The sequence below is a fragment of the Enoplosus armatus genome, chromosome 6, assembly GCF_043641665.1.
Source record: "Enoplosus armatus isolate fEnoArm2 chromosome 6, fEnoArm2.hap1, whole genome shotgun sequence".
In the NCBI taxonomy this organism is placed as follows: Eukaryota; Metazoa; Chordata; class Actinopteri; order Centrarchiformes; family Enoplosidae; genus Enoplosus; species Enoplosus armatus.
In genome coordinates this window covers 8,318,018-8,390,106 of record NC_092185.1, presented here as the reverse complement: position 1 = coordinate 8,390,106, position 72,089 = coordinate 8,318,018, and the positions used below count along the sequence as shown (strand labels likewise).

At 40.7% G+C, this 72,089-nt stretch overlaps 4 protein-coding genes across 4 annotated transcripts; 2 read left to right on the top strand and 2 right to left on the bottom strand.

Moving 5' to 3' along the window:
- Positions 1-46,223: 46,223 nt before the first annotated feature.
- lepa (leptin a) lies at positions 46,224-46,804 on the top strand. Its single transcript, XM_070907735.1, has 2 exons — positions 46,224-46,373; positions 46,469-46,804. Exons 1-2 carry the CDS (start codon positions 46,224-46,226, stop codon positions 46,802-46,804), a joined length of 486 nt encoding a protein of 161 aa, XP_070763836.1.
- A 973-nt stretch (positions 46,805-47,777) lies between these two features.
- Positions 47,778-56,303, bottom strand: rbm28 (RNA binding motif protein 28). The gene is made up of 20 exons (XM_070907538.1): positions 55,979-56,303; positions 55,641-55,787; positions 55,443-55,549; positions 55,240-55,315; positions 55,026-55,118; positions 54,816-54,887; positions 54,560-54,662; positions 54,219-54,466; positions 54,048-54,120; positions 53,817-53,926; positions 53,652-53,725; positions 53,366-53,501; positions 52,894-52,958; positions 52,599-52,757; positions 52,211-52,360; positions 51,899-51,973; positions 51,629-51,758; positions 51,128-51,266; positions 50,509-50,623; positions 47,778-48,230 (listed from the first exon to the last, which is right to left on the bottom strand). The coding sequence occupies exons 1-20, from the start codon at positions 56,094-56,096 to the stop codon at positions 48,090-48,092; spliced, it is 2,331 nt and encodes a 776-aa protein (XP_070763639.1). The 5' UTR covers positions 56,097-56,303; the 3' UTR covers positions 47,778-48,089.
- Positions 56,304-57,178: 875 nt separating this feature from the next.
- On the bottom strand, positions 57,179-62,185 carry LOC139286796 (transmembrane protein 53-A). Its single transcript, XM_070907712.1, has 4 exons — positions 62,042-62,185; positions 61,338-61,622; positions 59,734-59,980; positions 57,179-59,550 (listed from the first exon to the last, which is right to left on the bottom strand). Exons 2-4 carry the CDS (start codon positions 61,572-61,574, stop codon positions 59,189-59,191), a joined length of 846 nt encoding a protein of 281 aa, XP_070763813.1. The 5' UTR covers positions 61,575-61,622; positions 62,042-62,185; the 3' UTR covers positions 57,179-59,188.
- A 4,309-nt stretch (positions 62,186-66,494) lies between these two features.
- On the top strand, positions 66,495-70,135 carry prrt4a (proline rich transmembrane protein 4a). The gene is made up of 2 exons (XM_070906989.1): positions 66,495-66,510; positions 68,019-70,135. The coding sequence occupies exons 1-2, from the start codon at positions 66,495-66,497 to the stop codon at positions 70,133-70,135; spliced, it is 2,133 nt and encodes a 710-aa protein (XP_070763090.1).
- Positions 70,136-72,089: the final 1,954 nt, after the last annotated feature.

Sequence of the window (72,089 nt, the reverse complement as noted above, 5' to 3'; positions counted from 1 at the left end):
GTAGCAGCAATTGTGCAGTCTCCTATTGGTACAAAGCGAAGCCACTTTTGGTCCTGCTGCTTTGTCAGTGTGAGAAACCGTTAGTGCTGCACTAATACAGGGACTGAGTGTAGACAATGCACCTCTACAATAGCAACAAGTTTAGAGTCTGTGAAGTCCTGTGGTGCAAAGATACACCAGCAACATCAACATCTGCTGTACATGAGATAATCTGAAAATCCACAATATATCCACAATGTAACATCAAGAGTTAAACAGCCATTCCAATATGCAGCTATTCTCTGACCAGTTAACTGACTTTTAGCACTAAAACATAGTTAACCAACTAACTTCCAGCTGTAACCAAATTATTCACCAGATGTCACTCTACAGCTTCACATTGTAGCTCTGTATGTGCATCTGTTGTAGACAAGTCTGGTATTGAGGGAACAACCATCGCTCCACATACGGTGAGAGAGAGCTAGTTTGTTTTAGTGGAACAAGCTACTTAGGTGAAGAGGACCGTGGCCAATTAAAAACAATTTAATCTGGTGATTCACATTCACATTTTTAGTCATAGCGGTGTGGCTCTAGTTCCAGCAACGTTGTTCTGTCAGCCTGAGAGTCAGTCAGTCCACCACTTTGATCAGATTGTAATGAAGTGTCCAGAGGATGAATCCTACTGACTTTGGTGATCCCCTAACTGTTCCACTAGCGTCATAAAATTTGATACACATTGTGTTAACTTGGTCAAAATTTTAATTTGTCCAATACTACAATACTACTCAGCTGTACTTTGTGTATATTGCTAATTAGCAAATGTTGGCATGCCACTAAGCTAAGATGGTTGACATGGTAAACATTATACCGGCCAGACACATGTGGCTTCGCTAACATTAGCATTTAGTTCAAAGTACGACCTCACAGAGTCTTAGTCTTGTTGTAATGTGTGCTGTAATGTTATAAAAAACGTACATACAGTGTATAACATAACCCACTTTATGGAGATTTAAGGTAGAGACATGCATCTAATAGTAGGTTTGTACTGTGTAGTATATGAAATAATACAATTTGCAATATTCTGTAGAATATTAATTTCATGTATGTATTTTAAGATATTTGCCCAGACCTTCCGAATATTAAAATACATTTTTTGAATTTGCACTTTTTATGTCATAAGTGTTATAACATGTTTCACCCATTTCACCAATCAAAGATCAACTTGTTAAATGCAAGTAAGGATTATGCAGGATTAAAAAAAATCTATGAAAGTCCTATGAAAATGCTGTTACTTGAATGCATTATCTTTTCTTTCCTTTTTTTAAAAAAGTAATTTAACCACCATTATGTGTCTGATGACTGAGGCTCTTGATCCCCCACATTAACAAAGGAAAAAGAATACATTTTTAAATACAGCACTTTCCTGAAAATGACGAATTAGTCTTTCATACAGCCAACACAATTCTTCAAGTTACAGTGAAGAACGTTCACATTTCTTACAGATAAATGTGTGTGTCATTTTCCAGAGAAAATAGTTGACACACGTCCCCTGTGAAATGGCCTCTGAGTGTCCCTCTCTGTCAGTGTGTGCTATTGATAAGAGACTGCATGTCCTGGCTGTCAATCATTCAATCATTTAGGAGCAGGCTGGTTGCGTCAGGTCATAATTTAGCTGCGAGTTCATCAACTGAAGAGATATCACATCATTTCATCACATCCTTTCATCAGTCAGACAGCCTTTCAGATATACTGCTGCTGGGGATTCACCCCAGAAGCCACAGTTACACAGAAGGCCACCTGCTGAATGCAACTGGATCAAAGTCCAAAACCGCGGACCAGATCGAGGATTTTTTTTCAATCACACGGGAACTAATCAGGTATCAAAAGGTCCTGCGAAACAACCTTTTACATCATCTTCTCGAGGGAAAAAATATATATAAAATTATTACTACTTCTTACATCTCATTAAAAAGTAACAGTGATGACAAAACTAAAACAAGCATTCCAACCTGAGTTATCTGTGACTTACAAGTAAAGATAGAGAGAACATTAAGGCGGCTAAAAAGAGATATTTTTACTTTCTTGCACACACACAGCGACACACGCACACACACACACGCACACACACACACACACACACACACACACACACAAACCTGTAAATAAAGCCTCTTTAGAGTGAATAGGCAAATTTACAAAATGTGTGTCTGTGTCCCAGTAGAGAGTGAGCTGGAGTCATCGAGCTGGATTAGCAGGTAAATATGTAAGTCGATGTTCGTCTGGAGGTTAGGGAGCACTGGAGTCATATCAAGAACTGTCACCAGCTGCCATAACATCGCATTGAAATTCATGGAGACCGACTCAGTCATGAATATGACAATGTAGGGATGAGATGCTCATGCATGCGCAACCACATCAACAAACACACTCAACACGAAGATACACAACACGCACTCGTAAACACACACATCAGAGCAAACACCTACTTGCCTCCCAGCAGTCGGGATGTAAATGCATTAAGAACTCAGTGTGTGACGTGAGGCAGAAGGAGAAGAGTGCCAGCTGACACAGGTGGCACAGAGCAGAGATACAACTTATTACAGCCAATACAAAACCCCCACTGAGGAGGGCTGCTAAGACAACAAATACGAGCAGCACGCTGGCACAGGAAAGCAAAGACAGGAGGCGGAGATGGGTTTGAAGAAAGGAAGACAGGAAAGGAGGAGGGGAGAGAGGGGAGCTAATCAAAAAGCAAGAAGGGCAGAATAAAGGGGTGGAGAAATACACAAAGAGATGACAGAGTCAGAGAAAGTGTGTTTGTTTGTGTGCGTGAGAGAGAGCGATAGCAAGAGAGAGGGTGATAAGAGAAACCGTTTGGCCGGGCCTGAAGGGGCGTGTTGGATTAGGGCTGTCTACGGAGCCAGTTTTAAAGGTTGCCCAGCATCACTATTTATCTCACCTGCATCCAAATGATGGCACGGGCTCAAACACACACACACACACGCTATGGATAGTACCCTCTGCAGCAAGCGAAAGTGTGTGTATTTGTAAGAGAAAGACTTATTGTGCTCCACTGCACCTGTGGCAGATTTCCAGTATTCAGAGGTAGATAAATGGTCTGCTCTTTTAGGCTGGCCTGCAATCTGACCACTCTGCTGTTTATGAGAGGAGGGAAGTGAGAAAGAGAAAGAAAGATGGTGAGTGAGAGAAAGAGAATGAGAAAGAGATGAGAGAGGTGGGGAGGTGAGGAGTAAGCGAGGGGTGGAGAATGAATAGGGAAATGCACAGTGGATGATTTGTAACATGACTACCTTCTATTAATCTCCCCTAATGCACTTCTCCACTGCAGAGAGGGGGGGGGAGCAGAGAGCAGAGGGGAAAGATGACAGAAGGAGAAAATTAGAGACAAGTCAGACGTGAGATTTTACAGACAAATACATGTACAACCTCTGAGACAAATGATATATTACATGCCGACAGGATTTGAAGTCGCAACCTCCGAGTTACCAAATAAGTTTATTACCCCTTGTCTACGCAGAAAATGTTTCACGCACGTCTGATGGGTAAAGTTATGCTCCTATTTTAATTCATCCAGCTGTCTACACAGGCTGTGTAACGGCTCATATTTCACTCGCGCATGAAGGCAACATGAATTTTCTATTTTCTTCTACAGCGATTGTGTGTTTCTATTGTACCCAACCACCACTACACTATCCTAGATTTTTGTACTTCTACCATGGGTAAGTCATCTTTTTTTTTTTCTTTATTCTCTGATGAAGGTCTGTTAGCTGAGTGGAGCCGTGGTCATCCTGCGTTAACTTCACTTGGAACTAAATTACTTAAATCCCTTATTTCTACCCAGTGGCTACATTTCTGTTCAAAGATGAATAAATATAAAAATAAAGCAAAACTAACATTTCAAGTCAACATGTAAGTCGCCACTGAGGATAACTATTTGTGTTCGGGTGGTCATTTTTGGCACATTTCACATGAAAATGTAACAACGTACTGTAGCTAGCTAGCACCCTGAAATTAATGAATTTTAGCTTATTGTGATGTCATTTCTTTGGAGTATCTTCAAATGCTTCATATCTCTAAAATCCGTACAACCTAAGCTAAAATGTAATGTAAGTCAATATACCATAATAAGAAATAAAAGTATTGAAACTGTGTCATAAAAAAGGAAAATACTAAAATGTTGTCAAATTTTGTAAAATAAACACACAAAACATATTGATTCAAAAGATTTATAAATGTAGAAACATAAACAAAATATTAACACTCCATAAGTTATTTGAACTATGTAATTTTTTTAGTTTGAAAAGTCTGGTTTGAGCAAGCTGGACAACTAACTGTTTCGATTATCTTGAACACAAATTAGTCTGGTGGTATTCTATATTTTTCTTATCGTCAACAAATTCCTTGAAATAACCAAAGTCAACAATTAACTGATTCTACAAACAAAGATTGCCTGTGTATATATTATTCCTCTGTGCCAAAGACCTCTGTCACTCTTTATCATTAACACAACAGCGAGCCACACCATTGTGATATGTTCCTTCATTATAATGAACACTGCGGTTTATTTTGAGTCGATCCCATGATCCTGCTGCTGTAACAACTCACTAAATCCACGGCTAAACATAGTCCCCAACAAATGCACTACATTAACATTTGATAAATAAAAAAACACATGGTAATGTAGATTCTACATAACACTGTTACATTCTGCTTCAGAACATGAAACAATTGTGTAAAATGCACAAAAGATGCTTCGATAAATCCAACAGATGGCCAGTCTCCTTTTTATTGAGGGAATCTAATGAGCCTTTTTGAAAATGATAGTATATATTTGTGACCCGTTTTAAAGATTTGCCTCTGCAGTAAGAACCAAGAGCTTGGGGCTGGGAGCCACAGAAAGGGTAGGAAAGTCAGAAAGCATTATAAAGTAGGTTTATATGTAAAAGCGCTTTCACGGAATGTGTTGGCAATAACAAAAATTAAAAATAAAATATTGCCAGCTTCATCCTTTAATTAAGGGGATAATTATGATGAGAAAATTCGGTCTCCCTCGCTTTCCATTAAATTACAGTGTACCATGACTGTAGCCTTCAACACAGCCTTCACTTTGCTCCCTCATTCCAGCTTTTGATCTTCAGCACTCTATGTAAGGCAGCCCTTAATGTGCTCATGAAACTATGACAAGCAAACTAACTGACAAGCCTGCCAACAAGCCTGTAAGAGCAAAACACTGCACTGAAGATGAAATTATTAATTCATTATAAATAGATCCAGTATCTGTGAAGTTACATCATGTAGACAGCCTTTTCTGAGGAGCAAATAATCAACAGTCTTTAGTCTGAATAAAGCTGCATCCTGTAGTTGCTTCACCGTACATAAATTGATAAAAACATTGATGATGGCAGGTTGGGGGATTGTGTGGCTGCCTACGTCAAAGCTGTGATGGCGTTCCAAACAGCATTTCCCTGGAGACTCTGTTTCCAGGCCAGATACACATTGCTGATTAAGACACTGATCCTAGTATTGATGCAGCTATAAAATACGAGATACTTCAACACATATCGATCCAGGTCTTAACCTAACACAAGACACTCCCACACACAATAATACGTACGCTTTCCCGGCATATACTATATGTGCTCACACTATATATACACACATACACAGATGCTAACACATACATACACTCAAATACACAAATGACTGAAAGGAAAGCTACAAGATTACCTGACCAACTGCACACGCACTAACACGCACAACCAATAGATCGACCTGAGCATGGGTCTCCAGCTGTAGATCGATGAGAGACGAGGCTGGAAGTGACAGTTGTGACTGAGAGGCCTGAAGGCAAGCTGCATTATGGGGGAATCTCCTGTCACAAAGTATATCCTTTATTGTCCATGTACTTATCATGTGTGTGAGAGCCTGACATGCATGTGTGAGGGAATGTCTCTGTTCCAGAAGCTTGCCTGTAAGCGAGTGCATGTGTATTTTGTAATTCGGTTGAAGTGTAGGTCAAGCGGTGGGCAGCGTGTATGTGTGCATAAAGAGATGATGGTGATGTTCAGGTTTTAATCATGGCTGTGAGGTCTCTGACTGACTGGTCCTCGGTTCCATCTTCCTTTCATCCTGTGATTCTGTAATTAGTTGATTGACCTCTGCTGTCAGGGCCTAATTAGACATGGTAATTAAGGATTAGATGGGTCAGGAGGGAGGTGTGTGTGTGTGTGTGTGTGTGTTAGGGTTGGAGGGGAGGGTGGGGGTTAGTATGTGTGTGTAAAGTGGGCTGATAAGGGACGTGAAGGTCGATACGTTGCTTTTAGTTTTAGGGGACAGGGAATTGTCCACTCTCCTTGGCAAGTAGCTGCCGTGTTTGCACGATCAATGCAAGATGGATGCAAGATGAATGTAAACAATGTTAATTAAAAAGTATCACTGTACTAAACCTCCTCTATTGACATCAATGAGCTGACTAATGCAATACAGTAATGAACTGCACTGTGTTTCTGGGGTGGTAATACCCACTGTTTGGGAAGTGCTCAGCTGGCAAAATAAGTGAAAAAGGGATGATGTCCCTCTCAGGAAATACTACTAAACCCTTTATGGTTGTCACCGGCACATTTTAGGACAAGTAAATAGGACTGTGTGTGTCATTGCTAAACACTGTTGAATTATAACTTGAAAGCAGCACTCAGCAATACCCTTGTACTATTCAAATCAAGTTAATTAAACTATGTTTTATACTAAAGAATCAGGTCACACAGACATTGTGTGAAGACAGCTAGCACAATAGACCAGCAAAGTGATTTAAGTAACAGCAATTACAAAAACCACAATAGAATCCACAAAAGGAGCTTCACTATGCATATTACAAAACAGGAAATGAGGAGGTAATAAGAATAACATTGTCCAAACAAAACACCTGATAATAGCACAGCATATGACAGTTTAAAATAAATGTATAGACACGCATTGTGCCAAATGATGTATTTTCTCCAAATTGAATAAGGTGCTGCTATTCCATTTAGTGCTGGGGAATCAAAGGATGGGACTGAGAGACAAACAAGACTATGGAGGAACTTCTGCTAGTGACACTAAGGCAGTCACGCCGGGCACAGACAGTTTTGCAGCTTATGGAGTGCAAAGAGGGAGTGTGTTGGCACCAGATAGGGCGCAGTGACAGGCAACCCCAGGACCTCACACAGAGGGGGCGCCCATCATTCACTGCTGCTCTGTGGGGGGTTGATGCACTTTCTTCTCTTCTCCCTTTCTCTCTCTGTCTGCTTTGCTACGTCTCTCTTTCAGTGTGTTCTGTTGTCATTCGAACACATAGCAGGAGGAAAAGAAGTGATACAGCTCAGAGCATGGATGAAAAGAAAGGGGCAGAGACAGGAAAGAAGGAGAGAAGGGAGGTGCTTACAGTATTGAGCGTGCTATTGATCGATATGACTTAGATGTATGAAGGGGGAGAAGCAAGATGGAAGGATGATGAGAAGGACTTGGATAGTCTTATACTGAACAGCTACAAGGGCATCATAGCATGGATGTCAGAAAAATACTTGGACAAATTAAGTATGAGGGTGGAGTAGGTTGTGTAGATAAAAAGGGAGAGGAAGAGAGATGGTGGGTGGTTAGTATGCTGGTAAACCGCTAAATCTCTCAGCGCTTCTCAGAGAGTTACTCACCACTCTCTCATAGGCCACACTGCAGTACGAAGCTGCGGGAAACACAGCGTTGCAATATGCAAGCACTGAGTGTGAACCATGAAACACCAAATAGCAGCTCTTCCGATGAAACGGCAGAGATGGAGATATGGAGATAGCTGGTGATGTGGCTTCAGTGTTTTGGAGTGAGGTGACAATGGGATGACCTAGTTAGAAAAGAGTGACAGATAAAAACAGAGTGAGGGAGAAAAGAGGGCAGAGGCAAAGAGGAATGACGGATAGAGAAACAAGTGGTGGCATGACATGTTCATCATATGTTATCAAACGCACATGAAGCAAAATCGAATACAGCATATTTGCCCAAATATGAGGCAATGCAAAATAAAGCTGATACTGATGGGAAAGTGATTCGTTTATTTTGATCATAAACAATGGTGGCGTTAAATGAAAAGTCAGGGTATCATCAAAGATGTTACAATTCATCCTGAGGGGAACATGAATGTCTGTGTGAAATTGCATGCCCATCAACCTGACACTGAATGGCATGAGAAAAATGTAGTGATAGGACTCTTTGAGACTGACTTCAGTTTTGATCACATCTACAATTATCAAATTATGATTATACAACGAGTCATCTCTATTTTTGCCTGCTTTTTCATTGTGGTCAGTCACAATTCCAATTTTTCTTTGTTCCTCTCCCTCTTTCCACAAACCTTACACTTTTCTGTGTGGACAGGGCCTTAAAAATGCTAATCAAACAAACAAAATGACCATGTTGTTACCAAGATCATCTCTTCTAAGAGCCTCGCTGCATTGTGACTGAAAAACAGATGTGTTTTTAGCAGAAAGGAGGAAGTGGAATTGTCACAATAAAGTGTAAACTTTATTTCTTCAGCATATTCTTGTTCTTCAGCATTTTCAGTGTAGGATCACTCACAGAAATATACTACAAGTCAACGGAAATTTTGTGCCACAACTGTCAAGTTTTCATTTCACAGTTAGACTTGAACACCAAGTCCAAGAAAGGTGAAAGAGAAACACACCTCAACAAAAGCGAGGAGGAAAAGAAAATAAACTTTTATTAAAACTAGACAGATGAAGACAGAGTGTGTCCTTGTGTTTGTGACAGTGTGTGACTGAATATCTTTTTGTGACAACTCTGTCATCCTTGGCCTTCCTGACTCTAAAAGACAACCTAACTCAAGAGACTGGGTTTGATAGCATGCTGTATTGCACAGAGCAGTCAGGCCTGTCTCTAAACTGGGCATATTTGATTCCACTGTGAATTTTTTTGAGACTAGCTGCCATGAAAAGTCCCTTGACCTTTTTCTTTTTTTTCTTTTTTTTTACATATTTGTCAATTCATCTATTTCAGCTTGAACACACTGTTTGGAAAAACAAGTGTTCCATGAGCTGGACTGAACTCATACATGTAAAATATTGAGAATCAAATTCAATTTTCGAGTGGTACTTCCCCAACACTGTACACACTGTTCCTCTGTTCTATCTTAGGAGATAAGCACTGAAGCCGGGTGTTTGCGGGTGCACAGAGGATCCTAATGCATGCAAATAAGAGAGCTGTGTGAGCATGGGTTCACCGGGGGAGAAGAAAAACAATATTTCAACACACACGCACAAAAATGCACTCACATCCATGCAGCTCCTCTTATAGTGGAGAGGAGAATAGTAATGAGGCAAAGCTTTGTAATATTCTAAACTTGGCTGCAGGTCTCCTGACGCAGGTGAGTGTTCACATCGCACCCTCTTTCCCCTGCGTTCCCTGCTGTGCATTGATGAGTGGAGCTGTCTTATGCTAGATATTTCCCCCTTAAGGCTGCTTCCATTTGGGGTGCCGGGAATAATGTTACACACTCCATTATTTTTATAGGCCGTAGGCATCTCACTCAAATCCATTCATGAATATATTGACTTTCATTTTGCTGCATGATTGAGGCTTGTTTGCCTTGCTGCCGGCTCGGACAACCAGACTGTAAAGGATGAGTGAAGGAAAAACTCCACCACGTACAAACACACTTCCTTAGCAATGCAGCTGCAATAGAGATGCTGTTTAAACTGCTGTGATTATCTCAGTCCCCTGCAGGATATTTTAAGCATTAGTCTATCTCTTTCTCTCTCTCTATAAAGAAATGGAGACTGATGCTCCACATATGATTAGATTAAGATGGAGAAAACGTTTTGTCAGTTTGTCAGCAAACATTGGCTCTCCTTCGTGTATAACCAGAGAAGCACCAGAAAGAGTAGAGAGGGACAGTATGTTTTGAAGTGAACTTATATTAGTTAATGGATATTCGTCAGTGTGCAGTGAAAGGCAATAAGGTTCATGTTGCTTGTTTTGACTCAATTATTATATCTTGAATATTGACTGTGAGGCCAATGACAATAGACCTGTGCACCCAGAAATGTGCTTCTTGTGCTCTGCAGCTTCTGTCTCCCACAGTCATTTCTGCATCTCTACTTGGTTTGTGTGTGTATATATATATGAATAAGCGTTGTGGCAGGAGGAAGATGTGAATGTGAATTGCCACTCAGCTTGCACTTAGTGTGGAATCCTCCAACCCCCCCCCCCCCCCCCCCCCCCCAAAAAAGAGAGAAAGAGTGCTTTTTGTGCTGTTTATCTGGGTCCAAGTTGCCTGAGTGTCTTTCTCCCCAGCCACATCCTCCAGATCCTCCTGGGGAATCCTGAGGTATTCCCAGGCCAGATGGGATATGTAATCCCACCAGCATGTTCTGGGTCTGTGTAAGGTTTCCTCCCAGTTGTATGTGCCCACAGTACCTCCAGGTGTACAGAAGTCATCCTGATTGGATGCATGAACTACCTCCTCTCAGGTTTACTGTTCAAGCGCCACAGCCTGTCCCCTATGGGCGAGACACACTGAAAAGGGAACTTATGTCAGCTGCTTATATAATCAATATAATGCTTTTGAACCCCATCTAGGGACTCAAGAAGTCCAGGTACTCCAAACTGTTATTACTTATTGGAAACATGCTGTAAATGAAATTTGTAGACCACTAGCTTTTAATTACTACAAGCTCCAAAACACACTCTAATATGCTCACATGGCCCTGGATGCAGATGTGTGTGTGTGTGTGTGTGTGTTTACATGCACAGACAACATGCTTTTGCATATGTTTGTATACGCTGCAATGTCTGTTATTCATTAAAGCCCATGCTTTTAATTATGGGGATGTTAACAAGCTTGTTGCCCCTGTTGGTGAGTGAATTGTCCCTGGACACTCATTTCCTTATGGGGAGCCAAACGCAAATATGTCTCTGCTCGTGTACTGTGACACTGTCATCATTAGTCACGTTTATTCAATGTGACACTGAAACCTCTGTTACATCAACTACTGCGGCCCTTATACCCTTGGGTAATGAGTAATTCTGCTAATGATGAGCGAAAGACACAGACACAGTTAAGTTAATGTGTCTGAAAGTGACACCTTGAATGCAAACTAAGCGACTGACAGGTAGAGGAACCTCTGCTGTTGTTACAAGTAGAATAATATGTATACATGCAATCATGCAGTAACTCGTTATCAGTTATGATACCAGCTAATGTTCCTAACACAATGATAGATAGAAGCTGATAAAAAAAAGCTGGTAAAAAAGTGGTTTAGCATATTCCAACAACCACAAATGAATGGTGGTCTGCACTAGTTCTGCTGTGTTTTCTAACAGCTCTTAGTTAGCTAAGCACAAACATTTACATTTACATGCTTTGACAATGTAAATGAGTAAAATCACCCTTATGGAGACGACCCCTTTTGCAGGGGGTCGCCTCTATAAGGGCCTTGTCTGCTGAACACGATAGAAACCCCAATGAATTTGTCCTTGTTTAGTAGCGTTCCCACATACCAGCATATAAGCTTGTGATACGTGATATCCATTTCTAACTAGTTATCCAGATCAGAGTGATAACAGAATGAGCCGCATGAGCTCTCAGGCCACCTGACAGATGCATTCCCCCTATAGACCTGGATCAGTCCCATTGCCAGTAAATATTTTCACCCAAATCACCTTCAACTAACTCCTATTAGTATACTATTGAATGAGCAGCAGCTCAACATGAAATTCCTCTTGAATCTGAATCAAAGCACCAGGAACCTAAATATTGCCTTCCTGGCTAATTTGGCCTGATTACTTTAATTAATAAGATTTGAAGACAGTTTTTTAGCTTACATCAAACATTGTTATAGGACACATAATTAAAGAAAATATCAATGAAAACTCATTAAAAAGAGGAAATTGCTACTTAGTATTTGTAACTTATCTTGATTCACTCAAAGGTGTATTTTTACTTTTCTCTCTGCTCTTTCCCTGCGATCCCACAGCTCATTTATACCTCTGACAGAGAAAAATGATGGGAATGTATGTGGTTTAAAATCATTTTATAACCACATTAACACTCAGTCAGTGTTCTGGAGCAAATAAAAAAGAGAGAAATGCGTAGGATCAGAGCCAATTCTCCCTTATGGCGGGTTCATTTACTTGATTGACATGATCTCATTCAAACATCTCTGTAGGCGCCAGCTGCTTGTGAAATTTGGGTTGTGTTCTTGAGCAAGACAATGACTCCCCACCAGCTTAAACAGTGCTGCTCTTAGGATGCCTGCAGAAGCAGTAACTGTAAGGACTGCTCCATGTGTTCTTCCTTCCAGGTGAAGGTCAGTGAGGACAGAATTTACTTAATGGTAACTGGAATAATGAGAATCCAGTTGAATTGCTAAGATATGGAGTGTCTTTCAGTACTGTACTCTTCAAAAGTGCACCCTATAAGAACTACGTGAAACTCACTAAAGATCTAATTTGAAGTGAAACTAATTGATGTGACATGCAAATGTGCAATATGACCCATCCACAGGTCTCATGTAACATATTTGAGGTGGGAGGTGGAAGCCTTTGTCGTATTGTACACCAGCACTCCTGCTTTGATGCAGCGTTCACAGGTAGTCAAAGGAGAACAACAGGAAGAACAGCTTCCCCTGTCACAAAGCTGCTGCTGGTAATTTGCAGTAAATGCAAGAGACATACACACACACACACACACACACACACACAAACTGTTTTAGATTAATAGGAAGATGCTCCTTTCTATGGATATTGCATTGAAGTTCCTCCCAGAGGTGTTCAGAAAGATTGGCATGAGGGGAGTGTGATGACCAAGTTGCTGACATAATTTTATCCAAATAGGCCTGAAATTCCCAGAAGATGTCGGGGGAGCATAATCCTAATGCCCATCATCCTTTACCTTATGGCTAATGAAAAAATTAACCTGGTCTGCTCTAGTGATAAAATCGGCATCGTACATACAAACAGGTAATTAATGGACTCAGTGCAACTATGAAAAGTCCAGTAACTGTGTGGCCTTAATGCTTTTAGGCTTTACGCCTTCAAAGTCTGTTAGATCATATTATAAACTGATTGCTTCTTTTATATCCTACATTGTAGAAAAACAAATCATCTTCCCATTAACACTATTCACCTTGAGACCCGACCGGGATGAGTTGATGTGTGTAACAGTAATGTAATACAGCCTGCCTCCTTCCTGCAGGGCCTCTTATTCAGAGCAGCTGCCTCCTGAGAGTAACAGGCAAACGGAGCATGAAGGGAAGGCGAGGTCTGGACCAGGGGAAGATAGCATGACTGTCTGACAGGATGTGCTTAGTTACACACTCTCTGTTCCTACTAGAGCCCAGACAGCCCACCAAGGCCACACATGGGAGAAGAGAGGAGGGAGGAGGCTGTAGGGCGTGTGAGTGTGTGTGTATGTGTGTGTGTGTGTGTGTGTGTGTCTGACGCTAGAAGAGATATATTGTCCCCTTCTTTTGCCTGGAGAGACTCTGGGACGCATCCAAGATGCCAACAGCGGTGACAGCATCATCAACAAAATGTAGCTGTGGCGCACACACACAAACACACACACACACACACGATACACACATACACAGATTGCTGCTGAGCCACTTGAGAAAAACACTCCAAATGTGTTTAGGAAACTGCTCTGCCCCGGGAGGGAAAATCACTTTTTTTTCTTTTTGTACCAATCAAACAAACAGCTACATACTTTCCATCCCCACTCCACCAAGTGAAGATTCCCTCTCGGTAACGCAGCAGCAGGCCTAGCATGAACAAGTGTGTTTTAGGAGGAAACTCTAACCCTTTGTCATGTCTACTGGTCATTAAGCCAATTACAGCCAAATGAAACTAAGTGGGGCAGGCTTAACAGAGTGTCAGATTGCTCCTGAAGGTCAAACAACACTCGGAGTGAATGGCTTCTGTCTATAAATCCCTCAGGTGGGATGTATTGCTTATTGGCATTCAACATCAGCACACCTGTTTATCTGATGAAGCTATTTCCCTATAAAGGAAGACTTTAAACGTCTGGCCGTTTGCCCAGTTTACCTTTATGGGCCATCTCTCGCTCTCATCTCTCTTTCTCTCTCTCATCTCTTTTTCATTTCCCAAGTGGGTGATTCAGTACCTTGAAGCAGCAGACATTTTTCACTCTTGGAACCACCTGAAAATAACAAGCCAGCATGGATAAGGACCTAATAAGAAGACCGAAGACGCAAGGACAGGAGTAGACATGCTGACGAGAGGAAATGATGATGAGAGATCTAATGAAGTCACACAAAACCATTTAAAAAAGACCAAAGTCTGTTTGATTCAGCTTCTAGTAATTAGGGTCCTTAATTACTATATCTGCTTTGGGGTTTTTAATATTTTAAAGTATCAAGTATGTCACATGAAAAAAAATCCCTTCTATATTTCCTGCATGAATTCAAAGTAATTAGCAGCAGATATTAAAATGCATGCAGGCGCGTATATGCCAGTGAGGGGGTGGTATTGCTGAATAGGCCAAACGGTGCCAAATAGATCTCAGGTGAATAAGGCCACTCATGTAAACAAAACACTGCGTTAGAGTGAGAGGCATAGAGTTTTTTTAAGGTGAGTGACCTATTTTTGGTTCTCCAACTGAATGAATGAGTTAAAAAAAAAAATGAATGAATGACTGAGAGGAGTCTGAATGAGAATGGAGAGACCTTTGACACCTCGAGTGGGAGGAATAGTAACAGAGGAAGCAGCTGAAGTAGAAAAAGAGAGAGTGAACCAGAGAGATGAGAGCAACATATGCTGATGATGAGGACTTCCCAAGAAGGATTTTAATATTTCATGTGTCCTAGATTCCACCCCCCCCCCCCTCCACTTTCCCCCCGGGACCAAAAAATGACTGAGGAGCCAGGGACAGAGAGATGGAGGGAAAGAGAGAAAGAAGGAGTGAGCGATTTAGAAAATGGGAACATGAACACACAGTTGGTGTGAGTTAGAGCATGTACCCTCAGAGGATCAAAGTAATACTACACCAGGTCATTTGTTTTGTAACACCTATGGGAGCATATGTGGGACTGAGCACTGAGCTGAAACACACACTGTGCGACGATAAAGTAGTTTTTACTGTGATGTTTGCAGTTTACAGTAACAGTGATTGCAGGGGGCCTTGTGGGTTTTTAAGAATAAAAAGGGACTCTTTACTTACAAGAGTATACATTGTATGTTTTTCCTGCATCTTTATGGCACACAGAAACAACTCCCTCCTACCTGACTACTATTTAAAGGAAAAGTTCAACATTTTGGGAAATATACTTATTAGTTTACTTGCTAAAGATTAGATGAGATCAATACCACTCTCATGCAGTAAATATGAAGCTACCACCAATAGACGCTTAGCTTAGCTTAGCTTAGCTTAGCTTAGCTTAGCGTAAAGACTGGAAACATGGGGAAACAGCTAGTCTGGCTCTGTCCATAGGTAACAAATTCCACCTACCAGCACCTCTAAAGCTCACTAATTAACAAGTTAATTAATTGTAATAATAATAATATAATAATATAATAATAATTAATTTGTTTAATGCACACAAAAACCAAGATTAAAAACGACACGTTGTGTGCCTGGCGACCTCACAGTAGCCATGTTTCCATTAAATTGTCAAGTGAATTTTTGGCGAACTTTTGAAATATAATAATTTGAAATGAAAAAGAAATGGAATGGTTTGGAGCGAATAAACTAGGTTCGTTGCAAAGCATAGTTTTGTTAGAAGTTTGCGGTATAGGTTACACTGTAAGCATGGCTGTAATCCGCCAATGAACAGAGTAGAAGTAGAGGTTGTGGACCGGAAACAAAACAAGTTGCCTTGGCTATCTAATCCATCAATGGGAGAAAGATGGAAAGAGGTGCTCAGGAATTAGCGTTTATTGGGCAAGTTTTAATTGTTCTTTCATGTCATCTAGTATTGGCCATGTTTCATGCTGTCCGGAGATGAAAACAAATTAAAGCGAAACAGTTCAGCAGAAACAGCTGATCAGTCATGTGAGCTTTTTGGCAAAGGTGTTTCCATTCCCCATTGAGCGCATCAACTCTTTTTTCAAGGCAAAAACTACCTCAAGTGAGTGTAAAAACTTTTCAGCCCAATTGAGGAAGATTTGTATGGAATTTTGCTATACAGCTTTTCTAATGCAACACTTGAAAAATACCTTTATACATACAATACATGGCCAGTGACAACAAGATTCCAGGAAGTCACTGCGCCCCTGTAAAACCACAAGCTGTTGCTTTTACACTTGTTTCCTCCTGTGTTCAGTCTTTATGCTAAGCTAATCTAGCTGGCTGCTTCATGTTTACTATACATTTACTGTACTCTTCTAACTATGCCAGAAAGGCAAAAGCGTATTTCCCAACATTTGAAACTAACTACCTTTAACAGTAATACAAGAGAAGATAGAGAGAGGTGAATGGGTGCCATCAAACTGAAGAAGTGGGAGGAATGAAGTAGAAAATCCTATTCCTGACTGACCTTGACTTTGTTGTTCAAAGACATTGTTGAAACTGTGCTTTTGTTGAAACAAAAAGCGTCAGCATTTTCTGCAGCACAAAACATCATTAGTTGTTTAAAGCAGTATTATTCTCTGTATGGAGCACTGCATATTGTGATTCACAGAGAAAGAGCCACCAGTAGCCTGCCACCTATATTTGTCTCTGCCACTTGATCAGACAGCTAATTAGCATGAAAAGTAATGCTTCTGCCACTCTCTCAGTGTATTTATGTGTCTGTCTGTCAGCCTGTCTATCCACACCCTTGTCCGCCTGTGTTTGTGTCTCTATTTGTCTTTCTCTGTTTATAACCATGTGTGAGTGTGTGTGGTTGCTGCACTTGGTGTCTTGCTGGTCTGCTGCTCTGCTAACAGTGTCTAGTTCAGTAGAGCAGCGGTGCCTGAAGTCTCTGACCCTGCTAATCAGCTCAACCCACACTAACCCTCCAACTGGCATCTTAATTAATCACGTTACGGTGGTGGGACGTAGCCTCGCATCTCAATGTTCTGCACTACAATAACGCGGAAATATTAAGATTATCATCACCTCTACCCATTGTCTTGTTATTAGATGCCAGTTGCTCTCTTGCCTGTGTGAGCTTGAGTCTGTGTGTGTTAGTGTAGATACTGCGCTCGTGTTCACCTGCACCCTGGGTAACACAACCATAAAAAAATGATTTAAAGGTGATGAGAAGCCTAGCACCTTTCTGCCGGCTGCCACTCGGTGTTATCTTTAGGGTTGCCCTGCAACTCACTTCACCCTTTCATTTATTTTTGAGATAACGTTTGCCGCCTGTACCGATACACACACACACACTCACACACACACACACACACACACACACACACAATGACTTACATTCATTACCTGGAAGCTAACCCTTACCGTACTGTAACTGGAATAATGACAGAAACTATTTCAGCTCATGCTGAATGCTACTACAATGAAACCAAATGAGGAACACGAATTTTGTCTCCAGTTAGACAAGCTGTCCCCCGTCACTGTGTGTGTGTGTGTGTGTGTGTGTAATTCAAAATGTGTACCCAGCTGAGACTTAACAGAAACACACATCTCCACACACATTTCTGACTGTACAGTTGATTCTGTTTGTCACAGAAGGCTTTCAGATTAAATATGGCACAAACCACCACAAAATTATTATTCTCCTCATGGAGCTCTGTCTGCTAAATCTGCATGTTTTACACTGTGCTGTCATCCCTTTATGGGACGGCATAATGATGAAGATACTGTTTAGATATTCCCTTATTATCTCCCAGTCTCAGCTTGCAGACAAGTTAAGGCTTCCTGTACTAACCAGAAAACTGGAAATATCTCTGGCTCCCTTTTCTCCTTCTATCACTGGACAATTACAATATTTATGAGAGGGACCCTGTAGTGGAAAAACACAGTTTTATTCTCTAGCTATTTCTTTTCCCGCCTTGTACTGTAGATTTTTTTCCTTTTTTTTTTAATGAAACACCGCCAAGAAAATCACTCAAGCATTTGTCAGTGTAATTGTACAACACAATGCCATGAATGGATATGAGCCTGCCGTTTCAAACTGCTGACAGGCACAGAATAAAACACCTCGCACTGAACAGGGGATTAGGGCAGAGAAGTAGAGTGAGTTAGAAAGACAGCAAAGGAGAGATGATGAGAGTGTGTGTATGTGTGTATTTCCTTTCATTTCTATTATTTCCTTCAAGCCTTTAGAAAAAAAGAATTCCATTTTAATTGAGTGGGAATAAAACGCTGATTACGCTGACCTTTTACACCCATCATGAAAACATTTGAACTAAGAGCAACAGTTGTGCTGCCGGTTTATTCATGTCTTGTTCAGCGTTCAGCCTTATGGGAAACTTGGAAGTGTAAGTAAAAACATTTTTTCTACATTTCTTTTATACATTTTTTAAACTGATTACTGATTTCAATGGGAGTGTTTTTTATTAATGATGATATGTATTCATTGTGTTTGCTTTGTTGGTAGTATGATGTCGCCTGGTCACCTGGACTTTTATCTTTACATCAAGAGCCACAGTTCATATCTTGGACTTTATGGTGTCGTGCTTCACCCTTTTATAGATGTGTGTCATTTGATGTCTACAGAGCTCCCAAAAGGTCACATGGGATTTTTTTTTTAACTCCTTCGCCATAAGTTTTGCGTTGCCTCAGATGGCCATGGGAAGGCATGGCTATTGGCCATTGATGTAGCAGCTGTAGCTTTGATTGTTATAATGGCCAAGGCTGTCACACATTCGTTTTTTAATAGGTATAACACTAACCAAATGCAGGGTGGTGTGCGTGTGTGTGTGCACATGCAGTGAATTGACATTGTTGTGCTGGCTGAGAGTCGTGGTGAAGCACCAGGTGTAGTGTCGTGCTCAATAATGCTTTCTCAGCTAATGTTGACAGGAGCAGCAAGGAACAGCTACAGTAAAGATGCCATTGCCATATCCATAGCAGCACAGAAACAACCACAACTGCAGGCGGAGCCCTAACAATAACCATATCCACAACCATATCCATATCCCGCCCACAGCCCAGCAGAGCAGCTACAGCTGTGGTCACAGCCACAGAAGCTGTATACTGCCAGTGCTTGGCCTTTAGAAAGGACTAATAAGCAATAAATGCATAATGTATAATAGTGTGAGATCATTTCTCCTTTCTGTAGTATCTGCAAAGCATTACCCTAAACTGGCAGTGTATTACACCTGTCTAGGACTGGGCCAACACACATCACTGTCAATGGCAGTACATTTCCCGAGGCACTAGTGTCATGGAATTGCATGGATGTTGGAGATCATTCCAGGACCAGAATTCCAATGGTTGTGTTATGATGTATGCAGTAGACTGGTGTTGCTTTCACTGACAGGAAACACAAGGGCCAATGAAGGTAGAAGTCACTTAAATCCTAGTTCCAGCATCCTCTTCCCTTGTCTCTCTCTTCCTGTTCCTCCGTCTCATACACCCTCTGTAGCCTTTCAGGCAGTGATGGAAAGTAAGGAGGAACATTTACTCAAGTACTGTACTTAACTACAATTTTGAACAAAACACTCCACTAGTTATTTTTCTGATAAACATTGTACATAAGAAAGTTATAATATGATTATACAACACAAGGGATGAAGTATTTTTGTAGGAAAACCCGGAAGTTAGCATTGCCCTGGTTCCCTCGACAAAAAGCCAATGGGATTTTTCGATTGGATTTTGGATTATTGCATAAAGTAAACTCTGTGGAAAACTAAAGTTTATGATATTTATACGTTTTGTTCAGCAAGATAATCTTCACAGATGAACACCACTCGCCATAAGTAAAAATCTAATGTTAGGCTATGAACAAACCCACACAAACACAACGAGGCTGTAAAGGCGGACTAGTGAGTAGATGACTTTCCGTGTTCAGCATGACGATGTTAATGTCTGCGACAACCACTGTTTTCCCATTTCCACTTTTACTTGTGTAGGATTTTGAATGCAGGACTTTTACTTGTAATGGAATATTTTTACATGAATGCATTGATATTGTTATATAAGTAAAGGATATTTACTTCTTCCACTACTGCTCTCAGATAATCTTTGACAAAAAATACATCTAATTTGAGATTCTGTATTCGTCTTTAGTCATCATCCACTATATTCATATTTTATCTCCCTCCCCATCCCTCCTAGTTATTCCAGTAGTTATTCCCTGGGAAATATGTGTGTTTCATATGACTCCGTCCACGCTGACAGATGTTCTGGCTCCTCAGGGATTTGGAAGGCTGGAGAGCCAGAGGCCATCTCTAGGAAACTGGAACATGGGATGGCTGTAAATCAGACCTCAAATGGCTGCTTCACAACAATGCAAGTCTTACTGAAGCTTCCCCTTTAACTGCAGGGCTTTTTTACACTTCTGCACTAACATTTTCTTACAGCTCGTTGCTCCAGTTTTGGCTTATCACTGGCAAAAGGGCAGGCTTACTGTGTAATTTGTGTGTTAATCTATTTCACTCTGCACATGGAGTCTTATGTGGGAAGACAGAGAATTCAGCATCACCTGCCCTGGAGCTTATTGCTCTTGATTCATATTTGCATTGGAAAACGTGAGGGATCACAACACATTAGTAGACACTGAAATGGGAGAGCAATCTCAGGGAGAGTTGTATATGTGCAAAGAAACTGCATATAAATGTGCCCTTTTTATGAAAGCATGTTTCACAGCCAGACTGGGGATTGAATTTAATCAACGTGAGACTTCTTCCTCTATTCTGTTCAATAACTTGATTGAATAGTCTGTAACCTGCACTACATGCTACACATCACATGTCCATGTTCTATTCTATCTCGGCCCACCAGGTTCTTCATACATTCCATGGTGAGTTTTAAAGTCTGTGTACATGTGAGTAGTAGTCATTTACTTTGTGTAAATGGATGTGTCGCATTGAATTAAGCACCTTCTTTAATTTCATCCCCTTCCCATCAGGGTTCCCAAAGCACACTGCAAATTTCCTTTTGATCACTTGCCTGTGACACTGCAGATCAGTGTGTGTGTGTGTGTGTATGTGTGTGTGTGTGTGTGTGTGTGTGTGTGTGTGTGTGCATGCATGCTGTATGTACTTGCATTTTGCTTGTTGTGCGTGCTTTCATGCATTCATTGCACATAGATTTCCGTAACAGGGAGCAGTTATGACTGCATCGAGTAGTCTATCTCCTTCATTATCCCATAAAAAAGAAAGGCACATCACACACAGTTCACATTCACTCATCCGTACCTGAGTGAATGATGGATTACACCCCGTTTAAAGTCACCAGTGTCGAGTGAACACGAAGGGTGTTCTCTTTGACCTCTCTTACCTCTTGTTGTACAAGCACAAGCAACGCAACACTCAGCTCAACCTGCCACCCAGAAAATCTAATTTTGCATCTGCCAACAGCATCTAAAAGCATGTACACATTTGTACTTTAATGTATGCATAAATATTGCAGTGACATATCCTTGATTCACAAATCTGTAATGATTTTTGAGTAATTTATCCGTTCACCTTTCTCCGGAAAAGCAATAACCTCTTACCAGACTGTCCTTGTAAATATGTTTTTTTTTTTCTTTTGTGACCTGTCTGGTAAATAAAATCTTAATATCTGTGGCTATAATCTCCTCCCCATAGTTGCAATGGTGCGAGGGCCGAGGCAGACAGTAAGTTCCGTTTTTTTAACCTTGAAATCAATCATCCAACCATAAAGTCATCCTTAGCTATACTTTTTATGATATGATACATTTTATTAGCCTCACAAAGCCAGACCACTTGCTTCAATCATTTTGGTCTGACAACGCTCAACAGGCATTTCCCCGGGACAGACAATTGAGAAAGAGAGAGAGTCACATTCACTGTATTGGGAAAAGCTTTTACTGCAGTAACGGATGCTGGAGGCTCTCAACACTTCCAAACATTTGGAGTGATAGCTTCAGCCATAGAATTATTATATTTGACAGCAGTTTTTGAAGTTCATAAGTTCAATGTTAGTGGTATGTATTACTGAGATCAAGTTTGACTTTACTCTCTCTGGTATCTGGTAAAATCATGGAAGACAAAGACATGATTTCAGGTAGGCTGCATAATATCATCACTCAGATATCAAACCCTTCTTACTGCTGGTTATATGAACGCAATAGTTGCCATTTTCAAACTAGAAAAAACATAGCAGCTGTTGCACCGTGTGCCAAATTTCTCCTTAATCTGTCATGATTTTTCACAGTTTTGAATACATTTCCAGAAATATGCTTTTATTTATATCTATAACACCTACTTTAAATTGCTGTAATTTAAAGGGTTTCATGAGTTTCAACATGCCATGTTCAACAGGCTTCATTTCATATTTATGAAACACCTAGATTAAATAGTTGTTCACAAGGTTCAGGGGTGTCACTCCCAGTAGTTTACTAATCGGCCCGGTTTCCAGCTGATTCTCAGCGGATGTTTTCAGACTATGTTCTTGTAGAGAGAATTTAACTTGCAAGATGTTGTCTGTCATCAACTTTTTTTATTTGCTATTCTACTACCATTTATTTATCTATTTACCATTCCAAGTAAAGTGGTCCCTGGTTTTGTAAAGGTACACTGACTGCACCACTCATGGGAACTTAAAGTGAGAGGCTAATTCTCCATACATGAAGCATATCACTGATGTCACTCCACATGTGTGTACAAAATGGGGATTGGAGCTGTGGATATGAAAATGCCATGGTGAATTAATACATGTGTTTCAAGGGTTTAGGCATCCATTGCACATTTGACACAGCCTTCTTTAATCAAATCCCTTATCTCCAGCTTGGCAAATGTAGGAATCATGTTAATTATATTTGATGAAGATGCTATCCCTTTCGAGTGTTCTTCTTCGTAATCCCTCCCAGCTAAGTCTCTTGCTGTCTACAATAATGGGATGCCATCTTGAATCCCAAGGTTCTAAGCTAAAGTTAGACTGCTGATGACAGAGACTGGGCTTTCATGGGATTTTAAAAAGGAAGCTGGTAAGCCACTTAACATCCCACAAGTCAGAACATGAGGCGGGCTGCCACTGGCTCACCATTTAGATTTCCAAGAGCTGATTGCTGAGCTCTTGCATAATGTGGTGTCACAGATCTCAGTTTAAAAGTGCTATACACACATGTGAGACACACACAAACAAACACATATAAACCATCTGGCACACTTCTACTTCCACAATTTAATTCAACGGTTCTGTGACTTCTGCATCACACTAACCAACAGGATGTTTTTCATTTATGTGTTTTCGGGCTGTCACAGTGGTTAGCAAAGGTTTCTCTAGGAGTAAATATGTAGTGATGGAGCAGCCTATTGAAACCCAATGTATTGTGAGCCTGTTTATGTTTACTTCAAGACTCCTGTCAGTATTGCAGTAAGTTGCTTCATTTGAAGGGCACAGAACAAAAGAAAAGCAGCTTTATATACAAACTATTGTCACGGTTGTATGGGAGAGTGGCGACAGAGGAGGCAGAAGGATGACTTATTGATGAAATAGCATACAGGCAGGTAAAGGTAGGCAGACAGACAGGTAACAGGCAGGCAGGCAGGCAGGCAGGTTAAGGTGACAGCAGCTCGCAAGCAAAAATGCAAGACAACAACATAGTAACTAGGACGAACGGGAAAAAGGAAGTGGAGCGGTATATGTAAAGAGTGGCTGATGAGGGAATGAGGTGCAGGTGGGGAGATGGGCTGGGAAGCTCAGGTGAGGGGAATTAGGTGATTGCAGGGCAGATGGGAGTGGCAGGATCTGGAATGACAGGGGAAAGGTCTGAGGGCGTCTGGTGGATAGGTAAAGAGTAGTGCTGAAGGAGCCTGGGAAACTGGAGATGTGGCTGAACAATAGGCCATTTTCATGGAAGACATTTTGACATAGTCAAACAGTAGGAAAAGCACAGGGGTCTTGTGCATGCTGTCCCACTGTTACACTGTCACGTCTTTCTGGGACACTTGAGTAGAATGGAGCCATTGTACTTTTCTTACTATGACAAGTCAAAATGTATGCTGTGTAAAAGGCCTATAGGTTGTAAGTTAAACCAGGGTAATGAAACAAGTACTAAGAAGAAAACTTGGTAGAGAATGTGTATAGGTATGTGTGTATGTCATGTCTTGGCTGGGTCGAGCCCCGTTAGTAAGCCACAGGACAACAAGATGCCCTCTGAGCACTGTAGTCATTAATCAACCACTCATTATTGAGCTGTGCTGTGAGATTTACACACACACACACAAGGAACTAAACGTACACACACATGGGCATTCAAGCCATGCACATACACACACACACACACACAAACACACCCCACATGGTTCAGTTCTATTTCACTCCTATGACCTCCCAAAGCCTCTCCTTATATCCCACAAACACATAAACCATTAGTCAGCATGTGGGACTGTGGGGGAGAGTGACACCGAGGGCAGATGTAAATAAAAAAATAGCAGATTTACACTATGTATACCCTTTAATGATCACCAAAACACAGATCTCATTATTTCCCACAGACCACCTTGGCCGTTGAGTGAATTTCCAGCGGACCTTGAGTGGACCACTTAATGTTGCCTCATGAATCTATTTATGAGAATACAAAGTCAGCAAGCCAATGAGTTTCACTGTTGAAACATTTGCCGCTTCCGCTTTACTTAATTAGCATGCCGCATATTTAGCATATCCAAATTACCATTTAATATTTATCATTTTAGTGTCAGCTGTCAAGGCTGCAGGTGTTCTTGATAACATGCCCTCAATTTGTATGTATGCATGCGTGTGTGGCCAAAACACATCATTATGCACCACCTGTTGGGGCAAGAAGTCGTAATGTGTGGCCTGTCACTCATCACAGGGCCGTTTGGCCGAAGAGAATGGCTCTAAAATGATGTGAAAATGTCTCGACAGTCAATCATTCTGCGATAAATGCTTGAAGAATTACTCAGTGTGTGAATGATTTCACAGAACGGCTTACATTCACCCCATTACATGAGGACACTATGATATTCCGGGGCTCTGTCCCCTTCCTCCTCAAGGACAGAATCATATTTATCCTTTAAGCGTAGTTCCAGAAAGGAGAGTGTTTCATGCCCACTCTGTCTTGCATCAATGCATTCCTAACCCTATTTCCAATTCTTCAAGCAACATATTACTATCAATCAACCACACACACATCTGTCCCCGCTGTCTTACAAAGGTGTCACAAACAGCCTTCGCCTGTTGGTATGGGATGAAATCTCTTTGTTCCAAACAAGACAAAGATTTATAACAATTCCCAGTCCGTCACCACCTACTCCTCCTCCCCGTCCACATACTTTACACACCATTGCCATCGGTGTCAGCTTGGAATGAAGAGACTTGACTAGCCAGTGATCTACCGTGTCCAGTCTAAATCTGTGTCCAGCGTGTTGACCCCAGTGAGCGTCTCAGCGTATGCACATATGTGTGTGCGCATGCTTTTATGTGTGTCAGTGCTGCGGCAGTGCCAGTCATCACTGTGCTATCATGGAGGAACATGAGGGCTGTATCTCTGCTGCCTCACACAGGACAAAGGTTGTAACTGCAGGCAGACTCATGTCCTCACATTTAACACATGTAGAATGAATCTTACACAAGCTGCTCTCCAATGTCCTTCCCCGTCCCTCAGGAGGGCTGATAACGGTGGTAGGACTCCAGCTGCTTCTCCACTTACGTGCACAATGAACACTCAGAGAGGCACCCATGAGTGCACACAGAGATATACACTACACACACACACACATATCCCTCAGACTCCCTGCTGAGAAGGTGGAGAATGAGTGGATCACACTGACATTTTCTCCCCAGGCAGTCCCAGCCAGGTGACTGCTGTATTGTTTTGTGTGTGTGTGTGTGTGTGTGTGTGTGTGTGTGTGTGTGAGTGTGAGTGTGAGTGTGAGTGTGTGTGTGAGAGAGAGAGAGAGAGAGAGAGAGAGAGAGAGAGAGAGAAAATCTAAGTAAAAAGAGAAAGAAAGGTATACGCAATGGAATAACATAGCGTGAATGGGCAGGATTATAAAAGGCGTTAGAGCATTTTCAACTCTTGGATGGACAAGACACTCTCTTGAATCATCAGTTCAAACCATGAACAACTGTGTTAAAAAAGTATGGTTTATTGATAAAATGTCAAAAGCACAAATGCCTGTACATAAAATCTCTAAGAGAGGAGACAACTATGCGTCCTAAGGAGCCCTGCAGTAAAAAAACATTCAATCCTCAAGCTTAAAATTCTGTTGCCCATGCTGCTAGTAGAGAGCTGACAGTAGAAGTTGAGCTTTGTGGACCTTGGTAAATACATTCAGCAGCTGAAATCAATTTTGGATTCTGAATGAAGTTTGCAAGATTTCAGCTAGGTGCTGTGTTCGTTCCCCACTGCAATGATTAAGTGTTCTGCGTACATTACAATCCTTCTGGCTGGTCTCTTCTCCAGACGGAGAAGGTTGCTAGCACTCATGGGTAGAACAGTGTTTAGAGCCATTCAACATATTATACCGAAAAGCATAATTTCTCAGAAATTAAGTTGAAATGTTTCTTACCAATACGCCTTTTTTTCACAGCAGACATTTTGACTTGTCATAGTAGGAAAAACACAGGTATTACTAATAACATTAACGATGGCTCATCTCTACTCATGTGTCCCATGACAGTGAGACAGCATGCACAATGCCAGGACCCTGAAACCAAAGTAGCTAAATGGAATTCAGCCATCATTAGTTTTATCATATATACCTGTGCTTTTCCTACAGTGACATGTCAAAATGTCCTCCCCGAAAAGGCCCTATGGCCATAACATAACCCTATGATATTGTTAAAGGAGCATACCAGGGGTTTTGCATATTTTAGTCCATTTACTACAAATCATGTTTATATCACCAGTACACCTGCCCCTCATCCCCCTAATCAGCCATACATATCAGCAGTATATATACCTGCCCACAAACCCTAGTTCTCAGTCAGATTCTATCATATCTGTCGTGTCCCAGTAGCCATGGTGTTTCTGAGTTTAGAAACATTGAGGTATTCATTAAAACTATACATCCAAACACCCAATTTACAGTTGGGAAAAATACTCGATATGGGACATATACCTAACAGACTTGAGTGGTATGTGCTCACTTTAATGTATTGATAGTAATATTACATATACCAAAGCAAGGACAAAATAAGTATAAATATTTGATCTTCACATAAACAAAACACACAGGAGTGATTTCTGGGGAGCAATACTGCTGACAGATGTCTTCAAGAAAAAATAACTCATATAGAGTTTTCCTTCTATTAATATGTGTGGGCATATTCTCAATAGATTTACAGCAAAACAAACAAACACTGTTGATAGAATATCAATCTCCTTTTTCCTTCTCCAGTGACTGTCCTTTGGGTATTCCAGCCGAGTTTGCTGTTTTGTTTGTTTGTTCACTTTTGGTTTTTAGGCCAGCATTTCATCATCCATCACACTACAAGGCAGAATATAAAATCATTCCATCCGCTGCTTGACAAAGAGCTTCATTCTTTTCCCTCTGAATGATGCAACTTTATCAATATTTGCCAAACAGTGGGACACTGTATGCTTATACAAGAGATGATGTATGATATTGCTTTAATATTGCTGAGAAGTGAATTACGCTCCCTCAGTTGGTCCTGTTGTCTCGTCCTACTCAGCAGGTAAGCAATGGAGATAATTCAGGTAGAACTCAGAGGCTGACAACAAACCCTGACTGTAGCTTTCTCTCAGTTTTACCATGCTGTAGCTCGTGTCTAGTAATTACTGGAGTGATCCTGTTAGATGTCCACATTCTGCACCGGTCAATAGCTTTTCTGCTAATTCACTCCCAGAACAATCAACTCATTTAGGCTCCTCTCTCAAGGTAATTAATGGAACTTGGCGCCGATATGGATTCCCCTAGGCTGACCTGCTCATAGCTACTTCATAGATGTTTTATTGTTGCATCAAAATAAAGAGCAACTGTGTGTCACACATAACTCTGAAGATGTGAAATCACCAGATCTTTCACAAATTCTGACAAACAATAATGTGAAAATGTAAACTACATGGACAAATTATAAGATAACAAGACTAAGAGTTTACAGCAATGCTAGCACCTGTTAGGCTGTATGTAGGTACATTGGTGGTTTGGACTAAATGCTAACATCAATATGCTAACATGCGCACAATGACAATGCTAACATGCTGATGTTAAGCAGGTATTCCCCTCCTTAGTTTAGCATGCTAACATTTTCTAATTTGTACTAAACACAAAGTTGCGCTGAGGCCAATGGGAATGTCATTCGTTTTGCATGTTCATACACCAAAGGCCTGATGATGGTGCTAGATGAAAGGTCAGGGCATCACGAAAGTGTAATCCATCTTGACAGGGACGTGAGTAACAAATTTCATGGCAATCCATCAAATAGTTGTCGAGACATTTCACACAAAACCTCACGGTGAGACTAGAGGTAAAGTCAGAGTATCACCAAACTCATTCGGTTTCATTGTTGAGATATTTTACAGGAGGAGCAAAAACTTTGACCTGATGGTTGTACTACAGGAATCATGCAGGGATTACCAAAGTCATTGGGATTCATTCTTAGGACAACTTGGATATCTGTACAACATTTCAATGCAATCCATTAAATAGTTGTAGAGATATTTCAATCTGGACCAAAGAGATGGAACAGCCGACCAACTTCCACAGAGCCACAAGGCTAGCATGGCTAAAAACACACATATGCACATGTAAATCCACACAGCCAGTCTTTCCCTTGACATTCAGGGGCTGCTGCAGGTTTGTGTGCTACAGAGGCTCATTCGTGGTTTATGGGGCTAGCTATGAAAAAAAACTACATCAACGTCTTGGCTAGACCACAGGGACATTCAATTCTTTATAAGGCTCAGTGGCATTCCCAACTAACTGTAGTAGTTACACATGCACAAGTATGATACATGAAACAAGATACTACAAGGGATTACTAAGAATATAAGATGCATGAATTATGCATTAAAGATGTATGAATCACATGCAGTGCATGCTGGGCATATGCAGCAAAGTGTGCCTTAAAATGTTTTAAGCCACTTAGCCTGTAGTTCAGACTGGACATGATCTCAGACCAAACGGGCACCAACTACATTCTGACATTTGAACAAGCTGGCTCATATAAAATGGTCATATTCTCTTTGTTCCCTGTAGCTTCTACTGTACCTGCAACACAGTAACTGCTGTTTCTGGCTGAGCTGCTGTTTCTCCGTCCACCATCCCAACTTCCTCCTCGTTAATCAATATGTTAGGATTGTAGGGCTCTACAGGGTTGTTTCTTAAATTTATGTATTCAGTATCTCACATGTGAATCTGCTGGGCGCTCTTCTGTGTATGCTGTAGGGGTTTGAAGGTGTTCCCCATGGAATATGCAGCACGCTGCCTGGAAATCTGCAGGGAGCAACCCAGTGAGCAAAACATGTACCACCAAAAGCAACTGTGAAGCCATTTCGCCCGTAAATGGCTCTGACTGCATGACAAGTGTGTCCCTACCTGAACATTGGGGAATGGTGTCTTGAGCTTCAAACTAGACAAGTGTGTATGTGGGTCGGTGCGTGTTAGCGGATGTGTGTTGCGTGTACACAATGCAGGCTCAGCAGATTCCAGCCTTCACAGACTATTGGCTTATACAACAGCATTACTCTCCTCTTTAATATCTTCAGTTAATGCGAGTCTCTGGCTAATTGAAAATGAACTAGTCTATGTTTCCCTGCAGTGCCTTTATAAAGCTGTTAAAGAGACACACACCCTTTCGCTGCAGGACAAACATCAGAAACCTCCTACTGTATGCAAAGAATAGCTTGCTCTGGTGAATAAATCAATAAATTCTTTAGTGCAGAGGCGCTATACCAGGTGAAGCTGTGGTACTTTTATTCCTTGCCAAAAAGGAACAGCTGATAAATCAGGAATATGTGGAGATAAAACCACACATAAAGCCAGTGCAGAGCACACGTCTCCAGTGGCAGTGATTTACAGCAGGCTGAGCTAAACTGCTTACCGTCAGGAGCTGTAATGGATGCCAGCGTCTGCTCTTAATTTCTGTGGCTGGGGATAGATATTGCTGCTGTTATTTTCTCCCAAGGCGATTTCACTGATGTCTCCCAAGGTACCCTACTGTGTTATATTTGAACCATATGGGCGCAAAATGGTGCAATTAAAAACACGCTGAAAGCCTCTGAAATTGATCACTAAGACGGGCAATTTTGGTTTCAATAAGCACTGTAATATACAAAATGTCTTCTGTTCCTCCTACCGTGGATCTCATGATGAGTCCCGAGAGCTAAGAGAAGAAGAGACAAACATTAGTGAGAGATGAGCTGGAAAATTTAGAGTAGAAAAAAATAGATCTGGTATTAATGATGGAAGTTGTAATGACTGTCTCAGGTGTACATACAGATGTGCACATGAGAACAGTAAGTGAGTAAGGAACCACCCCTCCTTGTTTCACTATCTTACACACACAATTAGCGTTGTCTTCAACATTTTGAGTTGGCAGCCCTCTGGCCACTCACGGCTAACATATGAGAGGTATCAGTCCTACAGTGAGCATGCATATTCACGCACAGAGTTATTTACAACTTGCAGGGGCTCATGCTTTGGCAGCTCATCAGAAAAAAGGCTTACATAAGCTGCTCTATACTTTATGGATGTGCTGCAACAGGTTTGCTTCCAGATAGTGTTCCCTCCTGCCACCTGCTGTTTATGCAGCCCATTGCAGCTTCTTGAATGTTACTTATACTCAACTGGTTCAGATCTTCACTGCTCTCATTGTCTGCAGATCTTTGCTTGTCAGAAGAAATCTAACATTAATTCATCTGCAGCAGAGGATAATACATGCAAATTGAAAATGGTGTCCATTAATCAATTCCCAATTTTCATTGGGACAGGAGATCATATCTCCACCTCACCATTTCCAACTGCTCTAATACCAAATAGCAGCGTAATACCAAACTGCACCACCAGGTTAGGGAGTGAGAAAGGCTTCTTTCTACCTGTGCTGTTTTCGAGGATGATGCAACCCAGTTTTCTATTATATGCAGGTCTCTTAAATAACCAGTAGATGGCATCAGCAGTTTAAGATTAACACTTGTGGTCACAAAGCTCACTATCAGCATGGAGTATAATAATAGCTGTTGGATTAGACATGGCCATTGTAAATACGGCGCTTTTATTTAAGCCAAACACTGCAACATCAAGAAGACTCAAACAATATTCACCTGCTTACCATTTGACCATTAATTGCTGTGAGAAAAGTATTATTATTATTAATTTGACTGTGTTGATGTTTTATGATTTAGATTGTATATGAATGGTTTGTATATATATACATGTGCCTTATGAAGCAAGGAGTTTAATGATATCTGTGTTGCATGTAAACCAATTCTAGTACAGCACATGAGCCTGAAATCAATGAGAAAACACATGGTTATAGCATCCGTCTGTAGCATCTGGCTCAACGCAGAGGGATGTGATGGCACAAAACTATTTTGTCCTCCTGGTTACAGCCCATGCAAGTGGCTTTGTGTCATGCCTCACCTCTGCTCTATGAGGGAATAATCTGGGGCTTCAAGGGACAAACAAAGATGTTTCAGTGGCCAGCTGGCATATTTCAACTCCAGGACCAGTGGTAGATGCTAACATGGCCTTGCAGTGAAACCAACTTCTGATGTTGTATGTCATCCCAGTGAAAGGTTCTTTCTTGATTACAAATGAATGAATGAGCAGCTATATGCCTGTGTGTGTTCTTGCAAAATGATTGAATGGCTACAGAGGCCACTTCAGAGTGGCTGGTCCACTGTGGCCGATGGCCGGGGCCTTTCAGATGGCAGTTAACCAGGTTTAGGGTCTTGCCTCTCCTCCCACATCCCACTGCTGGCTGGGCTGGATGACCGCTCTTTTGCTATTTTTATCCCCGTGGTGCTGTTTCTGTTTCTCAGCCAGCCAGCAGAGAGGAGAGCAGAGGTGCGGGCGTCTCTCATCACACCCACCTCTCTCTTTTTCTCCCTCTCTCTCTCCCTCTCTCTCTTTCCAAAAATAGCCGTGAGTCGTGATCAGCTCGTCCTTGAGAGAGGGAGAGAGGGAGAGAGAGGACTGTATTATTGCTTAGAATCAGAGGAGGGGTTATGGATTGATACAAATAGTCACCCCCGCCAAGCCAACCCCAGCGCAGGCTGAATTAATGTGTTGCTATTTTTGGGAGCCCCGTGTTTCCAGGGGAGACCTAATGACGCAATGACGTCAATGCGGGTCAATCGCAGACTGGAGGAATTGAGTGGCTTCCATTTGGGGCTTTTGCAGTATTTCCTACAGAAAGGATGGAAACGAGTACAAAATGGAAGTGTATTTCCTCAAAAACGCATCGAAAACAGAGGTGAATCAAAATGCAGAAGTGAAAATGATCACAGTGGCATCACGTCGCCCCAACCCTTCGAGCATCAGCGATAGTAAGGGAGGTGTGTATATAAGGATGCTTTTTTTTTTTCCTCCTCATCCACAGCTCATCTGTGGGATGATACCTGCCAGTGACTAGCCTTGTGGAATAACATTTTCGAGAACATTTTTGTCGTGTGTTGATTTGATTTGATGTACACAGCCCCGGCTGTTTGTTCTCCGTATGATCTTTGTGTGTACGTATTGTGTTGTTTTCCCTGCGTAACGCTATGTGCTGTCTATCTCTGCCATCAGCTACGTGTGATTATACTCTGTTTTATTTGCATTTTTCTGTTTCTTTTTTTCTCCCAAGGGCTTTACACAATCCCGACCTATTCCACGCGCTCGCATCTAGACGCACAGAGGTAACGAGCACCTTCTCCCTCATCTCACATCTCATTAAATAATACAGCTGTTGGCCATTTCTTCGTGCATTTTAACGTGTTTTTTGCTCGTGTGCCGGGTTTTGTCTTTAAACTGCCGATCGGGATTTGCATGGTAGTAAGAGGAATATCAGTTATTGCAGCTCAAGATTGTGCGCGTCATGGTTGGTCGCAGCTCGGCGACCTGGCGACGCGCACAGCCAAGCGTTGGTGATGCGTGGAGATCTCGCCTTTCCCAAAACTTTGAATTCGCCTGTGGATTATCTCTTTACAGTGAAAGTTCAAAGTGTTTGTCAAGTGTGCGTGGTGTCATTTCATGTGTGTTTATTTTCCCACGGATTGCGAGCACATCCGTCACTAGAGGAAGGTTATTTTTCAGTAAGTAGGCTACTGGCCAGGTGACGTGGGTATAGGCAGGATGAATTGACAGTGCAACCCCTTGCTACAAGAAAAAACCCCAAGAGAGATGCATGTTGCATGCAGCGAGACGATGTTGTTCCTGCTTAAACACACACACGTACACACATTGTCGGACACATTCAGACAGACAGACGCACAAACAGACACACACACATGCACTTGCACACATGTACAGTGTCGTGAGAGGAGGTGGGGGGGATTTTAGGGCGTTTACCGGCAGGGCTGGTGTGAGGCTTTCAGAACCATGGACAGCTCACATGAAGCTCATCCAGTGTGGTCTTCTCTCCTCTGTCCGCACTGGCTGCAGCATCATTGTTTGGCAATAGCACTTCATAAGACAGCCCAGACCACTCTGTCTTTCATTGTTAAAAGAGCATATTCTAGAACATTAATACAGATATTTCACCTCATAGTCAATCACAGGCCCCAGACATGACATATTTAAGCTTTTCCTGCAGCCATCAAGTTTTTGCAATTTGGCACCTGTGTGAAATTATGTCAGCTGTCCACTATTTGGGTATTAGACGTATTGGACAAAAGGCGATGATAATGTTGCTTTGTATAATATTCAGTTGGATGAATAATCTCTATCTAATATTTGCGTTCATGCACCATCTCGCCTTCACACCAACTTGTGCTCTACAGCAAGTCCACATTCAATATCTGACCACCTGAAACCCAGATTTTCCCTCTCTGGCTTTGTTCCTAACTATAATTTGAAACATAATTTCACATAAAATCTACTCAACTTTTTTCTCCCAATTTGTAATTCACAAACATTCTTGTTTGGTTTCTCTATTAGAAACCTACAAAGGGCTCCAGCATGCTCTGGGACATTTCAGTGTTATTCACAGGTGCTCCACTTTCACTGAACTCCCTTTGTTCACAGAGTAGCACAATATGTCAATCCCAAATGCTTATATTCTTTATATTGTGCAAATTGATGTTACACCCCAGTCAGATACTGGTTTTCTAAGGTGTGAGGTGTGATGAAGGTAAATCACAAAGAGGAATTGAAGAAGCTGCATAGACACCAGTACTTTATTTAGTTATGATTCTTTTTGTAGGGATTCCTGTTTTGACGGTGAGACTTGATGATTCTTCTTCCTATACAATCTTTTGATTTCACTTCTCCCATTCAGTTTTTGGGTTATTGTGATCCTCAACACTGATGGAGTGGGCATACAATGATTAATGCCTGATTTTATGCATGTTAACATCAGTCTATGAACATACAGAGTTGACGTAACCTCTCTTTAAACTCAAAATCAGCTAATAACTCAAAGCATCAAGCTGAAATCAGACACGAGTGCATTTAGGCGCATATTTCAAATGTGGAATTTCACTACTCTGAGGTAAATGTATGAATTTGTTCAACCCATCCCCTTTATCGCGTTAAAATCTATTTAAACAAACACAATTATGACTGAAAAGGAAGAGGCAACACAATAAACACTAACAGTACAAACATTTAAATGATGTCAGAATGTACTGGTGCTGGCCTATTAACAATAACCTGTAGAAAAAGGACCTATACTGTTTGTATTAGTACTTTGTATTCACATCCAAATGTTCTTATATTTATACAAAAATGCATGCTGTCATATTACCTTTTTTCACTTCCTCTTTGTGGCCCGATAGAGAAATGTATAACAAATGGTACAGACACTGTACTTTATTGGATGGAGGCCTACTGGAATAGCTCCCATTGAAATTGTCTGCAGTTTCGATTGTCTTACCACATGTATATAGCATTTTCCCCGTTTTGGTGGCCATTAGTTTAGTTCCATTCACAAAAAAAATCCATCAAAAATCAGTTTTAGTGAATGTTCACCTCTACAAACTAAACTGGGCAAGACAGTGGGTAATAAAAATAGTTTTTCTTCATGGCTTGTCATTTGGAAGTCAAATTTAGGCTCTATCTGAGGCGCTTTAGTCCAACAGGAAGAAGGCACAGAAAATACATCAAATAGGATTGTTATATATATGACTCATGTTCTTCCTACTTTACATTCAGTCTCATGGATGTGTAACTGTGTGTTTCAGATGCTGGACCAACGGTGTATGATCGTGGCCATGATTTCAGCCCAGCAGTTTTGTTCTTTTCAGGTCTTTTTGCGGTCTGGGCTTGCTGTCAAATGACTATCCAGGAAGCCCTTACCCCAAAAAGCATCTGCAAGGGACCCTTACATCAAGGATGATTCGCATAAAATTCCCTCTTGACACTTGACGCTCACTTTATATATTGTGAAGCCCTATTTTCTCAATTTGTACATCATTAAGTGTGAGTGTGTACAAATGTGAATTAGTGCATTTGACCTTTCGATTCAACACAAAAAGTGTATGTGTGGTTTAAGTAGATATTTTTGTAATACATTAATAATGGGCCAGTACATAATATAGACCATGTCAATTAAAAAAAAATGCTGTTAATCCAGTGTTTCCCATTCGGGTCATCATCACTCAGAGTAGTGCAGTGCTACTTTTCCTCCCAACGAAGTAACAGGTTTAAACTTTTATCCATGATGATGTAAATGATTCCCTGATTAGTTGGTTTGACTGAAAACAGCAGCATTCTGTGTCCTAGGGACCAGAGTTGAGACCCATTACTCCAATTCTAAATGTGTCTGAAGCACCACATAATTCCTCCAGAAGGTGGTGGCATTGCTCAAGTTATTTGACTGTGAGGAAATTTGATCCACACACAACAATTCCATGGATACACAGGCAGTTAAGATTATGACCATGATCTTGATGATGGTGTTAGTAATTCACTGTACTTAGTCATGATTACAATGCTTTAATGTAACCCAGTTGTAACATTTGTTTACTTTTATACATTTGTTTAGCTGTATAGGTGTGTAATACATTTAAAAAGTCCGGAGGTATAACTGAATGAGACGCTGCTAGTGCTTTAGCAGCCAACACAGCATTGTAGTAGTGAAGGAAGCGAATTGTGAGCTAGACTCAATAAACCATGACTGCTGGAATTTGTCATTTCCTATTTATTACTCATTTCTGTAACAATCTGCATTTCCTGTGCCAAGACGTTGTTTGGTATCATGCAAAACAGGATAAAACAACAACCAAAAAACAGGTGCAAACTGATTGTTTCACCATTTCTGAATAGGAGTGATGCGATTTTGCTTCCAGTAAAACACACACAAGCACATTATTAGACAATTCTTCATCCATTGACTCTGATATGGAATAACTTAGTTTGACCTTCTGGTTTGTTTGATCCACCCACTGTGTCTTTCAAACAACACAAGCAGAACCAATCACTTACACTTTTTTCAACTTGCTTCTGTCAGTCAGATCTTTTTTAATGGAGGGGCTTGTGTTAAAATGTTAAAGCCCCCCTGCTCTCAAAAATGTGTTTTGCTTATTGTTACTTAAATTGATTGTTTGACCTTCACTGTGCAGAATGATGTGTGATGTGTAGAGTTTGACATGAGAAGACATGATGTTTTCACATTCATCTGCTGAAGGGGGAAAGTCAAAATCTGTGCTCATGTACATGCGTTGTAACATCACTACTTTTAGAACTACTTTGGACACCAATGTGAAACAGTTGTGGACCAATATGTAACTGTTTTTGTGATGTGGAAACCTGAAATGCACAAACACTGATAATTTACTTTTTAATAAAGTAGAAAAGTCCAGCAGTTAAACTTTTAAAATGAAAATATTTGTATATTCATAGAATCTAAAACTTTTAATGAGGGTGTAAATGTAATTATCAGAGTTTTGTGTGGGGAAAAACCATGTCAGACACACATTATTACTCCAAGCAGAGCATTTTATGTCTTAAAACATGTCAGGAGGGGATCTTTAAAGGAAGATGAACACACCTTTAAAAGAGTGTTTGCCGAGTCTGTATCAACAGCATCAATGAAATCATATCCAGACAACAGAAGTCCCATCAACTAAGAACAAACATCAAGAAATCAGAAATGGCCCTTTGTTATACATTCATTTAAACTCTGTGCTGAAGATTTGCGGTTTTGTGTGTTTTTTGGTTGTTCTTGTCATGAGTTGTGTTGACCCTTGCACCCTTGAAGCTTAGCAGCTGCCTCTTCGAAAACATCACTCTGAGGTATGAACCCCCTGTTTTCAAAAGGAGGACTTGTTTATCCCACATGTCGATTGGCCTCCTGCTCAGTCTTGAGTCTCCTATTGAAACAGATAAAATGAGGGTATTCTTACACAAGAGGAGGAGAGGTTCTCTGGTGATAAATGCTTGAGTTGTTCTGCAACATGGATATGCATGTGCAGAACTGACAGACATATTACTGGATTTTTCCCTCTACCACATGAGGCTGCACTCACATCCTTGTTACCTTGATACTGGACCTGGAACAAAAATGAGGCTGTTTCTTTTCAATACCCGACAGAAGTTATTTTGTTTGACTCTTGCAAGGCCACTGAAAACTCGTGTTGCTTTCATGACATAATTCTTTGCTCTCACTTTGAGCTTTCATACTAAATCTTTTCGACCGAATCCCTTTAAAGATGTGACCTGTACTTCTGAAATTTCAGGTGGAGTGTCAAAGAACTGACCAAAACCTGGATTCACCAATGGGCAATAAACATGTATGTTAAAAAATAAAAAAATATCAAAAACAAATAATTTGCTTTGTAACAGGTCAAGATTAGGCAGGTCTAGTTCAGTTGTTGCTTCCTTCATCTGTTATTCAAGCTGTCATTGAAGGATTCCAGGAAATGACATCAGCCAGTCAAATATGCTCAGTAAACAAAATGAAAAATTGGTCTCACTTGAAGTTCCTGAGGCAAACATAAAAAGAGGGACAGATGAGGTTAAAATGGACAAACTTTTTCAGACTTGCAACACTCGGATCAGAAAAGGAAAACTGTGTTTAAACAAAACAACTCTATTGAGTTAGTTCCCATCTGTTTAGGTAACAATGAAGCAGGGAAGGAATCTTTTGCCCAATACATTCCAATCAAACACATAATTGCTGGTCTTTTCCAGTGTGAGTCTATGAGAGAGCAGCACAAACGCACCCACTAGCAAGTCCATGACACTGACATGATTAAGGATATTTGGGATGGCGAAATTCAGAAATGCTTTGTTAGTCAGATCCCTTGATCAGGACTAGTCAGTCCAAAGATCCAAAGTGCGGGCAGTCTACCTCACTTTGGGAGACATTTTAATGTCTAGGAAGATGAAGCACACCAGTGCAAAGGGGTCAAATTTGACTCACTGTCTGCCAGCCTGGCACCGGGCATGATCTCTTTGAGGGTATTGTGTCCTATGATTTGGCTTTATACCTCACACATCTGGTCACAGTTGATAAACAATTATGTCGAACTTAATAGAGAGATTAATCAAATGAAGTATCTTGGCAATGACACATATAAGCCATGTGAGGTAAATCCTGCTGCCAGTGTGACGAGATTAGGAACCCATCTGATAATGATAATGATGTACAGCAACTTGTCTTGCGGCTTCGACAGATGGTGGAGTTCATTCGCGCACCTGCCATTTGTTCTGGACAGACCGCCTACTTAAAGGTAATGATAGAGGACTGCTTGTAATTTTGAAAGAAACTATTTCCTTTGGGTCATTTGTCTGTGGACACTCCAATATTTGAGAGCAAACACAGATATTTTAAACAGTGTTCAAGGAAGCACAACTTTAAGAACTCTTGCTGAAAGGCATCAGCTACCTCAAGCTTACTTGAGTGCTGGCAGTCTGTTGCTACCACATGTTGTTGAAAAGAGAACAGATTTTTTCCCCAGCAGATTACAGTTAAGATCTCACACACCGACTACGCATGCTCTAGAATAATAATGAAGCTTCTCCTCGTCAATGGCTCTAATCTCTTGCACCAATATACTGTTTTCCCCGTCCCTGGTCCTATTCTCATTAAGCGGTCGCACATTATATTTTCTCTTTTTGCCCTTTTCTTCTTGTCCAGCCAAAAACAACAACTTCTTCCTCTTCTTGATTTTTGTGGCGGGCAAACAACATTGATGCATTCTGTCACCAACTGGAATGTGTGGATCGGGAATTTGTGCATGCACGGAACACCAGACCAAGGCAGACCTTCAATTGTAGTATGAATGGAAGCAAGTCTGCAGCTGTCCGCGGACGTGGAAAGTATGTTCGAGGCTTAACTCTCATTGATAAGGACCTTCATTGCCTTTGTGGGACACCTGCAAATAAAAAGTTGAGTTGTGTTAGTCAGGAAAATCTATTGGACTACTATCCTTTGCCTGAGTACAAGTTGTGTGGCTTGTCAGTACTTGCTCTTCATCACTCTTTTCCTTCTCTAGAATGATGTCTTTGAGGTCACTTCCAAAGCATTGCCTGGCCCTTTTGGGGTAAAGCTCAACCAGCTGCTGCAGAGACCTCTTAGCTGGGCTGTGGAAAGTACAGATGATCTTAAGTATGTGAAGGGAGCTCCTGGAGTGGACCTGTCAGTCTTACTCCCACACTGCTAGACGGTTATTAATTGCTAGTGTTTCATTTGTATTATTATAATATAGTATAGTATTTTGTTGGTGACAGATCTGAATATTAGCAGCATTACATAAGACAAAAAGCCCACCTTCCTGTCTGGCCTTGCTACACTTTTTGTAGCCTACTACATATTCAACCTTGAATACCAAGAGGAGGCAGCGTGTACATTGGAGTTCATTTAAATGTAAGTATTGAACTCACACTCGCATGCACTCTTATTGAAACCCTCCTTTTATCTTTTATATATGTAGTAATGATACATGGTGGCAGGCAAGCATTCAATCCAAAACTTGATTATATGCATCATAAAGCTGCAAAAAGGATAGCGGTCATCAGCTGATTTACCTCAGTTACATAATGATGATGATTGTATTGTACACTTGTATTAAGTGCATGTGTGTGACACTTTTCAGACGCTTTGTGAAAGAGTGACGAAAAAAGTCATAAAGAAAAGCGACATCTAAAAAACACAGGGCAACTTGCACAGCAGAAACAGGTTGCAGTGAACCTGCACGTCTCCACTCTCCTCTGCAAACACACACAAGGTATCAACCACTTTATCTCTCTCTCTAACTGTATTGAAGTCTCTCTATATATATTATCTTTCTCTATCTGTATCTCTGTATCTATCTATAATCTCTCTGTTTATCCATCCAGCATCGGGACCCCTCCATTTTTGAAAACATACACCTGATGTTTTTAGGACCATGTTGGTCAATTAATGTGAAGTTTCAAAAGATCTTTTAGGCGCTTTGTATTCAAGACCATATTGAACAGTTGTTAATGTCAAGTATATTTTAAATAAACTTTTAATGACTTTGAACTTTCTCTGTGATTAAGATGTAAAGGAATTGTTGATAAATGTCAAATTAAATTATAGCTTACATTAACTTATAGGCATTATACAACATCGATGGCAAACCATATGCAGTCAGCAAGTTTGTTTATAAACAAAGCTGCCAGTAATTAACAGTTACATCAGCCAAGTATGCTGTATCTTAATTATTTTCTCCAAATACAGCAAATTCACACCGTAATACATTTTTCCTGTATTTCCTAATTGCAGTAAAAAACTGTAATTGACTTACAGTAAGGACACTGTAAAGATTACAGTAACTGGCTGGCAACCGTGCTGCCAGTATTTTACTGTAAATTGTGCAGTCAGTATTTTTTGGGACACTGGACCTTCTGTTCTCATTACTTCAAATACAAATAAATAAATGCAAATGGAATATACTGTCTGGTGATTTTAGCTCATCATTTTCACATGAAAATCAATCTGAAATTAACATCTGTCTCATTTAAATCATATTCCTCCCTGTTTAGTGTTTTTATGACACATCATAAAACAGGTGGTGTGACATAAAATGAGTCTTATAACATGGTGTGCTCTGACTACATATAGAAAAATCACTATCTATTGCATGCTCTTTGATGCAGTCTCCCTCTACCTGAACATAATCATAAACAAAAGTTTATGATGTGTTTGTTTGTTTGTTTGTTTGCCCCATCCTGCCAAGGTCCTAGTGTGTGTCTGTATGTTTTGCACCAGTGTGTTTCCAGGTATAGGATTGCATTGTAGAACTTTGAAGTTACAGAATAACCTGAATAATCTGTTAACATGTCATGTTTCAAGATAATCTGCATTCTCTATGCAATGGAAATGTGAGAATGAATTAAAAGTAAAAAAGCGCAGAGTATCCCATAGCATGAAAAGGTATACGAAACAACATAAGATTTATAGTATTCTTTTAAAATACAATTGGATAAACTGTTACATGAACGTAAATTCTCATTGTGGTGTAGAGAGGTTGCGATATTAGCTGTGTAATGACGAATCAATCCCTTCTCTAGAAATCCAAAGAAAGATCTCTGCAGAGGACTTATTTACAGGAAGTTTCAGTAACTTGGCTAAAACTGCAGGGACTGACTGAAACAGGGATTACTGTATCTTTCAAATGTATTATTCAACATCCAAAAATATCTCAATAATATGCTGGTGGGAAAGGGCACCAGCCAGGTACTTACATAACACGTCACTAGTTATAGTCTTCATGAATTCACTCAGGTGTTTTAACACTTTTACTCGCTTAATCCTTTGTAACAGGTCACTTCTGTTAGTATTTGTTGTCTATAAAATGTAAAAGGACCTGTGCGACCAGTGTTGCTTAACGTGTTATTTTCTTAAAGATATTGCTTGCCGTGACTGCACTTTTACAGAGCTCCGACTCATTCTTAAACACCCACCCCCCCTCCACAATGAAAAGCTGATTCAGGTCTTTTCAGACGGGTTTCATGGTATTAACGTCATTCAAGTGCCTGGAGGTAAAAACAACACATCGTTCTGAATGGCAGCACATGCAGGATCACTAAATCTGAATTCCCGTCATTCTTGTGACTCATCCAGGCACTTCCTGCTGAGTGGAATTCCTGGTTTCCATGCTGCATCTGGACAAGTAATCTGATACTGTGTAAGACCCTGCAGCCAGTGCTACTTAGGGAACAGGGAACACTTGTTAACCTTTTGGTCTGTATATCATTCTACGTCATTACCTGGTAAAGTAATTACATCTCTTCTCTTAACCTTAAAGGTTTAATGGATACTGTATATGCACTTCTTCTGAGGATGTGACTCATGTGCTCCCATAAATCATGTGACACAAAATCCTCATGAATTATTAATGAAGCTTTGCAGCATCCCTCTGTCATCCTCCAGGAGGTGACTTCTTGTCCTGCAGGGATGCAGTCTGATTGATCCTCCGTGATCCAAGGGACAAGCGACATCCAGACGTAAAACTCTAGACCCACAAAACTGTTGCACTTTTTGTTTCTAATGTAGCCACAAAAGTACAGATGTGTATCTTCACTGTTTGGAAGTAATTAGCTCATGCTGAGAACCGCGATTCATAAACTAACAATTCTGTCTGACAAAGAGGAAATACTTTTGACTCATGCCTTTTATGAGAAGCTTTCTGATGACACCAACTGAGAAAAGGCATAAACATTTTGATTAACCTTAGGTGAAATCGGTAACACCACAGTTAGCACAGATCCATTTCAAATTTAAAGAGTGACGGCCCTGCAACTAAGATATGATAAATGTGTATTCCACTGTGGGGTAAAATGAAAAACCTTGTCAAGACTGACCATCTACATCATCTTAAAATGTTTCCTGTACACTGAGACGTCACATACTGGCAGGCAAAAATCCTGATTTTAAAAATAGTTTTAGTGACAGGCAGCTTTTATTCATCCCAGATGTCAGGAAAAAAATGTTTTGCATGCAATGAGACCTGCTCTGTTGCTGGCAAGAGCGCTCTCCAAACCCCCAGGGAACAGATCTGAAGAAACTTTTAATGCTACTTGGAAATTATCCATTCAATTGTATCACTCACTTCATTCCTTCATGTTTTTCTTTCATGAATAATATACTATTCCTGTTGAAAATACAAGCGGGACACTGTCACCTATTCACTTTCCTTCCCAGAAATATGTCCTTCAGTGTGTCCTTTTCCCAGCAACTTTCGGACCCTATCACATTTCTGTTTATTCTGCCCAAAGCGTGGCAACGACTGTGTGTTAATAGTTTTATGAGCCCTCCGTATCTGTGTGTGTGTGTGTGTGTGTGTGTTTGCGCACTAGGCATTTTGGAGCACAGGCATGAGGTAGTCGACGGTTTTCAGGATTTACTGTAAGTTACCTTGAGAGAAAGCTGAAACTACCATTATGGTCCTGCTTTTGTTCCCTGCGGAAGCCTCCCTCTAACACACACAGCTTCATGGCCTCTCTGACCTCTTTTTGGTTCAGAGAAACAGAAACTCACTCAGCACAGGCTCTCCCCCTCCTTCTCCACGGGGCAGCAACATCAACGCAACAACGTCTGCTTCAAAAGATGGGCACTCAAAACACTCCAAGAAGAGTATTTAATCAGAGCATATGAGATAATTGAATCGTATGGTAGAGAAATGTGTGCTTGAAATGTGTCTGAGACATCTATGAAGACAGGAGGACTGCATTAGAAACATCTGACATATATCTTGCTACATGACATAACAATGCTATTGTTGTTCATTGGAAAACTGTGATTAAATTTGATTTGCTGTTTAATTAATGTTTTTTTTTAATGTGCTGCAGAAATGACTGCTGAAATTCGGTGGAAAACAGTGACATTAATTCACTGGATCCTGTATGTGAGTGAGAATCCTGGGTAGTGTGCATTCATACTGTGTTTGTGTGACTGTTGTGTGTCATGAAAAGTATTGACACCCACATTAGGTCATGTAATCAAAATGTATTACCAAGTACTCTCTCTTTGCTCAATAAGTTTTGTAGAAAACGTAACTGCTGTCTGGACTGCGTTTATAACATCGCACTCCTAATCTGTCAGACTGAACCAGAAAAGTTCATGCAGGATGATTTGCTCAGGTTAAATATGCAAATGCTCAGACAAACATCAGCTTATTTCTATTGCATATCTGCAGCGTTAGACTACATGAAAATGTGACATTTCAAAATTCTCTCTTTTTTGGGGTGGCGGTGTAAAAGCCAAAACATAATACATTGAAAACATGTTCAAACACTTATCAAATGCCATAGTATGTGTGAATTAAATGTGAGTAGACGTTTTCCCTGTGACTCACATACTGTATGTGTGGCTGGTAGTAACCAAAAGTGTATTGATTATTTCAACATGCATCTATTTTTGGTCTTTGATATTTGATACCCGGTGACACAATCACATTGAACTCTGTGTATACGTGAAATAACTAATAATGTACAATGATTAAACACGATGAATGAATGAAAAACTGTACGATGATAAAGACATTCAAAGAAATGTTCATTTATATATTCCTAGAATAAACATGAGATCAATCAGAAGCAGGAGCAGAACGGTGTCATACTGAGCTCCATTTATTTCTCCACAAGCAACAATAAATTATTTTGGGACAATCTTTCATACCACTGCTGTTATGTGTTTGGTAATGATTTTGTTGTTTCGGTTCTTTATTTTCTGCTACTGTACACTTAGACACACCGTGATGGTACATCCTAAATAAACACTGACATAACTGATCTTGGCATCTGACGGCGTGAGGCAATGTTTAGAAAGAGCAGTGAAGATAAGTGAGTGTCAGTACAGGATGTGACATATATGGTATATTGATCAGTCAAGCTGACAATGTTTTGTTTTGCAGCCACGTTAGAAACATTTGACACATTGTTGTTATTATTATCTGTAAACTACCAGTATTAACACAGGATTATGCAGGTGTTGTGCAATTTTGGATGTGCCATGTCAAAACGCAGTACTTTACTGCCTTTTAAAAATCTGTGCTGAAATACCTTTGAGCAAACACTTAACCCACTGCTGCTCCAGTGAAGTTGTTTATCAGCTAACACATTTTTAACTCTCTTTCCAACAATTGGGGGGGGGGGGGGGGGGGGGGGGGGTGTTTAGCAGCTGAATACACACACTCCCAAATTTGCCCCTGTTACTCAAATATGTCACTGGGTAGTTACCAAAAATGTACTTAATATTCAACTTGCTTCTTGTCCGCTGGAGTACCACCAGGGGATTCAGGGGTGTGAGATGGAGAGAGGTAAGTGAGGGGGTGGATGAGGGGGAACAGGGGGTCGGAGAGAGGTGAGTAAGAGATGAGTCAACAGCCCTCCACTATAAGATATCCTGATGGAGCCTAACAGTGGCACACACTCAGACACCAGCAAAGGTAAGGTCAACTCTATCTCTCCTTTGCATGCACCATCTCCTTTACTCAGGCTTCAGCCCTTGTTAATGGTGACTCAGTGTTAACAGTCTCTCTATTTATCAGCAAATCTGTTTGTTTAACAATTTTGTTAATTAAAAACAGCTTTTTAGGGATGTTTGAATGCTGGATTTATTTGCTGGTGTTGCTTTTTTTTTTTTTTGTTAGAGAAACTCTTGTTGGTTATAACTTGTGTGTCTTGTAGCTGAGGCTTCTATGAGCTTACCATCCAGTCTATTCTTCACAGAGCATGTAGCAGAGATTTGGAAAACAGGGGGTTGAGAATAATCGTGTCAGCCAAAGTCAGTGATCTTTGTACCTGTTACACAGTCAGTAATTCACAGGTGTCTCTATCACAAATATTTGCTGCCATAATCAAACATGTTGAGTAAATTACTGGAAGGAAGCACACGAGTATGCATAAAATGATGACATGCGGATATGAACTCATGCCCGCTGGCTTTGTGAGATGACACATTGGTGGAACAGCAAGTGAAAGATGGAAAACTGCAAACAACATTAAAAGGAGCGCCTGCTAAATCTTTGATCATATTCAATTTCCTTCTTCTCCTAGGGATACCAGTGCTCTTCTGAATTCTGTACAACTGGGAACATACTACAAATATGGACTACACTCTGGCCATCCTGTTTTCGCTGCTGCAAGTTTTAAGTGTGGGCACAGCTGCTCCTGTGCCAGTGGAGGTAGTGAAGATGAAATCAAAAGTGAAGTGGATGGCTGAACAGCTGGTGGTTAGGCTGGACAAAGACTTCCAGGTAATGTTTATGGCTCTGTTTATGACGACACAGAATCTGAAGTGTTGGTGTGTTTTTGACTGTATCCTGTCCTCTCTCTCTCTCTCTTGCTGCAGGTCCCCACCGGCCTGACCCTCAGTCCACCTGCTGATGATCTGGATGGACCTTCCTCCATAGTGTCGATCTTGGAGGGTTATAACAGCCTGATCTCTGACACCCTTAACGGGGTCTCCCAGGTCAAGTTTGACATCTCTTCGCTGACGGGTTACCTCGATCTGTGGAGGCAGGGGCACTGCAGCGAACAGCGGCCGAAGCCTTCGCTGCCGGGCCCGCTACAGGAGCTACAGAGTCGAAAGGAGTTCATTCACACCGTGAGCATCGAGGCTCTCATGAGAGTGAAGGAGTTCCTCAACCTGCTGCTGAAAAATCTGGATCATCTTGAGACTTGCTGAAAGATGGACATTAGGACCAATAATCTTAAATTGCGGGCCTGATTTTTGGACAAGATTTGCCTAATCTGCATCAGTGATGTCTGATTTAGCATTCCCCTGGCCATGTTGAACATTTGCAATGTGTTTTGAAGCACATTTTATTCTTGAACATGCACTTATTTATATACATATATGTATGTATTTATTTATATATTGTATTTAGAAAATATGTATTTTGTTAAAAAAAACTGTCTTTTGCAGCAAACGAGTAGTTTCTGCAGGAATGTTTATATGCAAGCTGATCTATGCTTTGTACACAATCAGCTGCTGGGATGGGTTTGTACTATGACACCACTGTTCTCTGACTGAAAATATGGATCTACATATTAACTCAGTCATGAAGCTGAATCGGCTGTGTAATGTTCACTGCAGTCAGAGAAAACGTCACAATGAGCAGTGATGTCATCCCTGGACATTCCTGAAAAACAGGCTGAAACTTACAATAACAGATGTGTTTATATGAGAACTACAAGGACAGGAAGAGTAAAGGGCAACTTCTGTTTCAGTGCAATATCATCAGCTCTTCCAAAATGGCTGTTTTTATCCGTAGGTGATATTTTGTACATTTTTGTACAGTTGACAGTATTTTTTATAACTATTGGATTAAAACTATGAATGAATATTTAACAAAAATATTTTTTTGTAATATTTGTTGTTGTGTAATGAGTGAAAGATGAGATGAGAAAGATCAGAATGAAGTGCAAAAGGCATCAGGTTAAAATATAATGTCATATGTGGGTGTTCCTCTCTTGCTCCACTTGTATATTCAGGGTTCATGCGTGGGAAGTGTTTATCCAGAGCTATCGGCTTATGATTAACTCCTGTTAAAAACTAAGCATTAAAAGAAGTGAACGTAATGGGAAACTGACACATCTGTGAAACCAACAAATGTACATTTAACACCAAAATGTAAAGACTAACAATAAAACACAAATTCAAGGGTTTTGTTATATTTTCATAAAAAGGCATGTACAGGAAAAGCAACTATCCTTACATTATTCAGTTTGTTTTAGCAGTAAAAAACAAACAAACAACATGAGCATGGACTACAGAAATGAAGTGAAGTGACAGTAAAGGTTCACTCATTGGGAATCATATACTGTACAATCTGACACATAACTAATTTATGAGAACCACAGTACTTATGCTAAATCCTCAGCATCTGGAATATAGAGGACCTCAGTTGTGGTAGCCTTAAACACTTTCCAACACATTCTCTCACACGCACACGCACACACACACAGCATTAAGTATCAAACCACTTGTTTCTTTTGATGTTTGTGTTCTTGTCACTGTTACCCATCAGTTTCTTCTTGTATTGCTCCACCAGGCTGTCAAAGCGGTCTCCATCCCTTCTCTTGAAATGCTTATTTGCCGTTTTAACTTTCTGGAAAACAACAAAACAAAGACAGTCATGAGGTGTAACAAGACAACTCTGATCAAGTGCCACAAAACGAACATGCTATTGTTTGAGTTCTGGCAGAGATGAGTGCGCAAAGGAAGATGTGTGATCAAGACGAGCGGCGCTTTAGATAACGGCACACTGCGTACAGTATAATTCTTCCCAATTTACAGTGCACTTTATTTGTACTGACGGTGTACTGTTTAGTTAAAAATACTTAAAGAACTTTATACTGTAAGTTCCTCCAAAACGCCAGATTGTTGCTCAGTAGGTTATACTATACCACGTAACATTGAATATTAACCCTTTAACACCGAGTGTGTCGTAGGAGACACGTTTGAGCTGAGACGTTGCACTTCACAGCCAGGTTTAGGTTTTATAGGGTTAAAACCTAAGCCTCAAAATGTCCGCCTGGACTTTTTTGCTTATTTTGACTGAGAGGCGTGAGGGAAATTACCGTAATGACACCATATTGGCTGTAAAGCGCAACGTCTCAGCTTTCAGAAACCATTGGAATTTTTCCGATAGTCAAACCATTATTATTATTATTACCATTATGGTAATCCAAAGTGCGCTTGCGCAAAGGTGCCACCAACGACACACTCGGTGTTAAAGGGTTAAAAATATCTAAAGTATAAGTTCTTTTTAAGTTCCCAGTTTGTTACCCCTTTATTCCCTTGTACCTACATGTATGTATCGTTACGTACTGTACCGGTACACTGTAGATTGGGAAGAATTACACCACATGTTATGGGCTGTACTCTCAAGCATTACTCGATGTCAATTGTCAAGCACATCTCACGACATCAAATCAAATAATGTTACATTCCAACACGTGATGTTTAATTCTGTACCAGTAACTTGCATCAATGCATTTTATTCAATGAGCCATATTTCAATTTAAAAGGGCAGATCACAGAGATGCACTTTAAAATGTTAAAACACAATGGTTTAGAAATCATTGTTCTCCTCTTGCATAGCACTTGTTTTATTTTCTGGTGCTTTTTTTAAATGTTCAACTTGTCTGTGTTAGCTTGTTAGCTTCCACCTTCCATAAAAAGTGTTTTAGTCATTGGCTAAACGTGTATACAGTTAGGCTTGGCCCATGAAAAACAACGCATCTTCTTGCTTACATATGATAGAATGATGAGGGTGTAAACTACAGCACAGCTTGCTACAAAATAACTGCGGTGGTCAACAAGCAGACCAACTAAAGTTGGAGGGCGGCAACGTTAGCTGATGTCGCAGTGTCTCAAGTGTAACTACAAAGTACAGCGAGACTGATAGAGGCTCTTTAAGGCTGATAACGATATTTGAGAGACTAAAAATAACACTATATCAGCCAATGTAGATTTTTTGATAAGGATCCATTAATTGTTTTGTAAGAAGCCTGACCAAGATATGTACCAAGTGGGACATTTTACAGTTGAAAAATAAACTTGGTCTCTGGTTGACAAGCTATTTCGAGGAGACACTGTTTCTAAATTATTTCAAAAATATCCGTGGTATTTCTGTACTGCAATCTCTTATCAGTCGACATATGTGTCATTAGCAATAAGCTAATTTTGACTAACAAATCTTCTTCAACAAAGATTCATAAACAGAATAGAGGGGCCAGGCAAAGGAAACACCAGTTAGGTCACGCACCAATGTTCATTATTTCCCTATCGTCAGAAACCCAAATTTGAGATATTACTACTATCTTCTATCTCTTCCTAATTGCTTAATTTCCAGCTGAAATGCATGGCTCTGAAAAAGTTTATGAAATGTAATGTTAATAACATATATAAAAAAAATATAATAAATTACTACAATTTCACTTGGTGGCGCCAAAGCATTCCATATCATATTGACTAAACTGCTGCAAAACATGGATGTGCTGTCTTCAGTGAATCTGGTGCAACATTATTCCATGCTTTAATCCAGTCTATATTTGTGATACATGTTTTTACAATGTCAATATTCTTAAATCTTTCAAAAAATTTGACCCTCCGCTGGTCTACAAGACAGAATGCCGACAGCAGACTGTCCGACTGTTTTGATTTCTCACCTAACTTTCAACATCCCAGATTTAGGAGCTTTTTCTTTGGTGCTGAAATGTGTCTTGACTTTACTCAAACATCCTTATGAGTTGTAAAATGAGGACTGACAAGTTTCTAATAAATCAGTACCTGTTACTCTAAACTGTAAGATGTTGCAAGATGCAAGATGTGAATATGACCCAGGATTAAAGATAAGCATATACAACAGAATGAGTATGAACCTGGTTTCTGGGCTGTGTGGGCTTTTCCATCTTTCGTCTTTGACGGTCTTTCCTGTTGAATCCAGGCTTTGCTTTATTGGGTGGTGGGGCCTGTTGCTTTCCTTTGTCACGCATTCTGCAAAAAGACAACAGTTCACAATCTGAAACTTAAGCCTGATGCCGACTGTTGAGTCACAGTCACTTTTGTCATATGGGTTTACCCACTGTTTTATATGACTGTTTAGGGGCTGTTCGTACCTGACAGCTCAACATAGGTTACATCAGTTACCCAAGTTGGGAAAGACTACTTTACATCTGTAGTAACTGGAGTGAAATAGACCGTCAGCTTGAGTTATTATTAGCCACTTAATTCCAGCATTGAAAATCAGACTGCTTGGCTCTTATACTTCAACAGTTGCACTAAGGTAATGCAGATCAGCCAACTCCACCGCTATAATGCCAAAACAAACAATAAGTGCAGTAACAATGGACAAATTTCTCAGCTCTTAATGAACAGAGCCACATTATTTCCCCTTGGTACCACACTTAACATAAGAGAGAAGCTGATCTATTCATTTTTTTCAACTGCTTGCCTAATTGTTCTAAAACGCACATCTAGTAAAGGTAATGAAAACTGCACCTGATCTTAGGTCCCCGATGGGAAGGAAAAGGTAGAACCTTCCTCCGTTTCTTTCCGTTCTCCAAATCTATGTGCTCGACCTCAGGGTTGGTCTGGAAGCCGAAATATTGTCCGTCTTGCTTCTGGCGTTGAGGAGGAGCTGATAAACACAGAAAAGAGAACAGAGAGAAAATCCAAAAAAGTAAGAAAATTGTAAATGGTACAGCAAAAATAAAAACGCTGAGTAGAATTCAGTGTTACAGCCACTCAAAGGTAATGTGGTTTCTCTACAACACTGTATTTGTGTTGTGACAGCATATCATCTTTTTCATCACTTTATACAGGGTTAATGGAATCGCTGGAATACAAGCATGGGGAACAGCATGTATGTATCAGAGCAGGTGTTTTCCATCACCTACCAAAAGCTCTCTAGGAGAACGGCAACCCATTAGACCCTCATGTCCAACTGCCTAATATATTCTCTCCACTTGAAAAAGACAAAAGGAAATAATATTTTCATACCTCTCCCCTTGCCTCTCTGCTCTGATGAGGACTGTGCTATATTTCCACCTTTCCTGGGTCCTTTTCCGTCTCCGGCTGTCTGAGACTGAGGTGTCGCTCCTCCTTTAAATGCCCGATTTTGGAAAAACTCCTGCAAAAATATCCACACATGGTTACTTTCCAAAAGAAGTAACAATCAAATTGAAAGAAGAAAAAACATTTTTTTCAACATTTTTCAATTTGAACGCAGACTCTAAAGTGTAGCTATCACACAAACTTATACAAATATACCTTGTTTTTTTGTTGCCGCACTTCTTTTATTTTGAGTTTCCTTGAATCCTCCAAGGAGAACTCAACAATGGGTCTCTGCAGGACGACATAGTTATGCATAGTTATGCTTCACTAACACAAGACTGCTTGTGGACCGGGATAAGAAATATGTAAATGTATGTTATATAATTCAGTGTGTCAAACCACATAAACACCAAAATGCAAGTGCAAAAGGGTAAATAAATACAGAGGGTACAAAGAGAAAACAAATCTGCTTTTAAAAACACACTGATGATGATTTCAGCACTGAAAATCTCCTTTAGAAATATTTACCTTGTGTGACCCAAAGATGTCAGGGTTGTTGTTAAGGTAACGAAGTGTGCTGAGAGCATGTTCATGGTCCTGGAACTGGACAAAGCCATAACCTAACGATTGTCCCATCGCCTGACCCTTCTGTGGTTTCTTGTCATACATCACTCGACACTGAAAGGAGAAACAGGAGGTGCACACACAAACAGCATGAATAAGAATGACAACAACACCCCCTACTGGGCACACAGGCACATGTTTTTAATTCTATCAACAGCCTGACACTCATAAATTCCACTCACACAAAACTATTTCCAGGAATGTTTTTCAAAGCTGCAAATAAATGATAACTGCTATAATGATACTGCTATATCTAATGGAATGTCTACCAGTGTGCCATAATGTTTCTCACCTCTGTGATGCGGACTCCCTTGCTGCCTTTTACTGCTTGGAGGCAGAGTGCTTTGAGTTTTTTATTATCCACTGACTTGGGCAGGTTATGGACACACAGACGCGTCTTCGACACAAATACTTTTATGTCCCGAAGCTTGGCCCTCTTTATTTCTTCAAACTGAGGGAAATACACCAAATATATGGGTCAACATAAGAATAATCTGAGAGTTGATGAGTGTAAGATAAACTATTATGCATTAAAGATCATTCTCCAAGTAGAAATATGTCAAATAGTTAATGAAAAACAAACTCACTCTGGTTCTTTTGATCATGTCTGCTTCAGGCACACCCTCTGCAGCCTTGGTACCAGTGCGGATCACTGGATGTCGCAGTCAGAAGAGAATAACATACAGTATAAGAACAGATTTAAAAGCGATTAATCAAAGGAGTGACAACTAAACCTATTTCAAAGCTTAAATTTAAAAAGGGACCTCACAATACAGACGTGGTTTTCCTAAGTAATACAGTACTGTGATGTATTTAAGATGTTATCTTGTTTATTGTCTCTCCATATAATTGTACCATAACAGAAGTCTTGCATCGAGATATCTTGGTTCAGAGTCTTCATGTGTAATGTTATGACTGTTAAGCCAAATCTGCATGAAGTTGATTTAATATTGATAGTGAATGTAATAAGTGTAAGGTGAAAGGATTACTAGGATTGCTAAGTGAGAGAGTGGGCATGTGATGAAGGAGAAAAGAAGAGCAAGAAATGGGTTTACTCACATCCCTCTCTGGCCAGGTACAGGTTCCTTGTGCCCGTTTCTACTTTCACCTTGTTCACCTTCAGCTTGGCAGCATCCTCTTTGCTCACTGCTGCCACGATGAAAAGCTTTCTGCCATCTACACGGATGCCACCGTTCTGCATAAAATAACCCAATGTCACAACAAGGCAGCAACTCATTGCACAAAACAGGACAGCAGAAGATGTTGTGCCAAAAAAACAGGCAGATACAGGGAATATTTAAAAGTTAATTACTCAGAATTGAATACATATAAGATTGCATATTACCTCTGCCTCATCCTGCGCTGCAGCTATGCATCTGTCTGCAGCCTCTTTAGTCTTAAACTGAGCAAACGCACAACCTGGCAAAATAACAAACCCAAGATGAGTCAATCAACCTGTTTTTTCAAACAACTGAGAGAAGAGCGGTTCACTCGAGCACTGCTGACTGACCTTTTGAATGGTCTGTGTCAGGGTGGAGAACAATCTTTATGTAGTTAAGCTCTCCGTACTGTAGGAGAATTTCCTCAAGACCCTCTTCCTCCGTGTCAAACGACAGGTTTCTGAATCAGCCAGAAGTAAGATGAAGAAAGACGTGAATTTGAGGATGAAAAAAAATGAGAAATGGGGCAGTCAGATAAATGTAAGCAGGTTTAATATTGAGCAGGGAGAAGAATTTCAAACCTGATGAAAATGGTTCTGCCCTCTTTCACATCTGAAGGGAGAAGTTTCTTTTCTTTCTTTTTCTTCTTTTTAGCTACAGATAAAAAGTGCCAGATGAGCAAAACATTATTATGGCAGAAAATATTTATATTACATGCAAATATATGAAAAACATAAGCAAAGAATGCATACCCGATTCCTCTTCGTCATCCTCATCCTCATCTCCTTCATCATCCTCACTCTCATCTTGATCATCATTTGAATCAAGGCTACTCTTCTCATCATCATCTTCTCCCTCCTGGGACACATCATCATCATCTTGATCATCATCATCATCATCATCATCATCATCTTCCTCCTCACTGTCTTGTTCTTCACTATCATCTTCATCATCTGATTGGGATTCCTCCACCTGCGATACAGGTGGTTTCGCAGTGACTCTGTGGAAAGATTTGGCATAAAATGATCCGTTAAATTAACCAGTTTTCACACTAAGTTGCAGTTGTTGCGATATACACATCTGAGGTTCACACTTTTTCTTCTCAGGTGCTGCTTGTGTCTCTTCCTCCTCCTCGTCTTCGGTGTCACTCTTTGTGTCTGACAGTTTTGCAGTTGCCTCCTCTGTCTTCTTATTTCCTATTAGGTAAACAAAACAGCGCTAATGATTAATATCTTTATTTTGATGTAGACATATCTTCTAATGACTATTAGGAGTAATTTTTTATTTGTAGTGGATACTAAAAGAGAAGTAGTTGTTTACCCCTGCAGATGAAAAATTTGGAAAATTACCTGCACTTGAAGAAGGCTGTATGGCAATATACTTGTCCTTAGGCACGGCCCAGTCAACTGCTACCTGCCGACCTGTGAGTGATACAATGAAGTTTACAAATGCAGTCACGTGATACAAACTAAATAAAAGTGCATTTCCTAAAGTGAGATGTCAAAAATGAACAGTGTTTCTCACACAACAGCAATGCAAGTCGAGTCTCACTCACTAACCTTTTATCTCCTTCAGGTTCAAGGCATTAAGCGCTCTTGCTGCCTCAGACACATTTTTAAAAAGGACAAACGCAAATCCTCGCATCTTCCCATCTATACAAAGAACGAAAAAAAATAAACATCATAAGAAAATAACCAATCAACCTACTTAAGGGTCACACGACAATTCAACGTGTTGTTTGTACATCCAGTAAGAATTAAAACCATTTTTTACCAGGTTTGAGGGGGATCTTGGCCTCAAGAACTGTTCCAAACTTGGCACAAACTTGCTTCAGATCATCTTCGGAGCACTGCAACACAAGGAAGGTCATGTACAGGTCAAGCAAAGAGCACACCACGTCAACATATATTACAGATATGTAACGGAAATTCAGATGCGCTTGTCAATTGCTGCATTTCACACCCATGTGAGCATACCTTAAAACTAAGGTTCCTTATGATGAGTCTAGCTTTCAAAGTGTTTTTCCTGAAGCCTTTGGACTTCTGCTCATTTTCCTTTGGTGCTGCAGCTGGCTCTTTAGGTGCTAAGTGAAAGACATGGACAAGGGTATCAAGTAGACATAGCATGAGAGCTCAACCAGTTGTTACTTTTTGGATATGCCTTTATACACACACCTGTTTTCCTTTTGTCTTTCATTTTCTTCCTCGCCACTGACAGAGAAAGCCTCTGTCCGTCGTATTCTTTTATGTCTTTCAAGGCTCGTTGTGCATCTTCCTCCATGGAATATGTGACATAGCCAAACCCCCGACATTTTTCTGCACCTGGTTAATAAATAGGAATAGGTTATTTATGTTTTAAATGTATTGCGATTATTTAGTAAGGTGTCTTTACATGTACACGCTCAAATGCCAGTAATGATGATTAACGTATCTCCAGTTAGTTAGGTTACGTTAGTACACTTACTTGTTAACTTACTTAGTAAAAGACAAATAAACATCAGTAACAACCCCACCTTTCTCTCTGACCACGAAGCACTGCTTCACCGGACCAATTTCGGAGAATATTTCCTCTAATCGTTCATTTGAAGCTGCAGCTGGTAGTGAACCAACGTAAATGGTCTGCGCTGGCATGGCTGTCTGCTGCCTAGCTAACGTTAGCTCGCTAGTGTTAGCCTTGCTGGCTCGGTAATAACTCACAAACTGATGTCTAATTTGTTAACAACCCAGCATTGGAGGTTAATCTCAAACTATTGGATATTACACGACTCACTGAGATGAATACATGCTATAGAACTGTTTAACTTGAACACCACCAGCTTCCAGATAAAGTCGCATGTTTACGTATGTGGGCAGCCATCTTGGAAACTCAAAGGAAATGGTCTCGAGTCTAAACTTTTCGCATTTACTTGCCGGAAGGCGGCCTGTGTCGCCGCCTACTGTCCCGGAGGTTTACATGCTGCAAACAAAGCTCCCATTTTTGATTGATTTATTCACTTACGTAGATGGATAAAGAGCTACATACGCTAAATAAAATATAAAAATGTAGAATAGAATAAAATAAATTTATAGAACAGAGACTGAAGATGGGACTACAATGTTAATTCTAATATACACTAAATATATACACTGTACAATGAGAGCAATATGCCAAAATATACATTAGTGCAAGTCAAGTAGATATTGCTAAAAGTTCTACAGTAAGGTTCAGAAGTGAATTTATGTATAATATATTAATAATTTACACTGTGTATATACAGATTTTATTATGGGGGTCTGAAGTGCAAATGAAAAACACAAAGATTAACAACAGATTATTCTGTGATATAAGAGATGTGATAAATAAACACATGAATCCGGGTAAGCAGTCTGTCCTTGTTATATGAGGAAGGGAGGACTTCCCCGCCCCAACACAGAGGAGACTTGTTTGGGAGCTGCAAAGAATGACTTCCTGTATCGCTCTTCGTCACAGCTGAGCTCTGCACTTTCAGTAAGAAGGTAAACTATATTTTTTCCCATCTGCTACCAAATCTGTTCTACACTTCTGCAGGTACCAGGAATTACGTTTTTGTGTGTCTTGTTAGTACCTTCAAGGTGGAAATGAATGGGGCACACACACAAAAATGCTTTCAAATTGTCACTGGCACTAGCAAATACTCTCCTTTGAATTGTCTATAAACAAGTGTGGGAAAAAAAATAACATATCACACCTCAAACAAGATATCTTCGCATTTATTTCAAAACCACACACAAGGTAAGAGAAAATGTTACCAAAAACTTGTTTTCAATTTAATTGCACAAGTGTATGAAATCTTCAAGTTATGAGACACAAAGCATTACAATATCACAGGCACTGTTTCAAGTTCAGCAACCACCTTCAACAGACATTTCATTTATTTGTATTTCATGTTAAGACAATGGACATTTCTAAGCTATTAGCAGACATTAGCAGTTATCAAATGTAACCCCTGACTTGCTGCTTTGGTAGTTTGTGAAAGCACGGTCCTTTTATACAGATTTACCACTGAGGTTCAAGAGGCCATATTAACTCCTGGATGTATCATGGTGCTATCATATGGTGTTTTGTTCAGCACTGTCAACCAACACCAACATGGTGGAATTTCTTGTGGCAGAAGAAATATTCTTCTAAGCACTATAGACCATCAAAAGAATCAATGGTCCCTGGAGCTGTTTGTGTGAATATGAAAGGTTGTGCAGTGATGAGAAATTATGTTTTGGTTTAGAAAAAGTAGAAAAGAGTGCATGCATAATGGCTTCTGGAAACAACTTGCATTTTCTGCTTCACAATATATTAGTATTGAAGAGTAGGCACTGTGAATCTCCTTTCTGACTACATACACAAAGTTCCTCAACACTGTGACATGATAGACAATGATAACCTGTCGCTGGTTTCACAACATACCTGGTTTAATTTCCCTGTGTTCACTGTCACAGTGCCTATGTGAGAAATGTAAACGTACAACTTCAATATCCAACTTACTTCCTGAGATTAGAGTAAAATCAACCACCAGCCAAGGTTGAAGGTTAAAGCCACTGTGCCTAAATAATTCCTCTAACAAACAACTGTGTTTACCTTGCGAGGCAGCTGCATTTGCGAGATCAGGCTTCAAGTTATGCACTTGTGGCCGAACCACAGTGGTTCGGACCAATCAGCGTCCTATGAGGAACTACTGGCAGCTACGGGCATGGTTTAGGTGACCACAGCGACAAGCGAGTGCCTTAATTCTCCTTACAAAGATGGCAAGAATCGTCTACAGACATGCTAACTACACTGACTCCTTGCTAGCTTCCAAAGTTCCTCAGACTGCAGCTTGTTGTTGTGCTTGTGCCTGTGGTTCTCTTCAGCGTGATCTGATTGGTTGAAGTTAGCTCGTGATACACAGATGGTTCATTCAATCACCTGCCAAGTATTCCTGCCCTTTCCCAAATATTTTCCGATGATGGTCCTGTGTAACAAACCACCTGTCGTGTCAGGTTAGTACTGTGTCCCGTGACAGAGGAACACATGGTAAAGAAGAAAGTGACACAAAATCATACCTACAGTAACAGCTAATCCTTCATGGACATTGTCTTCTGTGTTAACTGTAACAAACAGAAAAAAACCCTAACATTTGCTGGTTCCAGATTTTCAAATGTGAGGATTTTTTACAGTTTGCATTACTCAATATGTGCATTTACAGCAACATTTCTGAGCAAAAGTATGATTTAATAAATAACACGTGGGCACATTTATTGCACACATATTCGACTGAAACTCTAAAATCAGTGAGGTGTTGTAACGCTTTGGCCTCAGTCTTAAAGGGCTGCTCTAAGCTGTGCAAAGCACCAGATGTCACTGTGCTTGCTATGTTTCAGTGCAAAGCGCCAAACCTTTTTTTTTCCAGCACAAACAGAATGCTTCACAAAGCTTCATCCGCTCATCACTAAAATAAACGCACACGGTGAAACCGTTTAGACATTTTCACACAACATTTGAGTATGTTGCACTTGTGCTCTGTTTTGTCAAACTGAACAGATTTGCAAGCTGACTGTATTGTTACTCCACATCAAGTATTGTGTAAGTTTATAGTTCAAGTTAAATAAATACATTTTATGTGTATTTATATGTTTATCATCATTGCTACAGAAACTCATGGTATGCTAAATTACCTTTTAGGTTAAACAGAAAAGAAAACTAATATAGCATTATGTTGTAATGAACTATCTTAAATTTTTGCCTTCAGCGGTGTGATGTGGAGTGATTGGAGGAACCTGTCTAGGATGGACAGATACTCTTGTTGGTGCCTCTTTAGGTGACCTGCATGTGTTGAATCCTCCCACTTCTTTGCTGTGATGTCCATCCCGCGTTTCCGCAAATGATCAATCAATTCCTCCATAGCTCGCGGGTCGCTCAACGGATCGTTCTCGCAAAAGAAGAACAGTGCAGGAGTGGTGACGGGGGTGTTCCAAAAGGCATCAATGCTTATGTTAAAGTAGTCCACCGTTTGGCGTCTGAACATCCCAAAGTATAACAGGCTTACTTGTTTTACCATTTTCTCACAACGTGGAAACACAGTCTTACCTAGACCTGGGCAGAGAGGAGAAAACCACACATCATTCATTTGCACTGAAAAAAGCATTCACTCCTATTCACACGTGTCATTTCATGTCTAAATATACAATTTTGGTTCTGGCTGGTGTTATTGTGTACAATGGGTACAAATGAAATGAAATGAATGAATGTGTTTAATCACATTAATACTGAACTGACCTACAGCCATCGTCTCCAGAGAGCCCACCACCAAGCTATCGTAGACTTGGCCTTTGATCCTCTGTGTGAGCGCCTGATATTTCTGTGTGTCCTGGGATATATGTACCAGCAGCTGACAAAATGTGTAGCCCCCAATAGAGAAGGCATGGACAAGCAGTGGGCGGGACACAAAGCGTTCACTCTGGAGCAACTCCAGCAACCTCTTTCCATGATCCAGACCCCAGCGAGGCCACAGGAACTCTTGCACCTTGTGTAAAACAAACAACGCTGAAGCACCTCTCACTTGATTATTAGACAAAGATATTAGACAAAGTCACTATGACCCCAGGTTGTGTAGGAGTGTGTCGAGCACAGTGCATTTATTTCTAAAAAAAAAACAAAAAACAATCAAATCAAAGGCAAACTAATAACTGTGGTATTTGTTTCAAGTTTTTGCAGCAATACAATGCAGACAGACAACATCGTTTCAGAATTTTCAGTTCCAGGACAGCTGAGTCCAATCCAGTAAGATATCTGTCTCTGGAACCGCAAACTCAAGAGTTTTCACTTGACCTGCTTTCTGGAACAGATCCCCTAGGAGGTTTCTTGTAAACAAACAAAAGTTATGTTTACCTAAACACATTGTGTGTATCCTTGAGGTCTACCAAACGTGTTGAATGCATTTCCTTCCTCATTAAATATTTGCAAAGCCTAGTTTGCACCCTTCCCTGCCTTTGTTGGTGCATTGCTACATATGGTGGTGCGTTACTGTCACCTGTACATAAGGGGAATGCATGGATGCAGTCCTACATGCATTTCACTGCAAGGCCATGTGACCACAATTTAAGACCAGAGTGCACTGGCTCCTTCACTGCACTCATACACAGAATTATCAGCAATAGCTGCTATTACAGCTACAGTTCAGACTTTTCCTCGGGCCTGTCCTCATCTTCAATACAACCTCCACAGCAAATAATCCTTAAAATGAACCTTTGCCCCACTGATGGTGACATATGTCTAGCTTGTTGTTGTAAATGCACGCCTGCAAGTCATTTCAGGTCAGAGGTCTGTTCACAGTGATGTGGGATATGGGTGGCGTGATGTCTAAACATTAGTGTGAACAGTCATGACAGAAAGATGACATCTGAGCAAAAAGAAAAAAAATGTGTACTTAATATTCAGACCTGTAATGTGAATGTTACCTACGAAGTCCAAGAGCTATTCAAAATACAATTCTCTTGATTAACTCATACATCTCTGAGGTTGATAATTGACTCTTTGTTTACCCACAAATGCTTCAGGCTTCAATTCAGATGCCTGAAATGGTATGTTATTTATGTTTTGTTTTAAACTTAATTATTGAAAAGGCAAAAGACACATTTTCTACATGCATGACACACCACACATCTTTATTCTACTGTATTCTATATTACCCAAATAGCATGCAATTGATATTTACTTTAAAAACAGAAGTTCCCTATATTTAGGTACAATTGAGAAGGTCATCATGAAGTTAGTTTAATTTGAACATTTAACAGTTCTATGTGGTTGTGATGCAAAGCTATCTTCAATATCAAGTGTGTAGTTTTGTAAATCTGTCCTTCACTGATTTACATTGTCCTTACCTCACTCTCCACTACAAGGACATCAAAGCCGGTGCGGAAGTAGATTTCACAATACTTGGCTACAGCTTGAGGACGCGAACCCAACCATGGCAACATCAGCATGAGGGGTTTACGGTCTTCAGAGGCTTGGGCCTGACAATCTGAGACCGGAGATGCTAATTCATTCATGTAGAAAGTGACATTCTTGCTGAGGCGGTGGGCAGTAATGCCTCTGCTCAGGACTGTCCTGCCCAACATAGTGCTGCCGTCAGGCTAGTGCCAGTGGATCAAAAGTGACAGGAGTGTCTGCAGAAGAACGGAAACAAGGGGAAATGAGTGCAAATTTAGAAGAGAAAAAAAACAATAGACGTAGAAATTGCGTGTGCCTTATTGTTTCGAGCTAACATTATACTGGAGAATTAACCCAACGCTGATTCTAAAGTCACCCAGTTAGCTAACAGATAACGTTATAGCGTTAGCGCTGTGTTCAGAACACATAACGTTAAGTTAGCATGTGCTCACGTTAGCTCACACATTCGCCTGTAAACGTCATAAACCTAACGTTAAACACACAACTATGTTTTTCACAGATGAGTCAGGTTATCTGAATAACTTTAGCGTTATATGTCCTATGTATTTAAGAAGGGTCAACCCGTTGTCTGAATTAAGTTACATACGAACATAAGGCTAATTTAGAAGAACTAAAAAAAAGTTGAGTTACTAACCTGATTTCAGTTTTGTGCTAGTGATGCTCTAATGAACGTAGAGGTCTCTTCCAAAGAACATCGTTGTCTGTAGAGTCAAGGTGAAATAGCGAAAAAGTGTTTTCTTGTTGTTGAAACGACCTCCCCTCTCCTACATTTCCTAGCTCCTCTCCTCCATCTGATGACTAAACTGTCACCAGTTGGCTGTCTGTCGCATTTCAGGCGAACTGCTGCCCTCCTTCGGAAATAAACTGCTCCGCAAACAAACATAGAGAATGATGAATAAAGATTTCCTTCATGACCGGTCTAACCAGTGTGTAGTCTGATGTAACGCTTCTAATCCTGTAAACACACAGGATTGGACCATTCTGAAACTGGGGTGTGGCCTCAGAGCTGTTGAAAGTCCCCCTAGGCTTCCTCACACAATGTCTGTGTAATTATCTATGTCTATTCTCTAACTCTATGGAACCTACAGTAATCATTAGGTACATTTTGTTCCTTATATATATGTTAATATATATATATATATATATATATATCCAAAATACTAATACACTAAAGACTAAATGTGTTAATTAAAGGAGAACCCTGTCTTCCCTCACAGAAAAATCACCATGACATAACATTCAGGGATGTGTTTTGGTATTTGCTTTCATGTCCTATGATCTCTCAAGATTTTAGTAGTCCTAAATTGTCCATAGATAATGACATATCTATATCTAATCTTGATATTTCTGTAATGTCTATTGAAATGTACTAATTGTTTGAATTTTCAATTTCATTCACAAGCTATCCAGCAGTATCTAAAGTCATTCAAATTAACCCCACTTTTATCAGCTGCAACATTAACATGGTGTAAGCATTAATGCATCAGTAATTATAATTGAATGATATAATATACATTATTATGAAATGGGCTTTACTGCGTGAAGAGTGCTTGTACTGTTGGTACTTTAAGTAATTTACAATTTTGAACGCATGATTTAATTGTAGTTTGTGTATTTCTACACTGTGGTATTGCTACTTTTACTTAAGTAGAAGATCTGAGTAGGCTACTTCTTTCACCACTGTCCACATGAGTGTCCTCCCTCCACATTATATCCAAAGACATTCAACTGTTTTGCAACTTTTGACTGCGGCTGCGATTTTGTCTGTGTGTATGTTATCCCATTAGCCTTTAAAAGAAACAATGTGTAAAGAAAATGTGTAAATTTGGGGGAAGATTAGTTTCTAAATGCGAAACACAGAAGTGTTACATTGTCATTAAATCATCAAATCAGCCAGACTAAAACCTCAGGGTTTCATTTTTATATACATTTTCCCTCAATATCTATCTTTGGTCTCAATACACAGCATGTAACTTTATCTTCTCCACACCGTTTATCCAGACAGGGCCATGGCTTGTTTTTATCCTCCTCTTTGCTTGTGCAGCTTTGTTTCTGTGTCTTGTCCTGACTGTCCTCAATCCCAGCTGGACCCCAGTCCCTGCTGACTTTGTCTTGTTGGAGGATGACTTGTCTAAACAGAAACCAGTTGCCCAGTGAATTAGGATAGCAAGTGTGAGGCGGCAATAATTTGGCCATGTCCCTCACTGAGCTCATATGTTTGGCCTGTCATTGTTCCTCTCCAGTCCCTTTAGTTACGGCTGGGTTGGTGCTTTCCTGTGCCCTCATCAGACAGCGGATTAACCACACCCCTCGGGAAGTTCCTATCTTCATCACTGACTGACTGCTATCTGAAATAGCCTTTTCTGTCTTCCAATCTATGTTTATGTGAATCTGAATCGTGTTTTTTACCCTGCAAGCAGAAGCTTGTGCAGAGGCAAGATGAAATTTGGGAGGCAGCTGGTAAACTGCTCTCTTCATTATTGGTTGTGGTATTTGCTGTCACAGCCAACATTATTCTTGGCATGCAGAACCGGCCTTTATGTCTTTGTGTTTTGTGCTAAATATATGTTTGGCAGATTTGTTTGGGATGCAGTTTGATCCGTATTTATCTCATTTCTTTTGGATAGAAGAAGAATCAATGTGCATTTGGCAGAATGCCCGCACAACAATAATCCTGTGCCCTGCTAATTCAGCAATGGTCAGTAGAGAGTTTAAAACAGAACTTTTCAGATCCTTACATCAGCCAGACAGAGACAGCATACAAGTGTGACTGTGCTTTAAACTCTCTGACTCTAAATACATCCAAAGGTATGTGGTTCAGTGTCTATTTTAGAACCATCCTTGGGAATTGAATTAGGCCACGAGGCTACTGGATTTTCCCCATTGGGTAAAAACAGCACACGTGAACAGGTCTCATAATGGTGGAAGGAGGCAAATAAAGACAGCGAGTAACATGGCACCTTCAGAGAGAGATCATTCACGTCAGAGGCTCTTGCCACAATAACTGACATGAGAGCAAGGTCACGAGTGGTAATTATGGACTTGAGGTTTGCAATTCTTTGAATGCAATTGTAAAAAAGTGCATCCACTTGGTTCAGAGCCACTGTGTGCACATACGCATACAAGTAACTACTATCGTGCATTATGCATGTATGCTATTCAAAGAGAATATTCTGCTCCATCTACTGCTCGTGACATGTTTCAAACGGAGCTGTTCATGTGATGGCTACTTTAAGAGGAAGGGCACAGCATCAGTTGTAAATTACGCTCAATAGCATGTATTGATCTGTAGCCCTGGTTAGTTCAGTGCAGGGTACTGCAGACTTGTTGTTTGATGAGCGTGCTTTGGCCCCTATGACATATTTATGCCTTTTCCTTTTTTCTTTAGTGTTTTCTTTTCTTTTTTTCTTGTTTTCCTGCCCCATCCTTTTCTTTCCTTTTTTCTTTTCTTTCCTGTCCTGTCCTTCTCTTCTCTTCTCTTCTCTTCTTTTCTACACGCATACTAAACATAACATACTGCACATCACACACCAGAGAGATGTGTGTCAGTGTATGTGGGGAAAAGAAACATCCGTAAGCTTCCTATGCAACTGCAAAATAGATGAGTGTGGTGTGGATGATGCCTCACATTTAGGACAATGGGATCGTGCAAACAGTCAAACTCACTGTCAGATCAGTGCAGAGGCAGAGTGTGGGACAGCGGGGGTTGGCTCGAGGAGGTGGGGTCTGTCCCATGTGTCGACTGTCTGATGGAGAGAAGAGGGGCACAGCACAGTGAGTATGAAAGGACACAGAGCGCTACGCAGAGAGAGACTGCAGGCATGCAGCGACACAGAGCAGCATATATGTTTAAAGAGGCTGCAGCAGAGTGGGCTGTTGATGAGGTAAGAAAAGCTGAAACGAGACCGGCTACAAGAAAGCAGTTGTGTACTTAATGTCTCTTCATGTGCTGTTATTGTGAATTAATCTTTGCACTGTGTCTATGTCATAGGACTTTAAAAGAGAAAGGGAATAGGGCTTTCAAGAAATATTCATATACCTCATTGGAATGCTTTTCATATACAATATTTGCATTGTAGCACTCACCCCACGTGCAGAGATTCAAGCTATTTACTGAAGATATCCTAGCAATACACAATATTTGACGAGTGGTTGCACTGATTGTATCTCTAATGTGGTTTTCTTTTTTCTCCAGGTGTGTCAAGCATGAGATCCCCAGAGACCTGAGGTCAGAGATCTGTCAAACATGTGATCGGACAATACCCCTCAAAATCTACAGCATGTGACTTTGCGGTGAGAGTTTGTAGACCCTCGCCATGCTCTCCCTGTGGAATCTATATCTTCTTCTCCCCCTCTCCTTGCCTCTCTCACTTCATGTCATAGCCTTTACCGGAGAGAATGTCAAGGAAACACAACAGCCAGACTCTGACACAGCAGTGCAGCGTCTCGCACAGCCCTCACAGAGACCTCATGGATCTGGTTTAGCACCGGGCACTGTTGACTTCCTGGGTCTACCTTTGAGTTGGCCCTTATCGTCATCTGAAGAGTCAGATAGACAAGGTGTGATTGGTGAATACACTGATTTACAGGAGAGCACAGAGTCATCTCTTTTGTATCTTAATGAGAAGGGACTTATCATATCCAGACCCACTGATAGTTCTGCAGAAGATGCTACTTCCAAGGAGAGGACACAACCAGTGAGGTCTTCATCAGGAGGAGTACCACCTCCAACATTAAAGAATCAGCCAGCGGAGACCAGTACTGGATCTATATTGCATTCTACACAGACTGAAGAAAATCAGCCAACTTTCCCAGCCTCACAGAATGAGACAACTGATGACCCGTTACCTTTTCTTCTGTCTGGCTCACTTCCATCAGAAAGGGACTCCACTTCACCAACGTCTGCTGGACCTGGGCCCAGCCCTGAGCACCCCACTCCACCAGTAACCACTGGCAGTTGGGGATGGACCACGGGCCCTTCTGTTATCACACAGGGAAAGACACAGGAGGGCACTTTCCCAGTGAAAGAAACCGGAGATGGATTGATTGATATTACAAACCGTACGTTATACAGAGGAGGTGTCAGCATGGAGGCAGATAAAGGTAAGAGTCCTTCCTTGAATGACATTTGATGACAGTAAACACTTGTCACTTATGGCCTACTGTGAATAGTAGGATTTATAGTGTTGCCCTCACTAAGTACCTAAAATAAGATCTGCAAGACTCCAAGTCTCCAATGTCAATGTGTGACTGCAGTGTTTGTGATATGTATTCTGCTGGCAAACACAGTTGTTTTACATTCACAGAATGTTTTGTATCACTTCACTCCCCTGAGCTTTCACTCTCAAAAATCTCTCTCTTACTCTTCCCCAACCCTCTGTCCCCTGTCTTGCTCTCTCAATCCTTTTATCACAGATTCTCCCACTCATTCCTCCATTATCCTTTAAATGTAGAGACAGTTAATTCCCATTGCAGTCAGTGTCCATTACCCACATCCAAAGATTACTGGATAATGTGATGTACACCTGCAGTATTTGCAGTACACACACACTGGATGGCACTCACTTGTCAAAGTAAATGTTGTGTTGTGTCCACAAGCATAGGGGGAGGAGGGCTTTAACAGACCTATGTGAGACATTGCCCTGCCTCAAGCTGCCTATGCATTTAACACCAGACACAATTTTCAGCCTGTTTGTTGAGTAACTATATCAAATATAGTACTTGTGTCACAAGAAGGCCTACACATCAAGATTTTATAGTGAACACTGTGAAAATCGCTCGTTTAAAAGGTCTCTCACTGCTTGTTTGCTGCTTCCACATTGACATAATCACTTCGCTACTAATGGAGGACCAGAAATAGGACACATTCCATTTACAACGAGTAGGTTCCCTGATTCTGGTGGCTCTATACATTTACACAACGTTATTTCACTTTCAGATGCTTTCATTATTTATTGGTTATATAATCACAGTCAGATATGGAAATAAATACCTCTGCACATTCTTGTTGAAAGGATGCAACATTAATGATAGCATAACACCTCTTTTACCATGCTTAATAATAGCCGCACAAAATGAGAGCAGCAATCAGGTCAATACTGGCTAATCAACACACATCTCTCTCTCTCTTTTACACCAACACATACACACACACACACACACACACACACACACACACTACTTGCTCATGCTCCTGCTCTCTCTGTGACCCAGTTAGACATTCCCATTTACAAGCCTGCTCTGTTTTATTATGGATTAACTTCACTCAGGGCAGATTCTCCCCTGCTCTCTTGTTGGACAATAAACTGTATTCATTGGTTAGATTATTATGTTGTTATGTATTATGTTTATTGGTAAATCATTATTAAAATCACCAATTAATAACACAAGACCAAACAGATAATGGCAAGAGCACACAGGAGTATTTTGGGCACAGCAGTGCTTTGAATTAAATGCTAACATCAGCATGCTAACATGCTCATAGATAGATAGATTACCAGCTAAACATTTCCTGTAGACTGTAAACTGTATTTAAAATGTCTACCTTTTGATTATCTGTTGGCACAACAAATAAGTTGGTAATGTTTCATTTTATTGTACTTGCTTTTCAGGTGACTCCAAGGATGATGACCTGCATCTGGTCTCAAGGACCAGTAGCACACTCTTGCTTGATGGTACGTTGGACACATCTACCACACCCTGCAAAAAATCAAACCAGTCCTGGACTCCCACCTACCCAGATGATTTTACTCCCAGCGAGTCCCTGCGCCCTTCTCTGGCTCTCAGCCCGGCCCTTTTTGTCCCCCTGTATTCAGACTGGAACTCTGCCCTCGCCACATGGGGATTTGCGTGGGAAGCACACATCTATGGTCTTGGGTCTGTCTTTACTGTATTTGGCCTTATCTCTGTGGTCTGTCTGTTAGGCCTGCCCCTGCGGTGTCCCCCAGGAAGCCCTTACTTCACCCTACTGCACTTGTTCCTCCTAGCATTTGCAGGGATCCAAGCCTTCTGTTTGCTCTATGATGCTTACAGTCACCAAGATCGGCTTCCCCCTCTGGGCTCTCTGCTGCTCTCTGAGCTTCCCTTCCCCTGTTTGATCTCAGCCTTCTCCCTGGCCTTCCTCCTTCTTTCCTTGCGCTCACGCATGCATCTATCACTCCCGCTTGCTAATTCCAGCTCGTTCTCAGCCTTGCCCAATCCTTGCCTGTTACTGTGTATGTCCCTGTTACATTCTGGAGTCTCTCTTGGGTGTGTTGGCATGCTACAGCTCTTCCATAGTCTCCCCACCATGATCCTGCTATTCCCTCAGGGTGTGTTTGTATGTCTCACCATCTTTCTCTCATGCTCCTACCTCATCTTCTACTGCTTAGTACAATGCAACACTAAACACATCTACAGGCTGAATGACAATGGAGAGAGCGGAGGGTCTCCTGAAGTGATGCGACCCGCAAGTTGCCCCTTTGCCAAAGTGGAGGACTGGGGTAGGGCAGCTGGAGCTGGAGTAGGGGCTTCGTTGTGTTTGTTAGGGTGTGGAGGCCTCCAGCTTTATGGGATCCTGCATGCCCTTGGTTTGGGTGGCGTTGATGGCTATGGGTTCCAGCCCTGGCCCTGGTGGGGTTACCAGGTAGGCTGCAGGCTCTGTGAGGTTGGAGTGTGTCTAGGTTTGTCTCTCATTGGTACGCACCCTCTATTCTGCCAAAATTCTTCTTCTATCAAGACCATAACTCATCCTCGGCCAGGATCATGGTCCCGCCTCTCCTGCAGCTCCCCTTCACGAGGGCTCACCCTGCCCTCTCAGGGAGATGCAAATTCTCCTGTCCTCTCCTCTCACGATTCCTGGTCCCAGGGTAAGCAAGAAAAGCTGGTGGTCTGTGATGTCATCACTAAGGGACAGTCAGAGGCTCTTCCTCTTTTCTCAATGGTGGATCCTCCTGGAAATGGGTTAGACTGTGTTCCCAAGTCCAGTCAAACCCGGAAAACATTACTACCTCTACCGACACCCCCAAGCCCACCGCACAAGCCTAAAAATGCAGTTGAGGCTCAGCTATCGTCATTGGATAGCCTAGGACTGGAGACTGACTCTACTGTGGACCTGCGACCCCCATCTCCCATAGACTTGTCCCGCAGCATTGACCAGGCTCTGTTCAGTGAATCCCTATTCTCTCACAGTATCTTTGGTATGCCAAGACTATTCCAGGCTTCTTCCAGTCTCTCCTTGACCTCTCCTAGCCAAGGTACGTCAAAGCAAGGGCCTAGCTCTGTGGAAGATGCCCTATACCGAACCTCCTCCTGTGGAGACGTGGATCAAGAGAACACCCTGTCCAGCTCAAGACCTTCCCAGCCACAAAAGTCTTTGACATCTCATAGCAAGACACCAATGTCACCAGAGCAATGGGATTGGAAAGGGAGTGTCTCTGGTTCAACCCAGGGTCTGTGTAGCAATCCCAAGGAGACAGGAAAGCTGCGCTCACATCCCTGGGGTAATAGAGGGCAAAACTTTGCTCAGAGCAGCCTCCCACGAGCAATCCCCCACCTGTCTTACCACAGGCGTTACCGCACCCTGAGCTTGGCCTCACAGGACAGTCACGGATCTGGCCGGCTGGCGGGGACTAAACACCTGAGTGAAAGCAAACAGCTGGAATGGGATCTGGCTGTACAGGCGGAGTTTGTCAACGTGTGCCGACAAATTGATGCTCTGAGTGTTTGCAGTGACACCATTGAATTGTAGAAAGTTATAAAAGTCCAGTTGTGATTGGAATGCACATGACATTGTACAGAAATAGCAGATTCTGATAAGATTAGATGGAGGAATTAAATTGTACATCATGAAAGTTATACAGATGGAAATAATTCCCTGAACTACTGAAAGGGTATGGACATTATTGATACAATATGTAGACCCAACTTATTTTCTATAAATACTGTACTGTTGATGTTATATTTATTCAAAACTCGAGTTTAAAGGCTGACTTCATCACACTATTTTCAGCAACTAAGCTTTTCTCTTAGTAATGTTTTTTTTAAATGTTGTGGCAGTATTCTAATTGAAATGCTCATTCCTGTTAGACATTTATGAATGTCAAGGATCAAATATCTATTGCTGAAGAGTGCAAATGCTATCAAGAAGTTAACTTAAGGGGGAGTTTTAATATTTGTATAACTGACATGTTGAGCTTTTTTGTATTTGAAGTTATCCTACAGAAAGAAATTCAACGAGTCAATGAAAGGAATATAAATGAGAGCTTTTTTCAGTAGTGAGTGGACAAACAATATGGGCTCAAACAGATTTCATTTTACACCGTTGATGTACTGTTGTACTATGTACTATGTAATGTTTTCAATAGTGGAAAAAGTGACTTGTGCTCAAAATCACTTAACATATAATGAGATAAGCCCCTTTGACCTCTACCCTGTTGTGATTGTATGGACACAATTTCATCAGTGGTAAACAATATGGGGAAGTATTAAAATCGCATTCCTCAGAGGGACCTGTTTGTTTGTAATAGAGTTTGTTTGTACAATTTCCCCCCGGGGATCAATAAAGTATTTCTGATTCTGATTCTGATTCTGAATTAGCATAAGATGTTGCTGACACACAATTAGCACCTTGCTGGCCATTAAGTTGTGTACAGAGTTGGCAAACTTAAACTTCATCAATGGAACATGACATTTTGTCATGCACTTTCCTCACAGGATGATCATATGTTATTTCAGTGTGTTGTAATAAACATGGAAATTCAAGGAAAAATCATATATACATAGGATGAGTTTGTCTTCCATATTTTTGTATTGCCTGCTTAGCCAATCATTTGAGTGGTATCTTCATCAAAGTTGCAATATTATGAGCTCTTTTTTAAAGTACCAGTGGGTGGCAAACTGTGGCATTGTGTATTGCCAAGGTTAGAACTTCTGGGCACACCTCAAGACATTTCCCAAGAGTGAAAGATTAATATAAAAGTGATTACAATATGGATATATTGCCCTCTAGTTAAAATGAGAAAAATCACTTCGTTGCAATTTGAAAAATCACCTGCACAGGAGTCAAGATGATATAAGAAAAAATGTTAAAACAATATCAAAATCTCCTTGTCAATATTGTCTTTATTCATGGAACACTATTTACACACTATTTTGTCAACCAGTACAATAGCTAATTTAAATGGTTGCAAGTTATTGCAAAATTAAGATCCAGATCATCGAGCGACATATGTAATACCAAAGACATTGAGTATCTCCCAGAAAAATAAGCAAATACATTGAAAACTGGTGAATCACCTTTTGTCTACAGTTCTATAAAGAAATAGATCTTACTTGGGAAACTGGTTTGTTACTACACTACTCCACTGACTCCATAGCCCTATTTCATTGACTCACCACTTATTTTTTTTAAATACTGAGCCTGAAAGAAGACAAATAACTACCTACATTATGTAATATGTACAGTCAATACCCATGTAATTAATTCATTATATTTTTGAAGATTCTGACTCAGACTTTGCATTAGGAATCTAAAAATGGGGACGATGTATGGAATTATAATTATTCATAACCAGATAACTGAAATGTAAAGGGTGGATGGTTGTTATCCAGGATTTTCTATGCCAAATAAGATGAACGGAGGAAAATCCAGAGTGAGATTACACATGATCGCTCCTTTAAAGCGCTCCTTGATACAAATATAT

Excerpts from the sequence above, each read along its gene's own strand:
- lepa (XM_070907735.1), top strand. The coding sequence starts at position 46,224 with ATGGACTACACTCTGGCCATCCTGTTTTCGCTGCTGCAAGTTTTAAGT. Across the intron at positions 46,374-46,468 it reads GGCTGGACAAAGACTTCCAG|GTCCCCACCGGCCTGACCCT; the intron begins GTAATGTTTATG and ends CTCTTGCTGCAG.
- rbm28 (XM_070907538.1), bottom strand. The coding sequence starts at position 56,096 with ATGCCAGCGCAGACCATTTACGTTGGTTCACTACCAGCTGCAGCTTCA. Across the intron at positions 54,663-54,815 it reads ACAGCCTTCTTCAAGTGCAG|GAAATAAGAAGACAGAGGAG; the intron begins GTAATTTTCCAA and ends TTTACCTAATAG. Across the intron at positions 53,927-54,047 it reads GGCAGAACCATTTTCATCAG|AAACCTGTCGTTTGACACGG; the intron begins GTTTGAAATTCT and ends TGGCTGATTCAG.
- LOC139286796 (XM_070907712.1), bottom strand. The coding sequence starts at position 61,574 with ATGTTGGGCAGGACAGTCCTGAGCAGAGGCATTACTGCCCACCGCCTC. Across the intron at positions 59,981-61,337 it reads TCCTTGTAGTGGAGAGTGAG|GTGCAAGAGTTCCTGTGGCC; the intron begins GTAAGGACAATG and ends GTTTTACACAAG. Across the intron at positions 59,551-59,733 it reads TCTGGAGACGATGGCTGTAG|GTCTAGGTAAGACTGTGTTT; the intron begins GTCAGTTCAGTA and ends CTCTCTGCCCAG.